This window comes from Triturus cristatus, chromosome 1_2 (genome assembly GCF_964204655.1).
Source record: "Triturus cristatus chromosome 1_2, aTriCri1.1, whole genome shotgun sequence".
NCBI lineage: Eukaryota > Metazoa > Chordata > Amphibia > Caudata > Salamandridae > Triturus > Triturus cristatus.
The window spans coordinates 183,314,341-183,386,429 of record NC_140580.1 but is presented as its reverse complement, the minus strand read 5'-3'; positions in this window follow the sequence as shown (position 1 = coordinate 183,386,429).

Below are 72,089 nucleotides of genomic sequence, written 5' to 3'. Positions count from 1 at the left end.
GTGCGTAACCTACAGCCCGTCGGCTGTCGGGGCTCAGGGAGCCACTAAATAACTAAACAAATGGTCGCACACTGCTCCACCCACTAGCGTGTTACCCCGAAGAACTGTGGTCCCTGCAGTCAGCGTCGGCGGGTACGCCTATGCTCAGTGGTGCGTGCAAGTCAGAGTAACGTTAGCCATCCCTGGACACGTGTTTCGCGGTAGTTGCCGCTCGTCAGCAGGGAGTAGGAAGAGTGTGGGGTTGCATGTGTAGGCTGCTAAAATCATATCAGGTCTGGTACCTCTCGTAGCAACGCAGTTTCAGAGTAGTTGCCTATTAAAGAAGGCAGCACTGATCATCTCAAGACCCTAAGAGTGACAGCCAGCCAAACGTATCACAGTAACTCATACCAATACTCAAACACACAGTGTGCCAGCCTATAGGATCTGCTACATGAGAGTCAGTATCCAATCTCAATATAATTAAGCCACAAGGAGATTGACCATGTTGCAGTCTCTCCTTTATCAGTCACAACATGTGTGTGAACAGTGCACCATCAAAAAGGTATGGCAGCAGTAGCCTGAGCTGTAATCAGTGCTGACCCACCAAAATGCGGGACTGCAGGAGTCAGAGTGAAAATGTGTCAGTTTAGATGCATGATCAGCTCAAAACCTGAGGAGAACAGGGTATGATACAGACCAGAGAAAACTAAGAGACTTTTAGAACAGATCACCATATTAAACGCTCCTAATAGAGAAAGAGGTTGCTCCAAGGGGAGTGTGAAAAAAAGAAAGTGCTCATGAGGTAGGACAGATATAAAGGAGGGGAATCCAAAAGGCAAATTCAATAACCAATCAATTAAACATTCTGGTATCATTAGTAAAACTGGACGTGGTTCATAGTGGCACCAGTTTTACAGATAGGCCAGTCCCTTATGGATTTACAAATATTCATTTCATGATTTTCTAATGGGATAAACATCTCTTAAATTACTACATCTGTGTGTTCCTACATTCCTTATCTAGAACACCTCAAAAGGGGAAACGCATGATACAAATTATCAGGGGCAGGCAGATACCTCCCTTTAATAATTGTGCAGCAAGTGCACCATGCAATACACAGGCTAAACAATATCTCCTCATGATCACTGAGAATACCTGTCACCCTAGTCTAATAATTCTCAGGTCTCTGGTGTCTGATCTACAATTTTTCCTTTCCCTAGTCACCTGTCCGGAGGGGGCACTATACCCACTTAAAATCACAATCCTGCTACTCAGGACAGCAAATAAGAAACTCTTGGTGTCTCTTATGACTACATGTAGAAGTGCAATATCATAAGGAAAGTTAGGTCACCTTTAGCAAGAGCCACAGATTTATAGTTCATCCTTAGGGTCTAATCAGGGAACATCAATCTAGGCTGCTCGTCCCTTAAAGGAAGGAGCAGTAACATGACTAACTGCAGGTGACACACTTTTAATCCTGTATATCTCTTTTTTTTTTTTCAATACCATTATAGCCAAATAGACATGCACTGGTGAAGTGTTGTCTGTCATATTCACAGCATGAAATATCATATCTGTGAAATTTAGTAACCAGAGCAAGTTCAACCAATTGTTGCTCAAAGATGTACATCGTCATGACATCCCCTCACAACACAGGAAAACTTGTAATAGTATCAGAAGCAACAACATAAAACAAAAACATACATAAAATAAATAAAACACACATGTCAAGCCATTAGATATACGTGCTGTATACCAAGCACAAAAAGCATAGACAAATTACAATAGCACATGTAAATGAGCGGTGACGCACGCACTTCATACAGCCCAAAACCCACTATTCGGGCGTGCTTAATTTGTCAGGCTTAAAATTAAAAGTACACTTTCTTTTACTTTCCTCACCCTCCTTTTGACAACTGGTCACCAGTTAGTGGTGATCAGCTGTCAAATACAACTTACTGTGTCGCTTCTGACACACAGGACCAGCAGGAACAATTTATTGAAGGACAAAATGCAAAAACGCGAAAAACATTTTTTTTTCTCAAAGGAGTCATACAAAAACTCATCTTGTTTCAACATACTGCTAACCCCCACCTTACTGACCTCAAGGTCAAAATCTGCCTCTCCTCAGCCCTCTCTCTCTTCACCCTGAAGCTGTCAAAGACAAAAAGCCTTCCTAACTCTTTTTAACCTGCAATAATTAACTTTATTTAAAAACACATGTTATATATAATACTTCAGTTAGAGGCTACAATTTGTTTCTATTCTTAGATTATTAAAACAGTTACTGTGAATAACTCACAGAACATAATAACATAACATACTAGCTTTAGAACAAATGTTTGTTACTACCCTATGCAACGGTACCAAGTTCATCAACCTTAAAAGGATGAATGTCTCAGTAGGTCTAGCTAGAGTTATAACCTTCAATCTTGATATTAAACCCAAACCTCTGCACTGGGCACATTGGCTCACTGAGACATTAAAAGCAACCCCAAATGGGAACAACCTGCAAATTTGTATTATACCTAAATGTATGCATTTACTGAAGCCTAAGGCACTTTAAAAGCTACTCTAAATGAAAAAAAATGCTGCCTAAATACTGCCCTCACCCAATTTCGACTTTGACACCTGGGGCACTCAAAAATAAATATCCTATAATTGTGCTACATATTAATCATCCTCAGAATGTTCTTTACAAATTGCAGAGATTGGACATTAGACATATCTCATGTAAATCCTTAGAAAAATGAGTTTTTACGCCTGCGCCAAGTGAAATTCCATATGCAAATGTTCTCATTTTTGTGGTTCAACACAACTTAAATTAAATTTTAATGCTAGGAGGTCACAGTATGACTATTAAGCTTTATAAATATTAAAAAACGAATTTAGAAGCACTTATTTGTAATAATTCTTTTTCAGAATTAATAATTATTTTTAATAAACCCAATCATTTTTGATAGGCCCATATATAAAAGCAAGCTGCATCCCTTGCCTATCATTTTAGACACATTTATTTATAAGCCTAAACACAGAAGCTTAACTTGAAACATGACAAATTCTTGCGCCACGTTTTTTTTTTTTAAAAAGAACAATTATTCTAACATTAGAACCAAGAATATGCTTATAAAAATGCTTAAAGAGAGGAAACCCTTAATTGAAATGTCTTCTTGTAATACAAAATAATGAACCGTAGTTTTGGAACCTTTTTTAAAACAACAGCCTGAAATGCAAAGTTCCACCCGTGTTTAACTGAGGGCGAAGTCCTGGCTTGAGTAAACATTCCTGTCTATTCGTGACCTGCTATTTGCTCCGTGGCAGTAAAAGCTTGTCTCTCAGTGTTATAACATGAGCACGGTGTCAGTCTTTTTCAAACTCTGACATATCAATGTGTGTTGCGTTTGAGTTCAGCAAAGATTTACTTCAGCTGAAGTGTTTGCCTGTTAATATCTAATACAATGTATGTAAGTAAAAAAATACTATAAGTTTATTTTTCTACAAAACACACAATTTCGTTTTTGATGCCTTTTTATTCCTAGTGAATGTGAATTTTAATGTTATCTTTTAAGCATTTAACAGTTTGTACATATGCATAATTGCTTACTCTATAAATTAAATAGCAACATATAGCTATTGTAGCATATCACATGGTTCATTTCCGGATTTTTATTTAATTTCTACTTAATTAATTAACTGACATTTTGCTTAACAGACTGAAAACATCAAGAAAAAACCACAAACACACATTGAGCTCATTTCAGACATAAACAGAAAGGGGTCAAACACTCAGGACACATAATACAGCGCGTTTTAGTCATTTATTTCATAAATAGCGCCATCGCTATTTACTTACAGAAGTTGCACTAATGGGAAAACCACAGAGACATTTAAACACACATTTAACCCACAGATCAATACTCAAGACCGAAACAAAGGACAGCCCACAGACTGTACTTAAACCAAACCATTTGTAAATACTAGTTGTAAGTCATATTTACAAGAAGCGCTTCTCAATAGTGTTCCAAAAGACTGCAAAAACAGACCCACAGACCTTTATTTCCAAGAAGCCAAGATACACTCAATTCACTAGCTTTGGCTGGCAGAACACCAAAAATCGCTCTGCATATCTCCATTCATAAGATTGCGCAGAACAAAGGATCCTTGTATGTATTATGTCCATATTTTAATTCCCTGGGGATACAGAATCACCAAGGAAGAAATATGTTTTTATACCTAAACCTATTTAGGTATTCCCTCTAGGGGAGCCGGCTAATTTACTTCACATCACACCAAGAAAAAGCAACACATTCTTCAATGTGAGCTTTGAAAACAGGCATGCCAAAAACACTGCAGAATATGCAATATTATAATCAAAGTATTGCTTAAGGTACTCTTCGTACGTTGCACCGTTCAACAAAACCAGATAGAGAAAAATCTTCTCATTACCTGCCTACACAAATTGCAATTCGCATATACAAACCTATACAAATCCAAAGTTGGCCAACACAAATTCCAAAATTCCAAAGCTATATTAAGTGTTACTAAACTACCTTACCAATCCAAGGCAAAAACCAACAGTAAGAGCCGCATAACGACTTTTACCAAACAAATGGTTGTCCAAATTCTAACTGCCAAGTTCTAAATGACCTAACGGTCTTTTTTCTATAAAATACTCACGCCAAAAAGGTTCTCAGTCAGGGGTGACATCATGTGGAGGATCAAAATCAGGAAGATCAGAAATATACTGGGCTGCAGAGACAAAGAATCCCCAGAATCTCCGTGCACAGAGTACCTCCTTAGTAGAGTCCTGTCCTGTCCTCCTCAGTAGATTTCTGTCTTCTGACAAGATCACTCCCACAGACAGCCACTTCTCTGATGAGCCCCACAAAAGGGCGCCATTTGAAGAAATATGATTTCCTTCTCAGGGGTCTCACTGATACTTAGTCCATTCAAACCAATAATAAAGAATTTGGCACAGAAGCTGAAATATAAAAGAACATTTTTATTAAACTCAAATGAGTGTGACTACGTCACACAGAAGCCGTAGCAACTGAATGAGGTAGTCCATAGAATGGTCTTACTTCACATCTTATATACTCTTTATCCTGCCCCAGGCATGTAAGGGAGTTGTACCAATTATATTCCTAAACAAATGGAAAACTTGGAGGGTCAGCAGGTGAGTAGCCTTTGGGGTTTTAGCAGGATATGGGCAAAACATTATAATTACATAGTTCACAAAGGTTAATCTGATTTAGATGGCACTGCAGGGCATGGCATGATTACATGTACAGTATCTTGATTGGCAATCTCAGACAAAGATCGATCAGGGAAATTGGCTTTGCGAGGTCAGTTTCAGGTGAAGAGGTCAGTTTCGTACAGTTCATTCCAGAGGCAGAAAGAAACCTAGTTAATGTATACATGGACTAAGAAGACCAGGCCACTTTGTTCGCCAGGCTACCTTCACAGTCCTACGTGAGGGCAACACAAAATGGTGGCACAGAACAAAATGGAGTCAGACTCGAGAATTACAGAACCTCACCACATCGCCCACAGACTGACGGTCCCAACAGAGCGGAGAACCACCTCCCTCCACAGACAAAGCTGCTGGCTGTGCTGCACCTGTTGGCCTCTGGTACCTTCCAACCAACAACTGCCAGAGCCAGAGGGATCTCACAGCCAGCCCTATCAAAGTTCATCACACCTGTCCTGGATGCCATCCTTAGCTTCATACCCCAGTACCTTCACTTCCCCAACACTGCGCAGGAACAGCTGGAAACAAAACAAGGCTTCTACACCAGATTCCTGGCCGTGTTGGAGGCAATCTACTGCACACATGTCCTACTTGTGCCCCCTGCGGATACTGCAAGCTACTACCGCAACAGAAAGCACACGCATACCATCAATGTGCAGGCAATAGTGGACCACCGGACACTCTTCACCAATGTCATCACCAACTACCCAGGCAGTGTGCATGATTCCTTCATATTCCGACAGTCCATCATCAACCAGCGCTTCCAGGATGGCACATATGGAACTGGACTGCTCGTTGGTAAGTGCCAAATCAACACATGACACACCCCAAACCCACCACCACACAACGCACAACTGTGGGAATGCACACGTGACCAAACAACATACAACATGTCAAACTACACGACCACCTACCAGACACGACAACACCACTCCATGGTCATCCTGGGCTACCCCTGCACCCAATACAGACATTTCATGGCACCACAGCCACACAACAGCTGAACGTGTGGAGATGCGGAATGGAGCTATGTGCGAGGATGCAAGTGAATGGGAATGTACAGAACAAGAAGTGAGGTGTGGATGTGCAGGACAGACATGGGTATGCAAACCACAGACATGTCCATGCAGACCACAACTGCTGGTGACTGGAGAGTAGTGAGCAATGGACAGAACCATGTCACCCGAGTCCGTGGGTCAGATAGCGGAAGTGTCACACGCTGCGTCCCCCCCTGTGTGCGTGAGCGCATTAGGTTGGCCCTGAGTACGCCAGGGCTGCGCAGGGGTGTGGTCAAAAACCCATTGTGCAGAGTGTGATTCACTCCTGGGAAGGCCAACGTCACTGACAGTGCGGCACCACGTGGCCTGCCATGAGAATGCTGCGAGCAGTGGGGCCTGCGACCCTGTGCACCTGCTGCACCCCAGGACACTGATGAACAGAGCAGGCCTGCCCGCCCCAGCACACCAGGGCTGCACTGCTCACCTGCCAACACTGTTGTGTGTCAAAAAGGACCCACCACGTGCTGGTGCAAGCTCCAAGCCCCAGTCTCACGACCTCTGCAGCCTCCGCAGACCATCGCTGGCCCCCCGACACTGGCCCACATCACTCCTTACTTATTAACACGCTCCACCGGCGTCCTCTTCGGCCCAGTATGTCCCACATGTGGAACAGTATCCTGAGTCCTGAATGGCAGTGACCCCAAGTCCGCGGCAGCGGCCCCAGCACCAGACTCCCTTCGATCAGTGAAGCATAATTCCATATCGCAGGCCTGCGACATGTGGTGCTACTTACCTTGTTCAACACAAGCAGATGACACGTGGTGCCACTAACCCTGTGCGCCATGAGTGACCGTCATCTTCCGGCGGAACATCGTTGGTGTCTGAGCCTGTGGCCTGGGGGTTGTGATCAGCAACGGGCAGGTACGGACTTGGTGTCCGGCATGGGTCTGTGGCATTGATATCCGCCATGTTGCCGGACACAGCTGGCATGTGACCTCTGCATCATACCCTGGGGGTTGACCTCCAATTCTCCCCCGTGACACTCCGCGGAAGGCACCTATGACACATAAGAGGCCCTGCTCTGCCCTCATGACCCTACCCCAGTCTCTCGCAGGTCAGCGTCCCGTGGCGGTGGGCCTGTGTCGGCTGCTGTGCATCTGGGGCCACTAGCCTTGGGCGACTCGAGTCATTCCCCCTTGTTATTCTGACATTGCATTTCTGAGTGCCTGATGGCTGTTGGAGTTGTTGCCAGCACCAGCTACTCCCTGAGGGCTGGCTTACATTCACCCCACACAGAGCCAGCACAGGCTTCACTGCATTAGTGGGCCTGCCATCACATCCTGCCGAACCAAGTATTGACTCTTTTCTCCCTGCACTGTCACAGGCAATCAAGGATATGCACTCTGCCCTTGGATGATGACACCCCTCCGAGACCCGGACACACCCGCCCAGAGGCAGTACAATGTGGCCCACATACACACTAGGGGCATCGTTGAATGCACATTTGGCTTGTTGAAGTCACGTTTCAGGTGCCTGGATGGCACAGGTGGAAAGCTCCTGTACAGCCTGGACATTGTGTGCAAGATGATCGTTGCATGTTGTGCGTTGCACAAAATCTGTGTTCACACCAATGCCCCATGGATCCCAGTTCCAGACATATTTGCAGGTTACAGGTTGTACTTGTACATTGTCATGTTACATTTTCCTGCGGTTTCAGATGTGATTTGCCAAGTTGGGCACATTTGCGGAACCAGTTGTGTCCTGTGTTCTTTTATGGAGGTGTTGCTGTTTGTACCGGGATGTTGTCAATTTCAATGTGCACTTATGCTTATGTGCGTATGCTACACGGTGGATGAGTCGCTCCTGTGGCTCTGATTTGTTCTGCCACTGGTCTCTTTCATGCGGTGTGCCCTTCGGTTCTGTTCTTCCATGGTGCTTGGATGTTGTGGGGTACATGTTGTCCTCTGCAGTCGGTCAGGGTGCATCCGTGGTACTCCGCAGTTGATGTATTTTTTTTTGTGGCATTTTCCGTATGCTTTTCTTGTGCTATTTCCTGCATTCCGCATGAGTATTGCTGCCCTCGCACTGGTTGTCACTGTTTTCTTATAACGCTTTGGCCCATCGCAGGTTTTTTTGTTTTGTGGTTTGTGTTTTTATCTCCATCGAGGTGGTTGTATCGCCGACATGGTCCGCGGTTTCGGCAGACTATCGCATGGTTGTGAATTCCACGTTGACACGGGGTTGTTTTCCCGCGATCGGCTGCGATGTGTAAAGTTGCATTAACATTTTTTGGTGATGTTTAGCAGACGTTCTTGTGAATAGCCAATTAACAACAACCTATGATTGAATCCTTTGTTTTTATGGATTCATGCAAGATCCTCCAGGATTCCTCTCGCTTGCTTGGTATATGCCAGTCAAATACATTTTATAGCAGAATTTTAGCTGCTTGGTCTTTGAGCCCCTTTTTTTTAGGACTGAAGTTTCAGAAGAAACCTTAATCCTTTCCTGTAATTCCTCTCTCCTGACAGAGTTTCATGTTAATTGAAGCAGTGATTATTTTGTCTGGTCCCATTGTGTTTACAACAGGCACAAGAAGGAAAGGGAATACAATGGAAAGAAGATTTTCCCTGTCGTCAATCCATGAGTGGGATGTCTTCAAATTACTCCTGGTCACATTACCAAAATTAATTAGAAAATCTTGGTCCCAGAGTAGATTCATTTTGTGTAACAGATCAAGGCAACATTTTATTCAGCTGTTATTGTAATTAGAAATTGCACTGTTTCTGAAATGTTCGGTTTACCATATGACGTCTCAAGATTAAGTTGGTTTATTGGGGGTTATAAGTGCTTTCTTTTCTAGATATTACCTTAAAACTCATACACGTGCTAAATTCAGCCAAATGAAGATGTATATTTAACGTAGAGCTGATCCTCTTGAGTCAAATACTCAATGTAATTATCTAAAGCCCAAATCAATAAAAAAAAAAAAGAAATTCCATGTATTTTCTGACCTTCAATTATTAAAGGATCAGGTATGTTATAAAAGAAATCGGTTGACTCTTCATGAACAATTGAATTTATTTTGAACAGCAGTTTTACTTTAAATTCGCCTGGTATCAAAATGTTAGCTTTTGAGTTATATAAATGAAGTTCTCTAATTCTTGAAGGATTCAGTTAATGCTTGTCTTGTTCTTTACGAACTTTAGAGGCAATCAGACATTTATAATTAGTAACTGTCTTTTGTGCTACTTATTAGAAGCACAGAATGCAAGTGTATAAAGTGTACCTTTATTTGTGTTCCTTCCATGACTAGAATATTGTTGACAAGTTTTAATTAACCTCCACTTGGTGTTCTCATCTTGTTTTTCATTGCAAATAGGTCAAAGGTAGCATGCTATACATTTTCATTGCTCCTCAGCAAGATGATGTGACAAGTGCTGAAAAAAGATATTCATTCAATTTAGTTTTAGTTGTATATTTATACTGGCAGGATAAAATTTGAATGCCGTCTTTAAAATGATAATTATAACTAAGAGCAGGGTTCTTGATTAGGAGCACTGTGGCCAATTGTTAGTAATTTAATGATCCAATACCCATCAACAGTTGGTTTGCTGCAGAAATCTATATGCCGACATCATTGTCAATATTTGTTGCAAGGTCTGTGCTATTAGGTGCAGAGGTTAGGTGACAGCGAGATAAAAGGGTAAAGGGTAATGGTCTGGCTAGAAAAGCAGTGTAAAAGAGTGTTGCAGAGGGGATAAGAGAATGCTCTAGTAAGAAGATGCACGGATGGACACTGGAGAAAGTAGATCTCACAGTCCAGGTGGTGAGGGCAAGTTTCTTAATGCCTTCATGGTGTGCCTCTGTCAATAAAGTTTCTTCATCTGTTACACAAAAGATAATGTTATCCATAATAAAGAATGTTCTAGTGCCTAATGTTGAGATTTCATTGGGTTGAAATGATAGGACCTACAAGAACTAATGACCTAAGCCTTTAGGCCTACAAATGTTGTTAAAAATGAATGTCTGTCATCAAGTGATCATTTGGCTGGAATATGTTTGAAATTGCTGAGTTTCAAAAAGAGAATTGGATGTGGCTTGGCTTAATCTTAACGTATACTGTCTCCTCATTTTCATTGACTCTTGTTCAAAATAATGCTTGACTGATTGGATGTCAACTTTCTGAACATGTAGAGGTTGTGGTTTTAGTGGCATATTTCATTAACTTAAAAGAATGGTAGTTTTCTTTTTTTCTATGACAGCAGGCACTGTTCTTTTTCTAGATCATAAGTTTGGAGTGGATTAGATCATTGTGAGGTCATACAATGTCTTGGGAGAGTTCGATTGAGAAACAAGAGACATAAACCGGGAAACCCTATGCGGGTAACTGTTGTACTTTATAAGATCATAAATATAAGATTATAAATAAATAACCACCCTTGAGAATTTCCCATCATGTGAAGCCTCTTGGGAGTTTTTAATCTTTTTGTATATGGAAATGACCTCGAACATTTTTAGAGCTTGGCATCATTTTGAATGAAAATATTAAAGTGACCTCTTGAACACATAGAAATCGTGATCATTCTCTTGAGGGCTTTTGACTCTAGATCGTGAATAGACTTGTGAATGAGTTGATAGAACTGAGTGTATTACACATTGGAACAGAATAAAATCTTACAAGGCTTCCTAATGAGGCTTGCACTGTGGAGAGCAAAATGCACATTACCCTTCGTGCCTGCTAAGCCCTCAGACACTTCAATTCCTCCACTTGTGGTGCATTTCTTAAACAGGCATTCTATAGGTTTAACATATGTGTGCCTCACTTAAGCTGGAGGCTTGAGATTTTAAACTTAAATCATTTAGTATGTTCTTCCCAAATGCCCAAAGTCTTAGTGCCTGCCTAAGACAGTGAAGCTTGCTATGCAAGGTGGTTTAATGAGTAGTCTAAGATAGCTTTATTCCTCTCTCTTTATAAGGCTTAGATCATGCATGAAAATTGTTAAATTTTATTCTCAGGGTAGTAGTACAAAGGAAGGGGATGCTGGGTGAAGTGGTCATCTAATGTGCCGTTCCCGTGAAGAATTAATCAGTGCTGGGATTGTAGTCATCTGCCTATTTTCTTCATTGTGATTAATCCGTATATATATGTGTATACACTGCATTACACCTGCTTGAAGAATTTAGAATGGCAGAAATAGCTATTTAGGGTTAAAACACATATATCTTGTGATATGTTTCTTATATATGCACAACATGGGGGTAAATATCACCTACCGTCTGTTTCCATTGCACACTAGATGGCCATATTTTGGTTGGGTAAATGCTTATCTATAATCATGCCCTGCTGGAAGCCTCTCACCACCCCTTGCTTTGAAAGGTGTCCATTTAAACTGCCTCTGTGTGAACACTTATGTGATTGCTGGGTACAGAAAACTACAAAAGCAAAATGACAGAATATAGAAATTGTTTTCACAGGTCTTATGAAGTGTGTTACACTGATATGAAAACCTCATTACTGGGATGATTTTAAACCTCTCCACATTCACAAAGATATTGATTGTGGCAGAAAGCAGTGCTTCGACATGTTCACCTTTCCTTATTATATTCTTAGCAATTTGAAGTATATGCTTTTGCGCACCATCCCCAATTATGTTTTTAGTGATTTGATATTTTCAACAAAAAGCCCTAAGTGCACATTATGTTTCAGACAAGCTTGCTGCTCATAAAGACAATTGCCTATGTCTGATTAGAGAAGTTCAAATCACGTTGAGTGGCAGTGACATTTCATTGTTAACTTTAATGTTATATTATTCATCTTTAATTTAATTCTTTCATGCAGAACATGTTGCCTGGGTATCACTTCAGACTTCTTTGGTTACAATTATACATATGCAATTGGGTAGCATATCAAATAGGCTGCCAGAAGCAATGAAGCAACAATAGTAGAAACAGCATCCTGCGGCCCTGTGAATGAGGTCATCATATCATTGAATTAGTACTAGAAAGATAGTATACTGTGATGGTATGTCTAATTAAGTTACTATACCTTAATGAAGCAGGATGAGATTCAGCGTCATTACGTTACCACTTGCTATGGTACTCGTCCAGTTTACTTTAACACAAATCCTTGATAGAGAAGGTTTTTCGTGCTCTCCAAAAGATGGATTGAGAGTTGAACAAATGATATTGCAATACACATTACATATTTTTAAGTTGAGCCTCCAAGGCAGCCGTTGAGCCTCCTAGACGCTGTAGGTCGCGAGGCATATTGCGGCTTAACATGCAGGGAGTTGGAGTCTGCTCATTGCTTAGCATTGTTTGGCTTGCCTTGTCACTCTCATTTACCTGTTTCTTATTCGTGTCCCAGCTTCCCAACCTTATGTTTGTCCCTCTAATGGTGCATTGCCTTTTTACCATATGTGTGTTTGCCTGCTCTGCATGCTTGAAGATAGGGAACTACTTTTTACTTTCTGTGTAAGCTCTCATAGACATTGCATGTGTTTGCCAATGATTTTTATATTTTTTGTTGCACAGACATTGAAACCAGTTATGAACACCAATCAGGAAAGCATGATTTTATTCTAGCCAGCAGATCCAGAATTATCCACAAATATGTGTTACATTGCAGTGGTAGCGATGCACCATATGGGTTTTAATAAACCACATTTGCTGATTTTGTTTTATGAATACCTTTGTGAAGAAAGTGCTTTAGATCACCCAGTGTAATTCAGGGAGAGAAGGTAAAGTTTGAGTCTAAGACAACAGTGACATTTAAGGAATATAAACTGATAAAATGCATTGGGATCATAATCTGTTCCCAATGTGTTTATTCGTTTGTAATGCTTAAACTGCATGAAGGGGGACCACCAAACTGGGAAGTGGGAAAAAAATTAAACAACTAAAAAAGTACTTCAGTGAACCCCCTGGGATATCGGAGGGTCCCAACCCCTAATTGCAAGCTTATTCTCCCCCTCTGGGACTGCTGGTATGTTTTCTGATGGCCGGAAAGTGGGGGCTGAAACACAAGTCACCTCCAACATTGATGCTGCCTGTGAAATGCTAAATACCCAGTTGGAGGAACCGCCCCTAGAAGGGGACAGGGATCAGGGTTCTTACAGGAAGGTGACTCTGGCTCCTGGCTATGAATAAATGAAGAGACCGCCCCAGAGGCATCGTTTAAGGGAGAGGGGCTGGGTCCCCCTCAAGCCTCTTGAAATAGGAGAACATGGATCAGGCGATTGGAGAAGTAACACCTGGTGATGCTGATAAAGCTATCAAGAGCAAGCTAGAAAGTGTCCCTAGAGTTTGTGCTATGTCTCCTTATGTGCCTGAGAAGTTCTTTTCCCTGACAGATGACTCAGACATCTCTGATGAAAGTATACTTGTGTCAAGTGGTGAAGGTGGTGCCAAATGGAATAGCAGCTCCAGGTAAGAAGATTCATCGTGTCTTGTGCAGTGAAGGAAATCTCTCTCTAAAAGGGGGAAGGAAAAGACTCCACGAGAAGTGTATGAGAGAGGTAGCACAGGGGACCTGAAGTGGGATTATTCGACCACACAGCTTACCACTCCAGAGGAAGAAGGGACAATGGAAGAGAATTGGCTGAGCTGGTCCCGGAAGGTGATTGTGGTATATCTGAAGGTGGGATCATGAGGGATCCCTTCCTGGTTATGATTTTTCAGTCTACTAAACACTTCCAGGAAGAAGTCAAGAGTGATAACTGCAAAAAAGCTGCAGGGTGCAGTTAGGAAAATTGGGAAAACTTGTACAGATATTGCTGAGAGAATAGTCATGGTGGAAGGTCGGATGGAAATCCTCGAAACTGAAGTGGTACCCCCTACGTCTCAGGGTGTAATGCAGGAGGGGATATTGAAGGAAATAATGTGGAAGCTTGAAGATCAAGAAAACCAGCAATGACGTAATAACTTACAATTCCTGGGGGTACCGGAAGAGGTAGAGGTAAATGACGCCAGGAAATATATGGTCACTTTATTAAGTGGTGCCTTCCCTGAGATGCCCTCATGGGATTGGGACAAAGAAATCCAGCGGGCTCACAGGTTTCCACTAATGTTGTCAAAACGTACCTCTAAAGAACCAGAATGACCATGGGCAATGCTGGTATACTCCAGCATCTTTCTGTTACTCCAAGTGGTTTATGACCTGGCCCGTACCACTGCAAAAAAGAGAGCATGAAAGAGTAACCTTTTTCACCCGACAGGACTTCTCTCATGCCACAGTAGAACGAAAGTGGCGTTTAAGGCAGGTCTTTGCTTCATTCCAAGAACTGGGAGCTGAAGTTTATCTGCAAGGCCCGGTTGAAGATTGTTTTCAGGGGGAAACTCGCAGTTTCACCTCTGGAATTCAGGCTCAGGCATACCTAAAAGATATCACAGGTGGGTCCGGGAGTGGGGTTCAGTGAAGCCAGGTATCATATAGGGTTATTGGTGTCACCCTTGATGGAAAGAAAAAAAGAAAAAGGAAAATCTGGGAGGGTGGTCCTGGAACAGACAGTCTCCCTTTTTTTGATGTTGTCAGAAGGCAATTCGATGAATAATGGATTCAACCTTTTTTGAGTGGCTGGTGAGAAGGGAGGGAAAGGTGGGTGTGGTATTGTGTTGGATGTCATCATCCTGGCTCAAGCAAGGGGCCTAGTTGCCTTTGTTTTTGGTGGCGGGTGGGGGAGGCTGGGTGGGACTGGGGGTCTGATGAGTGGGGGTGGACATGCTTGTGGGACGGGTTTGTGCATCACAGTGTTTATTTTTAGCAGAAAATATGGTCTTAAGGAGTAAGATGATATTCACAAGAACTGGGTAAATTACTCATAGCTATCATTAATATCTGGTAGACTTAATGACATTAAGAAGTGACGGAATGTTGCAATTGCTAGCAGAAGATATTATATGTATGCAAGAGACCCATATTGAAGTCGCTCAACTCCACCTATTAAATTCGATGGCTCATAGGCTGATTGGGGGGACAATACAGAATACTCGGACGTGTGGTGTGGCTATCGTGGTGCGTAATACCAGCCTGCAATTTACTCGCACGCTCACGATAAATGTGGCAGATGAGTTATAGCTGAATGCCTCTTATGTAATGGGGATACTTTTACTATATTCTCAATTAATGGAATCATTGTAAATGACCCAGGGGTATTTGATTGGGTGACCGGGGAGCTATAAATGTGGCCTTACCCAGTAGTCCTTTGGCGGGGATTTTAACATGAACATACTGTCCGACTGAACCTCGAATGCTGAAGCAGACTGGGTCTATACCGGGAGGAAGCCAAAGGTATTTCACGCTTTGAGGGCTCTGTGTAAAGACTATGGCCTGATTGATTTATGGAATTGGCAAAAGTCTTCAGATCCAGTGTACACCTTTTTCTACATACCACATCTTGTCCATACTCGATCGGACTATGTGTTTGTTACCCACTCTTTATTCCATGTCTGCTCAATAGAAAAAGCTCCTTGTATATTCTCAGATCATAACACACTCGTGGTAGGAATCAAGGGGGAAGGTTTCAAGCCTAAGGGAATTGCTTGGAGTTGTTAGCAAGCCACAACCACATGATGAAGTGGATCCCTATAAGATAACTTGAGGAGTGGAGTAATAGACATTGTGTGGGATGCCCTGAAGGCAGGTATGGGGGGGAGACTTTAAGGTTCTCTCTGAATCTCAAAAGGCAAGGCAACATCTAATATGGGATCTTAAAGCAGATTTATCTCAGGCGGAAGACGATCTAGTTATTGCCTTACAACGGAGAGGGGTGATGTGGGGGAAACTCGGGTAAAGGTGGTATTGTCTAAATCTGCTATTCAAGAAATCATGGTTACAAAAGCCGCTGATAAGCTTACTGTTTTGAAAGAAAAGTCCTATGAATGCAGTGAGAATGATTGGACACCACCTGGCCGCAGCGGAGTATGCAAAACCTAATCCAAAAGATCTGGGTACCTATTATGGGATTGATCACTGACCCAGTCAAAATTAGGGCACATTTTCATCAATATTACCAAAATCTATACTTGGAAATTGTCATGGGGAGCCCTGGGGAGATTAATGAATATTAGATGCAATATCCCACAATCAATGTTCTCTTGAAGAACAGGAGCAGTTAGAAGAGCCCCCACAGTAGACAGAGATCCTTCTGGGGATGAATAGTCTTCCAAGTGGTAAAGCTACTGGTACAGATAGTATTCCCATTGAATTGTATAGCATATTCGCTCAACAATTTAAGGAGTGCATGATCAAACTGTTTGATTATGTTTTTCAATGGAGGTAGGCCTCTGGGTTTCTGGTCCTCTGCCAAAATTGTGGTATCACTCCCAAAAAACAAGCCAATAGTGGTACTTGGATCCTACCGCCTAATCACTTTGATCAATATTGATTCTAAAATATACTCTAGAATCCTGGCTTCTCGTTTAGCCCCAAGGATACATAAGGTTGTACGTACCCGACAAAATGCATTTATTCAGGAAGAAGACAATAGATCATGTACGGAGGGTGATCTTGTTTTTTGATGTCACCTGTGTTACAGGAGATCCAATAGCCTTAATGTTACTCAACACAGAAAAAGCCTTTGACAGGGTCTCCTGGCAATTTTTGCGGGCAGTCCTGTAAAGGGTGGGTATCAGTGAAGGTTTCATCCAAGCAATTAAAATGGTATATCACCACCTGACGGCTATGGTATGTGTGAATGGTGCACTTGTGGACACAATTTTAATATTGCGGGTAACTCAGCAAGGCTGTCCGTGCTCTCCACTCTTGTCTGCTATTTATATCGATCTCCTGGTAGGGCAACTTGAAAACAGCTGTGCAATTCTACCGATCCAGACACAAGGGTGGCAAACAAAAGTGTTGGCTTATGCCGACGATATTGCTCTTGTGACTACTGATACCCTAAATGCTCTCAAGGAGTCTGAAAAGTTTGGAAGAACTGTTGGGCTATGCCTTTAACCAAAATAAAAACAAGGTTGTTAATAATGAGAAAATAATAATACAGGATTCATGAATTATAGAGAAGACGGTATATTTGGGAGCTGGAACATCGGCAAAAATAGACAATATGGTTAAAGACAACATAGAACCCCTTTTAAATAAAACTAAACAGAATTTGACTAGATTGAATAATCTTCATTTATCCATTGTCGCCAGATGCAATACTGTTAAAATGCTTTTCTTCCCTATTTCTCTTTCGGGCAATTACTGGATTTTGCAGCCCATTGGCTAAAGTAAATGGAAGCTATATTTTCATGGTTTGTATGGGCCTACACCAGACCAAGAAGAGGTTTGTATTCCTAACACTACCAAAAAAGATATGGGGTTGGGCGCTGCCTAATGTGAGACAATATTACTGGGCTACCTCTCTGTTGAAAAGCACAACTCTGTTGTAAGAATGCCTTGAGGCAGGGGTTGTATAAGAAAGTTCCTTCATCTTATGAAATTGAAATGGAGGAAGAGGCGTGGGGATGCTTATGGCGTCAGCTAAATGACAGCTATTATGAGAAAGTATGCTTTAAGACTTTATATGGGTTTTTTTTAAAGTATGGAGTACTGTCCGCAGATTATTGGGCATTGATTGGCTACATTTTTATACGCCTTTGGAAAACAATCCAAATCTACCTAGGATCTTCTGGTATCAACTTATAAGGAGATGGCCAGAAATGGGACTTTATAGATTGGGCTTATTTTTTTTCTCCCATGGGTACAACCTCTTTAGACAACCTTAAAAATAAGTTTGGGATCGGTTGGAGGGACTTCTTTACATTTCTTCAGGTGAGGGATTTCCTATCTAAAAAAGGGGGTGGGCCAATTGGATTTGCCAAAAGAACCTTAGTTGATAGCTTGGTAGATACTAAGGAAACCTTGATCTGGGTTATTTACAATCTCTTTAACTCTGTGATGAAGGATGAATTGGAGAAATGCTCTCAAAATTGGCAAGAGAGTGTTGGGATAACAGATACAATGTTTTTCAAATCTTTTGATTCTGCTCAAAATATTTTGATACCTGCCCGACTGCAATCACAATACTATAAGACCTGTTTTTCCCTTAATTACACTCTATACAAGATCGCTAAATGGGGGAAGGGAAAAGGAACATGCTGCCCCTGATGTGCATTACCCCGAGCTGATATTGTTAATACTTTTTAATCATGTTGCATGCGCACAAAACTGAAACAAGGAATCACTAAATTCTTTTGGGAGGCGCTGGAATTGGAAGACCCTGTCTCCTGCTATGATTTTGTTAGGAGTAGCAGGAGAAGAGGTAGATGTGGCAGGGCAAGATTTGATATTTATAGCAATTGCTGTCCTGAGGTTGTGTATTGCTTCAGCATGGTGCCGGTTTCTGGCAGATTATAACTTGGAGAAAGCTGTGTACGCAAGTAAGGGGAGTCGCGCACGACAGAAAGGCCTGAGAATCTGGGCACCTCTGACAGAGTGGGTTGCGAGAGATCGAAATGGTGGTATGGTTAGGCCTGAATACCAATAGATTGCTGCTATGGCACAGGGCACTTTAGGATAATGGGGAGGTTTAGGTGAGTTTACACATTTGCTGCTTTTTCTAGTTTTTTACTTGAGAAGGTTTTATGGCTCTTATGTAATGTTATGTCTTATACAGAAGTTTGTTTTCTAAGAATGAATGATATATATGTAATTATGATATCTCACCAGCTGTTGGGGGGTGGGGACCAGAGGGTGGGGTTATGCTCGGTCTGTTGATAAAATATGAAATGCATAAAAAAGATTTTTTTTAAAAAGGGAACACAATCTGTATTCTTTGTATGGACGGCAAAGCACTGACATTTTGCAGGTGGTGGTGTTTGCAGCAGTGAAGGTTACCTCTGATGTACCCACAATAGGAACAATAAAAATACCTACACTGAAAAACACATTCAATCGCTAAATTATTATTGGCTTTTTGACAGTGATTCAATTTTTAGGGTCAAGCCTGCTATAGCATGCCCAAGCACATGTGTATCACTCGCAAGATGCTGTTGTTGACACAAAGGGCTTGGTGCCCGCCCTGTTGCTTACAATTTGTTGGTTCACATGACACTTTTCTGTACATCATTTTCTTTTCGTTGTGTGGAGCACTGATTGATCCAACTTATTCAGTCCCCGTCCACTGCTCCCGATATGATTGAGGTACTATTTTGTTCTTTTTAACTTACAATGCTCTGCATACAGAAGGTGTGTAACTGGCAAAAACTTTCTTTTACTTTGTCAGTGCTTCTGTTCTCACTTTGCACTCGTGTTTTGTTTTGTTTTTTTTGCTTTTGGGCGCTGTTCTCAAATGATGATTATTATCTTGCTCTATATATTGCCAAGCGACATAGTTTCTTTCTTATGTGTAATTTTCAAAATGATGCAGTGCAGTACACCCCAATCGACCCCAATCCAATCCAATTTCCCACACGCCAATTCACCCAACATCAAACCACTCAATCCAAACCACTGCACTCAAACCAGTCCAAGCCAAATCAATCCAGTACACCCCACTCACTTCATTGTACTGCACTCAAATCCTCCCAACCTACCCCACCCCAATCTGCACCACTCCAATCGAAAACAACCTGCACATCTCCAGTCCAAACAACTTTCCCACTCCAATCCAAAATAATCGGCCCTACTTCAATCTTCCCCATTCCAATCTGTCCCACTTCAATCCAGGCCACCTCACTCCAATCCTATCCAACTAACTCATACCAATTCAATCCAATCTATCCCACTCCAATCCAAACCACTTCTCCCCACTCCAGTCTGCCCAAATCCAAACACCCGACTCCAATCCAAAACATTCTGCCCACTCAATCTAAAACATCTGCCCACTTCAATCCCAAAAAATCTGACCCACTCCAATTTGCCACACTCCGATCCAAAACAACCTGCCCCACTCCAATCCAAAACAACCTGCCCCACTCCAATTCAAAACAACCTGCCCAACTCCAGTCCAAACAGTCTACCCCACTCCAATCCAAAACAATCTGCCCCACCCTAATCTGCCCCACTCCAATCCAAAACAATTTGCCCAACCCCAAATCAAACAATCTGCCCCACTTCAATCCAAAGCAATTACCCCACTCCCAGCCGCCCCACTCCAATCTGCCCCCATCCAATCCAATCTACCCCACTCCAATCCAGGCCATCTCACCCCAATCAATCCACCTCACTCCATCCCAATTTACCTTCCTAATCTAATCCAGCCCAATTCAGTCTACCCTATTCTAATCCATCCACTTCACCCAACTCCAATCTGCACCACTCCAATCTAAAACAATCGCCCCACTGCAATCCAAAACAATCTACCCCACTGCAATCCAAAGCAATCTGCCCCACTCTAGTCCAAAACAATCTGCCCCACTCCAATCCAAAACAATCTGTCATATTCTTACTCACGTTTCCGCAGAAACGCCATGTAAGGATGAAAGGTCTTGACTTCCCTAGGCCACTGATATGCCCAACTGAGTCAAAGCAACACCAGTACACCGGGGGAAGAAGGGAAAATAGGGATGTCCCACATCATTCCCCACTCATGGACAGGAATAGGTAACCAGGAGAAATCCCTACCTGAAAAGAGATACAGTGTGTAAGTATAAAGAAATATAGAACAAGTCAATACTAATAGTTAAAAAAAATGTGGAATTGTCAAGTACCTTGACCTTCCCTCCTTTCTCGAAATGATAATAGAGTGGTTTATGTGGAGATACAGATATAGTCTTTCTCTGAATAAAGGAAAGGAAGTATCTCAATATCTCACTCCTTGAAGTGGAGAACAGAAATCAAGGAGGGGAAAATACTAACTCTCACCTAAGACTATTAGTTACACTCAGAAGCAGGTATCTTGATCAGAACTTTGGTTAATTATAACTTAAACACAAGCTCAATTAGTTCTCCTTTAAGTCAGGAAGAACTAACAGAGAATTCCTATATTCTTCAGGAATACTCTGGCGCAGTCCTTAAGTGAAAGTAAAGAAAATATCTAATGGAAAAAATGAATCTCCAGGGAACAGGCTCCCAACAAATGAGTGTATGGCACTTTTAAGCAAAAGAATATCATGTACAACGCAAAAGCACTGTTACCGTCTTGCTGACAGTGAAGGCTGAGAATCTTCTTGGTGCAGGGAATTCAGGTATGCAGCACTGCAAGAGCCGACATGGAGGAACGCCACCAAACCGCTGAGGGACTCAAGAAATACCTGAGGTCATGATGAAGCCGCAACGCGGCGAGATGAAGAGCAGGAACGCCGACACTGGGCCGGGAAGCAGAAGAACCTCAGGTAAGTGACCCGAAAGTGAGGAGCGATCCCGAACACTAGAACATGAAACGTTACAGAGCGAGATCGGAGGGGTTTTATACTACTCTGCCGGCACCCATGAGTCATTGTGGCGGGACCTGCATTCCTGACACAATCTGCCCCACTCCGATCAAAAACAATCTGCCCCACTCCAATCAAAAACAATCTGTCCCACTCTAATCCAAAACAATATGCCCCACACCAATCCAAAACAGTCTGCTCAACTTCAATCTAAACAATCTGCACCACTCCAATCCAAATCATTCTGCCCCAGTCCAAAACAATCTGCCCCACTCCAATAGATCTTGCCCCACTCCAATCTAATCCACCCCATTCAATCCAATCCACCCCTCCCCAATCCATTATGCCCCTCTCCAACCCATTTTGCCCATCTCCAATCCCATTTGCCACTCTCCAATCCACTCTGCCCCTCTTCAACCCAATCTGCCCTTCTCCAATCCACTCTGCCCCTCTTCAGTCCAATCTACCACTCCCCAGTCCAATCTGCCCCTCTCCAATCCAATCTGCCCCTTTCCAATAAAATCCACCACACTCCAATCCACCTCACCCCAAACCAACCCAGTTGATCTCACCCAAATCCAATACTCCCCACTCCATCTCAAACTACCTCACTCCTTCCCAATTCACCCTACTCTAATCTGCCCCACTCCAATCCAATCCACACCACACCTATCTAATCCAGCCCAATCCCACATACCACACTCCAATCCACCTCACCCAAATCTAATCCACCACACCCCACTCAACCCCAATGAGGGTTCACCCCAATCCAATCCACCCCACTTTAATCTGCCCAACTCCAATCCACCAATTTCTATCCAATCTATTCCACCCCAATCCACACCACCACACACCACCCCAATCCAGCCCACCCCAATACATTCTACCCAAATCCAATCCATCCCACTCAATCCAATATGTTGCACTCCAATCTGCCGCACTCCAGTCCAAAACATTCTGCCCCACTCCAATCCAAAACGATCTGGCCCACTCCAATTGGACAATTCCGATTCAAAACAATCTGTCTCACTCAAATCCAGTGCAAAAACAACAGTTGACGGACAGAATGCAGAACAATGTCATACATTCACCCCAGTACAGAGATCTGGGCCTAAATCCATCGTTTTTTTGCTCACCATGCGATTCCAGTTTGAACCCAGCCATATGCAAATCAGTCTTGACCCTGTGCCTCATGGGAACAGTCCAGCCCGAACTGCCAAGCCAGGTCCTCCCTGGACTGGAAACAAGCATCCTGGGACCGGTTTTGGGGTTTTACCCCTCTTCAGCCAGGATAGCTTGATTCCAGTGGCATGGACAGCACGGGACCCACGTCTGGGGATACCCGTCCCACTTGGGGTGACAAATGTAAAAACGACAGTTGATGGACAGAATGCAGAACAATGTCATACATTCACCCCAGTACAGAGATCTGGGCCTAAATCCATTGTTTTTTGCTCACCATGCCATTCCAGTTTGAACCCAGCCATATGCAAATCAGTCTTGACCCTGTGCCTCATGGGAACAGTCCAGCCCGAACTGCCAAGCCAGGTCCTCCCTGGACTGGAAACAAGCATCCTAGGACTGGTTTCGGGGTTTCATCCCTCTTCAGTCAGGATAGCTTGATTCCAGTGGCATGGAGAGAACGGGACCCACGTCTGGGCATACCCATCCCACTCGGGGTGACAAATGCAAAAACAAAAGCAACAGTTGATGGACAGAATGCAGAACAATGTCATACATTCGCCCCAGTACAGAGATCTGGGCCTAAATCCATTGCTTTTTTGCTCACCATGCCATTCCAGTTTGAACCCAGCCATATGCAAATCAGTCTTGACCCTGTGCCTCATGGGAACAGTCCAGCCCGAACTGTCAAGCCAGGTCCTCCCTGGACTGGAAACAAGCATCCTAGGACTGGTTTCGGGGTTTCATCCCTCTTCAGTCAGGATAGCTTGATTCCAGTGGCATGGAGAGCAAGGGACCCACGTCTGGGCATACCCGTCCCACTCGGGGTGACAAATGCAAACACAACAGTTGATGGACAGAATGCAGAACAATGTCATGCATTCACCCCAGTACAGAGATCTGGGCCTATATCCATTGTTTTTTTGCTCACCATGCCATTCCAGTTTGAACCCAGCCATATGCAAATCAGTCTTGACCCTGTGCCTCATGGGAACAGTCCAGCCCGAACTGCCAAACCAGGTCCTCACTGGACTGGAAACAAGCACCCTAGGACCGGTTTCGGGGTTTTACCCCTCTTCAGCCAGAATAGCTTGAGTCCAGTGGCATGGAGATCACAGGACCCACGTCGGGGCATACCGGTCCCACTCGGGGTGACACATGCAAAAACAACAGTTGATGGACAGAATACAGAACAATGTCATACATTCACCCCAGTACAGAGATCTGGGCCTAAATCCATCGTTTTTTTGCTCACCATGCGATTCCAGTTTGAACCCAGCCATATGCAAATCAGTCTTGACCCTGTGCCTCATGGGAACAGTCCAGCCCGAACTGCCAAACCAGGTCCTCACTGGACTGGAAACAAGCACCCTAGGACCGGTTTCGGGGTTTTACCCCTCTTCAGCCAGAATAGCTTGATTCCAGTGGCATGGAGAGCACAGGACCCACGTCTGGGGATACCCGTCCCACTTGGGGTGACAAATGCAAAAACAACAGTTGATGGACAGAATGCAGAACAATGTCATACATTCGCCCCAGTACAGAGATCTGGGCCTAAATCCAGTGTTTTTTGCTCGCCATTCCAGTTTGAACCCAGCCATATGCAAATCAGTCTTGACCCTGTGCCTCATGGGAACAGTCCAGCCCGAACTGCCAAGCCAGGTCCTCCCTGGACTGGAAACAAGCATCCTAGGACTGGTTTCGGGAATTCATCCCTCTTCAGTCAGGATAGCTTGATTCCAGTGGCATGGAGAGCACGGGACCCACGTCTGGGCATACCCATCCCACTCGGGGTGACAAATGCAAACACAACAGTTGATGGACAGAATGCAGAACAATGTCATACATTCACCCCAGTACAGAGATATGGGCCTATATCCATTTTTTTTTGCTCACCATGCCATTCCAGTTTGAACCCAGCCATATGCAAATCAGTCTTGACCCTGTGCCTCATGGGAACAGTCCAGCCCGAACTGCCAATCCAGGTCCTCCCTGGACTGAAAACAAGCATCCTGGGACCGGTTTCGGGGTTTTACCCCTCTTCAGCCAGGATAGCTTGATTCCAGTGGCATGGAGAGCACGGGACCCACGTATGGGGATAACCGTCCCACTAGGGGTGACAAATGCAAAAACAAAAGCAACAGTTGATGGACAGAATGCAGAACAATGTCATACATTCGCCCCAGTACAGATATCTGGGCCTAAATCCATTGCTTTTTTGCTCACCATGCCATTCCAGTTTGAACCCAGCCATATGCAAATCAGTCTTGACCCTGTGCCTCATGGGAACAGTCCAGCCCGAACTGCCAAGCCAGGTCCTCCCTGGACTGGAAACAAGCATCCTAGGACTGGTTTCGGGGTTTCATCCCTCTTCAGTCAGGATAGCTTGATTCCAGTGGCATGGAGAGCAAGGGACCCACGTCTGGGCATACCCGTCCCACTCGGGGTGACAAATGCAAACACAACAGTTGATGGACAGAATGCAGAACAATGTCATACATTCACCCCAGTACAGAGATCTGGGCCTATATCCATTGTTTTTTGCTCACCATGCCATTCCAGTTTGAACCCAGCCATATGCAAATCAGTCTTGACCCTGTGCCTCATGGGAACAGTCCAGCCCGAACTGCCAAACCAGGTCCTCACTGGACTGGAAACAAGCACCCTAGGACCGGTTTCGGGGTTTTACCCCTCTTCAGCCAGAATAGCTTGAGTCCAGTGGCATGGAGATCACAGGACCCACGTCGGGGCATACCGGTCCCACTCGGGGTGACACATGCAAAAACAACAGTTGATGGACAGAATGCAGAACAATGTCATACATTCACCCCAGTACAGAGATCTGGGTCTAAATCCATCGTTGTGTTGCTCACCATGCCATTCCAGTTTGAACCCAGCCATATGCAAATCAGTCTTGACCCTGTGCCTCATGGGAACAGTCCAGCCCAAACTTCCAAGCCAGGTCCTCCCTGGACTGGAAACAAGCATCCTAGGACCGGTTTCGGGGTTTCACCCCTCTTCAGCCAGGATAGGTTGATTCCAGTGGCATGGAGAGCACGGAACCTACGTCTGGGCATGCCCATCCCACACGTGGTGACAAATGCAAAAACAACAGTTCATGGACAGAATGCAGAACAATGTCATACATTCACCCCAGTACAGAGATCTGGGCCTAAATCCATCTTTTTTTTGCTCACCATACCATTCCAGTTTGAACCCAGCCATATGTAAATCAGTCTTGACCCTGTGCCTCATGGGAACAGTCCAGCCTGAACTGCAAAGCCAGGTCCTCCCTGGACTGGAAACAAGCATCCTAGGTCCGGTTTCGGGGTTTCACCCCTCTTCAGCCAGGATAGCTTGATTACAGTGGCATGGAGAGCTGGGGTGGCGTAGTGGGCAAAAGAACGATGGATTTAACCCAGATCTTTTGACTGGGGGAGAATGTTTGTATTGTCAGCATTCCGTCCATCATTTGTTTGCTGTAACACTTTTTGCCCTAAGTGGGATGGGTATGCCCAGACGTGGGTCCCTTGCTCACTGTGCCACTGGATTCAAGCTAGCCTGGCTGAAGAAGGGTGATATACCCTGAAACCGGTCCCAGGATGCTTGTTTCCGGTTAAGGAAGGACCTGGCCTGGCAGTTCAGTCTGGACTGTTCCCATGAGGCACAGGGTCAAGACTGATTTGCAAATGTTATGTTATGTTATGTTACTGATTTTTGTACCGCGCACAGCTGCCCCAGCAAAGGGGCGTCCTGGTGCCAAAAAAGGTGAACACAACAACACAGAATGCAGCGGGGTTACTTAATTTTATTAAAAAGAAACGTTTTAATGACACCTCTGAACCTGGTTAAATCTTCCACAGCACGGATGTCGTAGGGAAGAGCGTTCCAGAGCTTGGCAGCTACTACTCGAAAGGAGCGGCCACCCGTCCTGTTCAACAGAAGACGGGGAACAACAGCTAAGTTCTGGCCCAAGGATCTCAAAGAGCGAGAAGGGATGTACGGAGTAAGGAGATTCGTAAGAATAGGAGGGGCCAAGCCTTTCAAAATTTTGAAGGCCAGGCAAAGCACCTTAAACTCAATACGCCGCGCAACAGGCAGCCAGTGGAGAGTATGCAGTACTCCGGACACTGAGCAACGTTTGGGCAACCCAATTATTGCTCTTGCGGCGGCATTCTGCACACGTTGTAGCCGCAAGAGTTCAGCCTTGTTCGTGCCTGCAAGCAGAGCACTAGCATAGTCTATCCTAGATAAGACCGAGGCCTGGACCACCAGCTGTCTCGTGCTGGCATCAAAGAATTTGAGCACCGGCCTCATGCTCCTGATAATGCCGAAACAAGAGGCAGCTACCTTCTTCGTATGGCAGGTGAAACTAAGTGCAGGGTCCAGCCAGACCCCAAGGTTCTTTAACTCCATAGCAGGAGAAGGGGTCATACCTAACTCGGGGGGCCACCAGCTATCATTCCAATATCCAGGAAGCTTACCAAACACCATCACCTCTGTCTTCTTAGTGTTCAATTGGAGACAGTTCTGATTCATCCAATTGGCCACCGAGCGCAACCCCTCACAGAAGTTGAGGGCATCCATAGCTGAGTCCAAACTTAGTGTGACCGCCAGCTGCGTGTCATCCGCATAGGAAACCATTGTCAGGCCCCAGCTTTTGACTACAGCAGCCAGCGGCCACACGTAAAGATTAAAAAGAGTGGGGCTCAGAGATGGCTGGGTCCTAACTGGGGTGGCGTAGTGGGCAAAAGAACAATGGATTTAACCCAGATCTATTGACTGGGGGAGAATGTTTGCATTGTCAGCATTCCGTCCATCATTTGTTTGCTGTAACACATCACTCAAATCCAGAGCAATCTGCCTCACCCTTATCCAGAAAAATCCTACCTATTGCAATACAAAACAATCTGCTCCACTCCAATACAAAGAAATGTGCCCCACCTCAGTCTAAAACAATCTGTCCCACTCCAATCCAAAACAATCTGCTCCACTCCAATCTAAAACAATATGCCCCACTCCAATCCAAAACAATTTGCCCAACTATAATCCAAAATATTCTGGCACATTCCAATCCAAAACAATCTGCTCCAAAACAATCTGCCCCACTCCCATCCAAAACAATCTGCCCCACTCCAATCCATCCCGACCGCCCCACTCAATCCAATGCACCCCTGTCCGGTTCAATCCACCCCTCTCCAGTTCAATCTGTCCCTCTACAATCCAATTTGCCCCTCTCAATCCAATCTGCCCCTCTCCAATCCAATCCACCCTTCTTCAATCCAATTCACCCCACTCCAATCCAAGACAATCCACCTCACCCCAATCCAGTCCATCTCACCCCAATCCAATCCTTCCTGCTCCATCCCAACTCAGCCCACTCCATCCCAATTCACCCCACTCCAATCCTCCCTACTCTTAGCCAATCCAGTCCAGTCCAATCCAATAAACCCCACTCCAATCCAGCTCACCCCACTCCAATCCAGCCCACCCCATTCCAATTCACCCCATTCCAATCCAACCAACCCCACTGCAATCCACACCAATCCACCCACCCAAAACAATTCCACCTCATTCAAATCTACCCCGATCCAATCAAATTCATCATAACCCAATCCACTCACCCCACTCCAATCCATCCCACTACAATCTAATCCATCTTAATCCAACCCAATCCAAGTGACTCCTCAGTCTGCATTAATTCAACTCACTCCATCTTAATCCACCCCACTCTAATTCAAACCACTTTAATCCACCCAACCCCACTCCAATCCAATCCACATCACTCCACACCAATCCAACCCACCCACTCCTATTCAATCCACGCCAGCCCATACAAATCCAGTCCACTCAAATCCAGTGCAATTCACCTCAATCCAATCCACCCCAATCCAATCCACCACACTCTAATTGACCCCACTGCAACCCAACCCACTCCAATCCAAATCACCACAGCTCAATGCAATCCAACCCATCCCACCCAATCCAATCCACTTCACCCCACTCCAATCCAAACCAATCTGGCACAACTCACTCCAATCCAGTCCACTCCAATCTAATCCACCCCACTACAGTCCACCCCACCCCACCCTATTCATTCCACCTCACTCCAATCCACCGCACTCTGATCCAACCCACTCCACTCCAATCCACCCCACTCACTTCCAATCCACTCCCCTGTACCCAATCCAATCCACCCTACCTCAGTTCAGTCCACCCCCTCCGCCCCAATCCATCCAGTCCACTCAACTCCAATCCAGCCACTCCAATCCACTCCATGCACCCCTCTCCAATCCATCCCACTCCAATACCTTTCACTTTAATCTAACCCACTCCAGTCCATTCCAGTCGATCTAATCCACCCCACTCCAAACCACCTTAATTCGCCCCACCCGGAGCCACCTTAATCCACCCACCCCAACCAAATCCACCCATTCCACACCAATTCACCCCACTCCAATCCTTCCCACTACAATACTCCCCACTATATTACAATTCACCCCACTCCAGTTTAATCAACCCCACTTCAGTCCAATCCACCCCACTTTGGTCCAATCCACCCCACTCCAGTCAATCAACCCCACAGTAACCCACTTCAAACAATCCACCCCACTCCAATTCACTCCACCCAAATCCAATCCACCGTAATCCAGTCCACCCCACTCAATCCAGTTCACCCCACTCCATTCCACCCCACCCCATTCAACCTCATTCCATTCCAACCCACTTCAGTCCACCCCACCTCAGTCCAATCCACTCCACTCAATCCAATTCATCACACCGCAATCCAACCCACCCCACCCCAATCCAACCTACCACACCCTACCCCAACCCATGTCACCCCACTCTGATCCACCCCATTTCAATCCACCCCACCCCAAAAAAATCCACCCCTCTCCACCTCACACCAATCCAATCCACTCTACCTTAATCAAACCACCCCACCCCAGTTCAGCCAACCCCACTCCACTTCATCCACCCCTCCCCACTCCAATCCAGTCCAATCCAAGCCACCTCACTTCAGTCCAATCCAACTCACCCCACTCCAGTCTACTCTGCCCCACTCCAGTCCAATCTAATCCACCCCATTCCACTCCACCACACTCCAATTCACCTCACTTTAAACCACCCCACTCCAATCCATTTCACCCCACCCTTGTCCTATCACTTCAATCCAAACACCCATCTCAATCCAATCTAATCCACCCCACCTCACCCTATTTCATTCCATCCCACTCAATCCACCCCACTCTACTGCACTCCAAACCACCCCACTCTACTGCAATCCAATCCACCCACTCTACCGCAATCCAATCCTCCCCACTCTACCGTAATCCAATTCCAGTCCATCTAATCCACCCCACTCCAAACCATTTTAATTCACCGAGCCACTTTAATCCACGCCACCACAACCAAATGCACCCTCTCCACATCAATTCACCCCACTCTTCTGCACAACAGGAGTGTGGCTTCAAATCTAACCCAGTGTAAAATCTCAGAAGTCCACACAGAGTGACAACATGTAAATCCTAATGTGAATTTGTTTCACACAAGAGAACAGCTATTGATTAGAACAAAGTGCTCTTGAAAGAACTCGTCCCTCTTACTGAATGAGAGAAGGGAGTTCAGAAGGAGAGAGTACGAGGGATATAGAATGGGTCTATAGACCTGCTCAGGTTTGAGTTCTGTCATGGTCTATGGTTAGGGCAACCTCCACTCAGGCAGGGTTCACGCTGGATGCCAGCATCTCTGGGCAAAGGGACTCATGCAAGGTCAAGAGTTCCCATGTTGCAGTGTTGGCATGTGGCTGTGGAACACTCCCAAGTTCTGGAGATAGCTGGCGGCCTACTGTCCATCCTCTTGTTTCTCTGGCGGGCCTCTGGATTACATGGCATCAGTACCATTCCGTTAATTGGAGGTTCAAGACTCTGTTGGTGATAGGATGTGATTTCTGTCTCGGAAGAAATAGAGACATCTGGAGGCCAGCATCCCATGAACAAAGGATCACATTCAAACCACTCAGTGAAACTGTGCATTGAGCCCAATCTAAGATGGCCAGTTTCACAACCTTATCCTATGGAGTGTGTGATGAATTCCTAATAGAAGATCATCTATCTACTTCCTGTGTAACTACTTTCTGTTCCTGTCCATCTTTACCATGGCCATCACTTTTTAAGACTCTGGCATTCACTCCTCTCTATCACAACACAGTCGTAATTACGCTTGGTGGCATCGTCACACAATCGCTAATCAATTTTGTCACCATTTGTTTCCTCATTTTCTTGGCTTTGGATTCTCCGATACATTCTTCTGACATTGCCAGATTTTGTTCAACTCTGAATTCAGGGTTGTTCAGGGCCTGGAATTCATCTGTGAAGGTTTTCATTGCCCTTGTGCCCAAAATTGCCTTGGAGGTTTTTATTATGCATATGACTTTTTCCTCCTGTGGTCCTACTCCGGAGAGACCATCACCCTTCACACTTACTTCTCTGTGGGAAGAGGCACACAAGCTACTAGATGGTGTCACCCATTCCACAATCATCCAAAGTACCGTGAATAGGAGTAACCTTTACATCCAGCATTTGAAAGGTTGGCGCATCCCTCAAGCATGATGGAAGAGCTAAACATGAAATATAAGTAGAAAAATAAGTTTATTGAGAGCAAGGTGAAAGGTCAGGAGAAGCTTACTTGCATCACTACAGGAAAAGACAGACAATGGTAACATTGTTTCCATTCAGGAAATAAAGGCTACGCAGTCACATCAAAGCTAGTAATGACATATTCTTAGAATAGTATTTAAAGATGTATGAAGAGACCTTTCAACCAATGAATAATGACATTAATCAATTATTTCCCAAAATAGCCCTGCATAAAGTCACACAAAATTAAAACACTCTCTTAATTGACAAGATTTCAATGGAAGAGGTATTTTAAGCAATAGAAAAATTGAAAGGAAATAAGGTACCGAGTTGGTTGGCTTTGTTGCAGAGTTTCAGTTATCTTTTTTTAAGTTAGCTTAATTTTTATGTGAGCTTTTTAAGTGTTGCACACGGAACGTTTTGTGATGTACACGGTCATGTAGCAAAATGGAAAACTTTTCGCATAACGTTTTAAATAGAATAAGCCCAGTCATTAATATTGTGTTTTGAAAGTCGCCTATGATGATGTTATTTCACCTTTTTGCCATCAAGTAATCAACAACTTATTTTAAAGCATTGGAAGTCCAAAAAATCACCTTCTATTGAGTAATGCGTTGTGTCTCACTCTCCTGTGTCCCTGCATGGACATCGTATTGGTTAGTGCTCTCCTGTGTCCCTGCGTGGACACCGTACCACCTGTGCTGTGACCAGCTGTCAACTGGCACTTTGACAGTTGACAGCTGATGACGCACGGAGTAGCTGCTTGCCTTACGCTCCGCCTTTGTAGGAGCCTGTGTTAATGATTACATTAAAGAACTTGTTCCTACTTATGCTACAAGCCTCTTGGAGTTCTTTACATAATGAATTGACAATCTACTACTACTCTCAAGATATGGGCATATAATATACTTGAAATTAGATGAGAAAGATAAATATAATGTAATATGGTCGGCTTGTGATTTGTATACTTAATAATCAAACCTAAGAGACACTCTTTCCTTCTCTCCTATTCTTATTCCACACCTTTTACATCTCTATGTCTCTCAGTGAATTTTGGTTATTGTGTACATTTTTAGGATAATATTTTCCGCAGAATTAATGCAGAATTTATGGATTGTGAATCATGTTACTATATTATTATATAGTCATCTGATGATATAAATTGAATAATTAAAAAACATAATACACACAAACAAAGAGTTGATGATGCTATTGCTGGGCGAAGGGATAGTTAGTAATATTGTAGAGTAGTTGCATTAAAAGATGGTAGGACATGAACATGAGGGGAGGTCAGGCATAAGTAAAAAACTTGGCTATGATTATGACCCTAAGACCTATCTCAACGTAAAAAGTCCAAACAGGAAGATGTGATCATAAGACACCCATGTGTTTCAAAGGAAAGCAAACGGTCCAGGGATCCTGGTTCTGGATATGAATTTCTAAGGTACTGGAGAAACTTTGCTCAAAGCTTTGGACCTTTACAGCCTCGAATTAGCAAGTGGGGGTAAGGGTGTGAGCATATGTTCCTCCCTTCCAAACAATCTGTTTTGGTTAGAAGGGTAATTACTTTTTATAACACAACACAGTAGTTCAAATTTGTTTGAGTGAAGGTATTTATTTTATTTTCATTCACCGCTTTATTGATCCATTTCACTCTTTTTTGACTTATTTGAAGGAAGGTGTTTAGAGAAAGGGAACAGCCGACACTTGTTTCACCCTATGTGGCAATTTGAGTCAGGGCCTTCTCAAGGCTAATCATTATGGTCAAAAGACATGCTGTCTGACGATGGTTGAATACATTTCAATTTGTTTCAGGGCAACATGTAAAAGCATCCAAAATTTCAGATTTTCAAAAAGTCCTGGGATAAATCCTTAGCCAAGGCACACTGCGGGAGCGCCTTGGCTACGGATTTATCCCCAGAGTTTTTGAGAAAGCCCTGGCTCAACTTGCCACATAGGGCGAAACACGTGTCGGCTGTCCCCCTTCTATAAACACCTTCCATCAAATAAGTCAAAAAAGAGTGAAATGGGTCAATAAAGCGGTGAATGAAAATAAAATAACTACCTTCACTCAAACAAATGTCTTGATTGTGAATGCCATTTAAAGTGACAAGGATTCCACCTCCAGCAATTCAAAAACCTAAATTGCCACATACATTTTGTGCTGCCTTCTGAATGTTAATCTATGTGCTGCTCACTACCTCAATGCTTAAGATTTGCTGACCTGCTTTGATCCTGATCTTAATTGTATGGTAGGAGCTAACCAGCGAAAGAAGTACAGTTACACCCTTAGATATCCTTATGAAGTCTCTTTGGGGTATTGTTAGCAGACTGAGAGCTCTCTGTGGATGCTGAATCTGGTTTGAAGCTCTGTCGTGGTGCAGTATCTTGACAAAGATTATTTCAGTGTGTAGTGGCCTGACCATGGATCTTTGAAGGTGCTGTGACCTGACTATATGCTCTGTGGTTGTCCAATGCTGCACAAACATTAGAAGCAGATGTCCGGTAATGTGGGCTACAGTGACAACTTTGTTGGGGAAACATCCATTACAACGCAGTCATTACAATGACCTACCTTTACAACGCAACTGCCTTTTCATCGCATGCAATTACAATGCATGCCATTACAGCGCATTTCACTACAATGCATGCCATTACAACACATACCATTACAATGCATGCCATTACAACGCATTATAAGGTAAGCAATAGAGATGTTTTTAGTAGTAGGGTGGGTATGGGTTATGGGGTACATGGGAATAGTACTTTTTACCCCGACACTATCCAACACTTTTCCTACTGTTGCCCTCACTGGATTGGGAATAGTAATTTTTACCCCTACGCTATCCAACACTTAACCTACTGTTGCACTGACTGGAGTGGGAATAGTATTTTTTACCCCTACACTATCCAACACTTACCCTACTGTTGCCCTAAAAGTATTATGCGTTGTAATGGTATGGTATGCGTTGTAATGATAGTTTTTAAAAATGAGTTGTAATGGCATGCGTTGTAAAATCATGCAATGTAATGGTAGTTGCGATGTAAAGACTGCATTGTAAAAGCATGAGTTGTAATTGCTTGCGCTGTAATGTCATATATTCACTTTGATGGGCTTGTGTAACCCCCAAAAAAAAGTTCTATGGGGTGCTGTAGCCTAAGTGGAGACTCTGAGCTGCTTTGCTTGCTGCTGCTCTACTCTCTGAGCAGGACCGGGGAGGATTGTTTTGCCCACTCCTAAGTGCGCAATGACTGTTTGGTCGGCCCTCTCGGCCACCCAAACCAATCATGCACACTCTCTCCGCTCTCCATGCAGGCTGCATTACAGCCTGCATGGAGAACATGCCCACCCATCCAGCTCCTGGCCGAGCACTGTGTCCCAGTGCTCAGACCAATCACAACGCTGCATTGCAGTGTTGTGATTGGCTTAGGGGAGGAAGCCTGGCTGCCTGCTTTCTGTTCCTGAAGTCGGGAGCAGGAGCAGAGACGTGGGACCCGGTGGCAAGGTAAGTTATTTTATTACTATTTTTTTTAATTATGCTCCCTTCCGCAATCGCGACCCTCCCTGTGCCGGCTATGGCCTCATTAGTGTCCAGATGGGGCAATGTGTCCAACTAGGGATTCTGTGGAAGTGCTTTGGCTGGACTGGGGGTTCTGTAGGGGTGGTGTGAGACCCCAGGTATGATGGCCTGGCTGCAGGTTTTGTACGGTGTTGTTAGGGACATGTGGGGCTATAATATGGCCTGAGGATCACGTAAGCCACAAAAAGGGCATCAAAAGGTATTTTCTCTGTTACTCCTTTTCACTTCAGCACATATTATGTTTCTATGTTGTTTTAAATTGCATGGGCTCTACACATTCTAAACCGTTCATGGAAATGACAAGAATTGTTATTCTTCAATGCATTATGAACTCTGTCAGGATATAGCCTTTAACTTCAGAAAAAAGCTAGTTTTGCAGCAACATAATTCTTGCTCTGCATGAACGCAGCCCTTACTCTGCAATATTAGAGTTTTTGAAATGTTTAAATATTGTCCTAGCTCTGTGAAATAATTTCCTTTTACAATACCTGTAGGCTCAATGAAAATAGACCAGTGTATCTATCGGATCATATCTCACAGTGCTGAAGAAATGCACTGCGAGTTCTGCATGACAACACCACAGTGCAGCAGAAATGGAGCCAAATTGTGGCATCTTCTGATATGTGACTGCAAGAGCACTCTCAGCTCAGGAGGTCAGTCACACCTCTGCAGGGTCACAGAATTGACTCGGTAGGAAGAAGGCACCTGATCTGCAAATACATAGTTTTAGAACCTCAAAGATGCAGGAATATGTCTTCTGGGATAGACTCCGAGCTCTTGCCATATCTCATCATGGATGCAATCCATCTCTGGAAGAATACAGTCCTGGACCTGCAAAAATAAACCAGTGGCTGAGGAAAGAATAACACACTATCCCAATAGAAAAACATTTACATCTGTGTCACTAGCAAGATCAGACAGGCCATTAAGTCACTTCAGCATTTTCTTGCTAGGCACAGGCGAGGGTGCTGCTTTCAGAGTACAATAAGCTACCATGACCCAATGACATCCCTGTAACCCCATTCTATCTCCAGAATCCTCGGGAGTGGGGCCATTTGAACATTTTTTTCACCGGGCCTAACTTTGGTTTCCAGCCCGACCCTGGTAACATGAAGGGAGATACAGAACTGACGAGAGCTGCATACCTGTGAACGTATCTGTGTCACTTGGTTGAGTGGCCATACAGATGAGGTTGGCTTATTTTTATTGCTATTTTGTCTGATATCTAGATTATTCATGTGGAGTTCCGCTGCTTGAGGTTACAAAATGTAGGAAAGGGAAATCTAGATGCCAGACCATCTCATTCTATGCCAGGGAGTATACAATGCCAGCCCGAATTGAAGTTGGCCAGGCGCCATCCATCCCCTATTTCAGAAAAGAGGTGAAAACCCTGCTCACAAGTCAACACTCCTCAACATGTGATTTCTTGGTGGTACAGCTACATAAGGAATGGCTCATCTTGCTTGGCATGACTAACCCTCCCTTCTCTACATAGGGACTACTTCGCCACTGTTCTCAATCATCCTTCCCTCGTAGTGCCTCTAATAGTATTTCAACCACTACATAACCATTCCTTCAAATTCTGATTCCTCAGCTGTACATTAAACTGCTGCGTTGTCGCTAGATTCACACTCTGTAAATCCACACACTTACATGCGTACCTGCTATAGCATGTACTCGCAGTCCCTGGCAGACATCAGTTAGCTGCCAAACAATTCAGATGCATTCTAACAGCTCAAATACACAACTATTGGGGAAGTTTCAGGTTTTTTCCTTGGCATAATAAATGCAGAATGAGGCAGGCGTTTTATGGAATAGAGTCTACGCGACTGACACCAAGCAGGTTTATTCAAAATGGGCCAGCCTTTAGTAGCAAAACTTGTGTATTTCTTACAGACAGACACGGAAGACAAAGGAGGAAGAGCGAAAAGAAAAAGGCAGGGGTGTTGGGAGGGGGGATGTGCTCCTTTTTGTGCCAATATGGACTGTAGCAATGCTCCATCTCCCACGCAAAAAGCAGCTTAAAATCATATTTTTTTCTTTTCTTTTTTGCTCGGTCTGTAACAAAACAAGATAAACAGTGGAGTACTAATAGAATACATTCAAACTCCCATCTCCACAAATGAAATTGTCATATTATAATCGATACTATATTAGTTAATGGATGAATAAATAATCGAGGCATTAAATAACAACATCTCATCTAGCCGTATTCGTAGGGTCAGAATTTCCGGACTTGGAAGAACTTCATTATACAGAGTTGGATTTCCAAACTCAAATAACACATCTTGCCTTTTTGGAGCTAAAACACTATTAAATGAAAACAATCATTTTGTTCGAAAGCATCAAGGGTTGCCCACTGCAGTTAAAACGTATACACGAAAATTAGATAAGGCCAGACCTCCTATCATTATAAGAAAGTGTAGGCAGTGTGTTGCTTAATGTGCTTTTCTATGGCGCTGAGTACATTTTGATGCAGCTGAATCCAGCTTATGCAAGAAAGATGGAGGAACATATATATAATTGCCCTAGGGATAGGTGCAAGGAAGGAGTGATCATGCTCAGTCATCCAGATAATGGTTTGAATATTACCAATCATTTAAAACGATATACACACCAGTCTTCTTGTTTCCAGAGTCAATGGACCTAATTTACTTGGATCGCCAGTGTGCAACAAAGTAATGACCCTCAAGATTTTAAAATTGCTGTTACTAGCTATGAGATCAGGGAAAGATTTAGAGACGTCTGGGTAAGCTGCAAACAAAATGACCACATGAATCTGTGCCCCAACATCCTACATGGTATACTTTTTTTGATCCTATCTCAAGACCTGGTAACACAACTGGGTTGATCTTGGGTGGGAAATACTGCTCCTTTTACTAATTAGCAACTCTAAATCTGTCAATGTGAGACAGGTGGGCTTCGATCACCACCCTGTTACATGCAGGTGTTGGGAGGACTGGTGAAGACAGAGCGATGCCTCTTCTTTGAGGCAACAACTTTTCGATCAGTGTTGGGCCCAGAGTCCTTCCACTGACAAGTCAAGCTTGGGCCAGGCATCAGGTGGCTGGTGGCAGCACAATTTCCTATGGCACGTTTTCAGTTGTTCTGTGGAGGGGTGAGGATCACTGTGGGAGTCTGCGGCAGTGGCGCGTTCCATTGCCCCGCTGGATGTGTTCTTTGTTGTGATGGATTCACACAGGGATCTCATCCTTGCCACACGCAACCTGGGGATTTATCTGGGTGTTGTTGAGGGAAACTGGGGTTGTGGAATTAAGCATTTTAGTCTGACTTGACTCTCTTTAGCCTATACACACCCCTACATACAAGGACACTTTACTGTGCTAAAAATAATTAATTCATTCCTGTCTGTAATCTAAATGCATGTGGCCAACTACAGTGCTGTTCTTGGTCTGTGCAGCTGCTCTAGCTGCTTGAAGGCTGGAAACACTGGTACATGAGGCTGAGCCTGTCTAGGAATTGAACCATAAATGCTAGAAATCGGGAGCAACTGTTTATGTCATACTCACAGAGTAAAGCAAACAACAGGGGCGGCTCCTCCACTAGGGCGGAGGAGCATCACCCCATTGCGTTCTCGCAGTGCGAGAAGCAGAAACATAAAATGGGAATAACGACCATTTTATGTTTCTGCTTCTCACACTGCAAAAAAGTAGAAGGGTTTGGCTGCGGGCGCTACTCTGTGAGCAAGATAACCTTCAGAATGCTAGCCTAGTGGTAGCTGTGGAGAGCAGCCTTCAGACTTAATCTTGAAGGAATGTAAAGTGCTTGTTTTACCAGAATATCACCCCCTGCATCAATTAAATGAAAGGAGAACCACACAGTAGTTATATACAAATATGTATTTATTGATATAACATTCTCTAGTATCCACTACCCGAGAATAGAATGCAAAGCACACTATACGAGATCAATAGAACAGTTGTAAGTAGCACAATACACAGTGGGCTCCAGGGGGAGACCAAACCATAAACTAAAATAGTGGTATACCAATGACAACTCGGGTCAAGACAAGGTCTGGAGCACATAGAATCACTGGGACCCCAAGGAACCACCCAGGTAAGTAGATGGGGACCCCATGGAGGATTGGTGCAGTGTGCTAACACGACCATGGGCTCCGTAAAATTCTATGGCGAAGTCGCTGTTGCAATTTTATAGTTTAAGGACCCTTCTAGGAAGACTTCGAGGAAACCCTTTGGAACTTAAGAGTTTGGAGAGCCACCCCACCCGTGGATACCGTAGTACCTGAGTTACGTATCCCAGAGGAGCCGGGTGCATAGGTCTGGAGTGCTGTCGAAAACCGCCGTCGTTCTCAATGGAGGGCTGCGAAGAAGTACTGCTGCCGTGAAGGTGAAAAGGGCCTGATGGAATCCAAGCCTGGATTCTGAAAAGAAGGAACCTGAAAGCAGAGGGGACAGAGTCTGGGTCACTTCAGAGTGACCGGGGGCTCTGTAGACAAATACCTAGCAATATCGGGTGCTTCAGGTGCGAAATGATGCTTGACTCTGCAGCCACAAGGACCAGGAGACTTCGATGACAAACAGGAGCCAGATGCGATCTGTCCCACGAAGGATATCGAGTGCTGAGGAGTCGGTGTCCGGCTGGAGCACCAACAAGCCTTGGCAAAAGCAAACCCCGCAGGAAGGTCAAGCAGGTTACGGTGTGGACCAGCAAGATCCAGGGGACTCACCAATCAATGGGGAGTCAGGGCACATTTGGAGCAACCAGGAAAGCCCAACAGAAATCAAGATGACCCTTAGGAGGACCCACAGGCCGAATGACCAGGAGTCGTGAGGGGACCCCGAGCAAGATTGCAAAGTACCAGCCCACGGAGCACTCGGTGCAAGGAGGCCGGAGTTCTTTGGTGCAAATACTGCTCAGGGTTAGGACTACACTGAGTCAACTGCACAAGCTCGGGAATCCCCAACAAGCATATGCAACTGCAAATGGATGCGTGCACAGGGGTTCGGGTTATGCAGTCCCCACGAGGGATACTGGCCTCAAACTTGCTGAGAAGGCAGATCAACCTCAGGGACCTCAGGGAGCAGCTGACCAGTCAGTTGCTTTGAGGTGCCTGCAAATGCAGGGGAGTGACTCCTTCCCCCCAAGGGAGATTCTTCAGTTGTCCTTGGTGCATCACAGGTCCTGCACAGAGCCTGTATGGAGCAAGGGCACAGACAAAGATTTGGAGGGAGAGGGGGATGAAGTCGGGCCCAGTCGAAGTCCAGCGAAGTCCAGAGTCTACAGATGGTCGAGGGTCAGTGGTTTCTTCTTGTAGAATCTTGTCCACGTAAATTCTAAAGAGCTATAGTCAGGTAAGCCCTTTTGTACCCACAGGAGAGGTTTGGACAGATTCAGGGGACCCTCCTATGGGTGGGGCAGGACAGAGGGGAGGTTACTCCCATGTCCTTTGTCCAGTTTTGTGCCAGAGTAAGAGCCAATAGCTCCCAGAACTGGTTTGAGTTGGACTATGCACAGGGGCACCAAATATGCCCCAGGTGCAGACTTTCAGGCAATCTCAGAGTGTATCCACCCAGCCCCAATACACTCAATCCTGTCTGGGAGGTGGCCACACCTCCCTGTGACAGCATGCCTATTGTGTTGCCTTCCTCTGCTCGAGCTTGGCTCAGCAGCAGGAGGGCAGAAATGTGTCTCTGGTCAGCAGCATCCATTTTGTGCTGTCCGGGTCGAGAAGGCTGGCACCGGATAGACCACTGACCCCACGAAGCTCACTTCAGAAGGGTGGAATCATACCTCCCACACCGGTTACCAGTGTGGTGGTATGATTCCAAGGTGTTTGATACCAAACATGATATGTTTCCGTGCAGCCATTTTCAAGATAGCATTTACCACGAGGTTATAATGCACCTCTACCTATATGTCCGGTTGAGTCGCAGACAAACCGGGAGATTGGTCTCTGAAGGCTGCAGAGAGGCTCTGCTCATGCAGGGACACCCTCTCACTAAAAACTCAGCACCCTGCCTTCAGAATTGATGAGGCCTACTATAGGGAGGTCTCATAAGCTTTAAGTATAGTGACCTATATATATAGTGAACCTATATCTAAAGGAAGTGGTGCAAGCACCAGCTTACACAGGTTGCAGTAGCAGACCTGTATTTCCATTTTGCATGGCCTCTCATGGGTTGCATAATACATGCTTCAGCCCATGGGAGGCCTCTAGGGTACCTATGCCCTGGATACATGGGTACCATATACTAGGGACTTATGAGGGCACCCCAGTATCCAATCTGCAGTGTACCAAAGTGCATGCATGAGAATTTAAAGGCGAAAGCAGATAGACTGGGGACTGCAGGATCCCAGTCAGACTAGTCAAAAACAGTGCAACATCAAGCAAAAAGTGGGGGTAACAATAAGAATCAGATCCTACTTTCCTACAGAAGTAAACAGAGATCAGTTGGTGGCTGGATCTGAACCTTTTACACTATAGCTCAGTAAACGTGGATGTTAGAATCCGGGGTCTCTGGTTGGCGCAGGTATGCACTTGCGACAAGCAGGGACCCTTTTCATCCAAGTCAGGGCGTAGGATTACCTCTGTAAAAATAACCCCTGCTCACCCTCTAGGTAACGTGGCGTGAGCAGTCAGGCTAGATTCCAGGGGGCATTAGGTTAAGCGTTCAAGATGTCCCACACAATAACCACCACCCCACCACACAGAGACACAAGACTGTATTTATGCAAAAATAAAGTTCTTTATATAAAAGATTTCTTCAAGCAGGCTGGTTAAAATACAGTTCTTCACTTAAATGAGGTTCCAGTTACTTTCAATGCTTTTAGGCAGTCCACAGTTCTTAAGATGGCACTTTTTTTACCTAAAATAGGCTTCTTTGGGGTGTTGTGCGCTTCGTAGCGCCTCCGGTACGCTTCGTACCGCTGTTTGGCCGCGTCGTGCCGTTCCTCACACTTCTCGCGTGAGCACGCGTACGCTGGAAGTGAGCCGTACGGACCGTACCCTCGTAGGTATGCGTCGTACACGTCCGGTACGCCTCTTGCTGAACCTCACGCTTCCCGCGTGAGCAACGGCCTATATATCCAATGGAGTACGGATCGTACCTTCACGGGTCGTCTCGCAAAGCTCATACGAATGGTGCCAAAGCTCACGCTTCACGCGTGAACAGCGGAGCGGGACGACAGCGCCAGTACGGCCCGAACAAAGCAACGTATGGGTCGTACCAAGGCGCGCGGCTCACAGTACCTTCGTTCTTTGGGGAAAATGATGATAGCAGCCTCAGGGGTCCCAGAGGAGTGTCCCACGTCGCGTTGTCGTCCCTCATAGTCAGTGGGCGGCGATGCTTCGTGGGGCGCTTCAGGACGGTCCCAGGCACACAACGAGGTTGGCAGAAGGAGGGGCAGCTCAGGGTTGATTTCTAGCGCGTCGCAGCGCTGTCGGCTTCGCTCAGGTGATGAACAGTGCGTCACAGGTCCTTACAGTGGTCTCCACGGCCAGGGGGGTCGCAGAGGCTCGGCGCTTGGAGCCTGGTTAGTCTCTTCCTTACTTTGCGAGCTACGGCTCGGGGGGCAGTTGCTTGCTGTGCTCGGGCCAGGTAGGCAGTCCTTTGCTGTGCTCACAGCAGCCCCGGTGGCAGAAGTCGCGGTGCTCAGACAGATGAGGGGCACACAGGTTCTCTGGGGTCAGTGTCAGCAGAATCACCTCCAGCAGCTTCTCTTCTTCCAGGGGAAAGGTAGCACCCACTGTTCCTGGGGCGCAGTTCAGGGGGCAAGTTCACAAGCAAGCCCTTGGAGATTGTTTGATAAGCACAAGTTGAATCAAAGTTTCTTCTTCAGTCTTTTCCTCTCCTTCAGCAGCAAGGCACCCACCACAGGCCAGTTTCTCAGGCTCAGAGAAAGTACTCCTCCATGCAGCTTTCCCAGGTCCTTCTCTTCAGGCAGAGTTTCTTCTTGGCGCAAACAGGATCTGATTTCTTAGGAGCAGGGCTCCTTCTTTTATACAGCAATTCTTTTGTTCTTTGTCGCCAGGGGGCCTGGGCCTGGCTCAGTCCGGTTTTGGAGCACTTTGTTGTGGTGACTCTGCTCTTTCCTTTCAGCAGCAGGGCAGAGACATCAGCCGCCCCACAGGGGGCGGAGCCGGCATTGTGGTGGCAGAGCACAGGTCTATTCAGAGTCAAGGTGTACTCCTCCAACCCATCCTGGAGTAATCTCTCTACCCACCACCTGGCAGCCAGCCTGTCTCCTGGAATTCCCCAGCCCTGCTCCTTACTGTTACTAGGCAGAACACACACACACAGCAGAGGCGGACTGAAATGGCCAGGTCAGTAAATACTAACTTCCTAAAAGTAGTATTTACAAACATAGGATATTAAAATAAACTTTACTAAAAGAAGTATTTTATTAATCTGAGTTCAGGCATACTAAACTTGACTTTCTACCATGCTCTATGAGTCCACTGGGATTACAGCGTGTAGTAATTCCAGCAGCCCATTCTGGCCTATGGAGAGCAGGTAGCCTTCAATAGTGAAAAACGAAAATGGCTGTAATTCACTATTAAGACATGCCACACACATCAGGGCATGTCCTACCTTATGCCTACAATGCACCCTGCCCTTGGGCCTACCAGAGGGGTGACTAATATGTAGTTAAGGGAAGGTTTAGGGACTGGCAAGTGGGTGCACTTGCGCAGTCAGCGCGACAGTACCAGACTGCACGCAGGTTCTGCAGTGGCAGACCCTAGACACATTTTACTAGGCCGCTTCTGTCGGTGGCACAACCAGTGCTGCAAGCCCACCAGAAGCATTTGTATTTACAAGCCCTGGCACTCCTGGTGCACTTTACTAGGGGATGATAGTAAACCAAATAAGCCAAAAATATCTCCAAATACAAGGAATTCTCACACTAACGCTGGATGTGTTTTTAGTGTTACCCATTAACAGTAGTTTCTCTTTCAACATATGATTTCCCGTTTGTCGTTTATTCTTAGCTGCTTTCCTCAGTGGTGAGAAATTGGTGAAAATAATGTTTTGGAGGCATTGACTTTGTAGTTTTATGTATATTGGCATTTATTCTTTCTGTCAGACTACAGGGAAAATAATTCCAATAGATTCTCAACAATACTCTAGCTGTGGATGAATGGAGTGGTCTTGTTTTCTCTTTTCTTCTAGGGTCTTCGTGGTTAGGCAACCAACGTTCCCTTGAGTGAATGAAAAAAATCACCTAGTAAAGTATACAATTCATTTTTAGATTTTATCTTTTCCTATTTGTCTTCTTTCTTTCTTACTTCTTTACGTCCTTCTTGTATTCCCTACTACTTCTACTGGCAATTCAAAGAAGAGAACTGCCACAAAGAAAACAAGCATTGGCAATTCCAATTGGTCTCACATTTGGGAGAGTTAGAGCCATTGGCGTTGTAAATTACAATGTGTTTCCCTATGTGTTTTGGTTTGAAGTTAATGTATGTGGTGTGGTGTGGATTGGAATGGAATTATGTGGGTTGCATTGGCATTGTTCATTGTAGAAGTGTGAGTGGTGGAAATGTGTGATGTGGATATGTGTAGTAGAAAGATGTGGCCTCGTGGATAGATAGGGGGAGAGCTGCACAGAGTAGAAAGCACATTTCAGGATGTGAGGACACCAATATATACTGATGTCAAGATATTCTGACATCAAGCTACACCGATATTAAGGTATGCCAATGTCAAGATAGACTGATGTCAAGATATGCCGATGTCAAGATAGGCCTCTGTCAGTATACGCCTTTGTAAAGACTTGCCAATTTCAGCATACAGCAGCATCAGAATATGCTGATGTTAAAGCCTGAAAAGGTTGTAGTGCTAGTGCATGCATGTCACCACTCTTTAATCCCCATTAGGCACATATTTATATTTGCATATTAAAAAACTGCATGGGAAATAGAGAGACAGACGGGAGAGGGTATTGGAAAGACATTGGGTGAGTAAATGGACGGATGGATGTAGATCGTTGTTGGAAGGACAGTGCGTGAGTGGAACAATGGAGGGAGTTGGTTATTTGAAGGACAGTGGGAGGGTGGATCGACACACAGATGGCAGTGTTTATTGGAAGGACAATGAGTGGGAGGGCAGACAGACCGAGGTTGGTATTGAAAGGACAGAGGGGAGGTGGACAGGCGAGCGGGGTCATGGATGAATAACAAAGGCTGCAAGTTGCATAATGGGTGTGTGTACATGTCTCAATATATACATAATTGGGAAAGTGAGTCAATTTGATACTCTTTTGCCACAGTACGTGCTACCTCTATTTCACATCCATGGGTGCTGAGTTATCGCACCTGCTTCTTGACTTACTATGGTTCATACATATGACAGTGTGTGCACCATATACATAAGATACTGGGAGGAAAAGGTGCTTATGACGTATTGATCTAATCAGAACCGTTTGCCTCTCTTCAATCTGAGGTATCCACCACCGGCGTGCTGGCTCTGCGGATTCCTTCTACAGGGAGTGGAGATGTTTGCTGTGTGTGCACATATTGCAGCCGAAAATGCTGGTCAGTCTTCAGGTCCCTCTGACCCATGATGTGTGCCTTGAAAACCACTGCAGAAGCCCATCTTCTGTACTGCCACTTGTAAGCATCTATGTGCATTGTACCAAAGTGCTCAGGAACAAGAAAGCATAACTTCACAATATGTATAGAGAAAGGTACAAAAACAAGAGGGGAGAATTAGAGACAACAATGAATATATAAATATGTGTAATATATAAATACATATATAAAAACAGGAACATATAGAAAAGGCAAGGGGTGTAAGGAGGCTGACAGTTGGAGTGTTTGAAAAGGTCAAGTAAAGTAGAAAAGAAACAAGGTACACACATTGAAAATGGGAAAAGTTGAGTAGAATGGTAAAAGAGGCAGAGTGCCTAAGTGCCACAAAAGGTTAGCAGAAAAGATTAAGATAGATAGTAAATGAGAAAAGACAGACAGAAAGCAAAGGTAACAAGGGAGACATAAAAAAATAAAAATGACAGCAATGAGCAATGGCTAAACTGGAGGAAGGCAGATAGAAAGAGAAAAAGCAAAAAGATGAACAGATATTTGGATGCAAAAACAACATCCAGAAACCGGTCCTAGGATGCTTGATTCCGGTCCAGGGAAGACATGGCTTGGCAGTTCGGGCTGGACTGTTCCCATGAGGCACAGGGTCAAGACTGATTTGCATATGGCCATGTCTGAACTGGGGTGGCGTAGTGGGCAAAAGAACGATGGATTTAACCCAGATCTCTTGACTGGGGGAGAATGTCTGCATTGTCAGTATTCGGTCCATCATTTGTTTGTTGTAACGCTTTTTGCCCTAAGTGGGATGGGTATGCCCAGACGTGGGTCCCGTGCTCACTATGCCACTGGAGTCAAGCTATCCTGGATGATGACGGCTGATAGCCAGAAACCGGTCCTAGGATGCTTGATTCCGGTCCAGGGAAGACATGGCTTGGCAGTTCGGGCTGGACTGTTCCCATGAGGCACAGGGTCAAGACTGATTTGCATATGGCCATGTCTGAACTGGGGTGGCGTAGTGGGCAAAAGAACGATGGATTTAACCCAGATCTCTTGACTGGGGGAGAATGTCTGCATTGTCAGTATTCCATCCATCATTTGTTTGTTGTAACGCTTTTTGCCCTAAGTGGGATGGGTATGCCCAGACGTGGGTCCCGTGCTCACTATGCCACTGGAGTCAAGCTATCCTGGCTGATGACGGCTGATAGCCAGAAACCGGTCCTAGGATGCTTGATTCCGGTCCAGGGAAGACATGGCTTGGCAGTTCGGGCTGGACTGTTCCCATGAGGCACAGGGTCAAGACTGATTTGCATATGGCCATGTCTGAACTGGGGTGGCGTAGTGGGCAAAAGAACGATGGATTTAACCCAGATCTCTTGACTGGGGGAGAATGTCTGCATTGTCAGTATTCCGTCCATCATTTGTTTGTTGTAACGCTTTTTGCCCTAAGTGGGATGGGTATGCCCAGACGTGGGTCCCGTGCTCACTATGCCACTGGAGTCAAGCTATCCTGGCTGATGACGGCTGATAGCCATAAACCGGTCCTAGGATGCTTGATTCCGGTCCAGGGAAGACATGGCTTGGCAGTTCGGGCTGGACTGTTCCCATGAGGCACAGGGTCAAGACTGATTTGCATATGGCCATGTCTGAACTGGGGTGGCGTAGTGGGCAAAAGAACGATGGATTTAACCCAGATCTCTTGACTGGGGGAGAATGTCTGCATTGTCAGTATTCCGTCCATCATTTGTTTGTTGTAACGCTTTTTGCCCTAAGTGGGATGGGCATGCCCAGACGTGGGTCCCGTGCTCACTATGCCACTGGAGTCAAGCTATCCTGGCTGATGACGGCTGATAGCCAGAAACCGGTCCTAGGATGCTTGATTCCGGTCCAGGGAAGACATGGCTTGGCAGTTCGGGCTGGACTGTTCCCATGAGGCACAGGGTCAAGACTGATTTGCATATGGCCATGTCTGAACTGGGGTGGCGTAGTGGGCAAAAGAACGATGGATTTAACCCAGATCTCTTGACTGGGGGAGAATGTCTGCATTGTCAGTATTCCGTCCATCATTTGTTTGTTGTAACGCTTTTTGCCCTAAGTGGGATGGGTATGCCCAGACGTGGGTCCCGTGATCACTATGCCACTGGAGTCAAGCTATCCTGGCTGATGACGGCTGATAGCCAGAAACCGGTCCTAGGATGCTTGATTCCGGTCCAGGGAAGACATGGCTTGGCAGTTTGGGCTGGACTGTTCCCATGAGGCACAGGGTCAAGACTGATTTGCATATGGCCATGTCTGTACTGGGGTGGCGTAGTGGGCAAAAGAACGATGGATTTAACCCAGATCTCTTGACTGGGGGAGAATGTCTGCATTGTCAGTATTCCGTCCATCATTTGTTTGTTGTAACGCTTTTTGCCCTAAGTGGGATGGGTATGCCCAGACGTGGGTCCCGTGCTCACTATGCCACTGGAGTCAAGCTATCCTGGCTGATGACGGCTGATAGCCAGAAACCGGTCCTAGGATGCTTGATTCCGGTCCAGGGAAGACATGGCTTGGCAGTTCGGGCTGGACTGTTCCCATGAGGCACAGGGTCAAGACTGATTTGCATATGGCCATGTCTGAACTGGGGTGGCGTAGTGGGCAAAAGAACGATGGATTTAACCCAGATCTCTTGACTGGGGGAGAATGTCTGCATTGTCAGTATTCCGTCCATCATTTGTTTGTTGTAACGCTTTTTGCCCTAAGTGGGATGGGTATGTCCAGACGTGGGTCCCGTGCTCACTATGCCACTGGAGTCAAGCTATCCTGGCTGATGACGGCTGATAGCCAGAAACCGGTCCTAGGATGCTTGATTCCGGTCCAGGGAAGACATGGCTTGGCAGTTCGGGCTGGACTGTTCCCATGAGGCACAGGGTCAAGATTGATTTGCATATGGCCATGTCTGAACTGGGGTGGCGTAGTGGGCAAAAGAACGATGGATTTAACCCAGATCTCTTGACTGTGGGAGAATGTCTGCATTGTCAGTATTCCGTCCATCATTTGTTTGTTGTAACGCTTTTTGCCCTAAGTGGGATGGGTATGCCCAGACGTGGGTCCCGTGCTCACTATGCCACTGGAGTCAAGCTATCCTGGCTGATGACGGCTGATAGCCAGAAACCGGTCCTAGGATGCTTGATTCCGGTCCAGGGAAGACATGGCTTGGCAGTTCGGGCTGGACTGTTCCCATGAGGCACAGGGTCAAGACTGATTTGCATATGGCCATGTCTGAACTGGGGTGGCGTAGTGGGCAAAAGAACGATGGATTTAACCCAGATCTCTTGACTGGGGGAGAATGTCTGCATTGTCAGTATTCCGTCCATCATTTGTTTTTTGTAACGCTTTTTGCCCTAAGTGGGATGGGTATGCCCAGACGTGGGTCCCGTGCTCACTATGCCACTGGAGTCAAGCTATCCTGGCTGATGACGGCTGATAGCCATAAACCGGTCCTAGGATGCTTGATTCCGTTCCAGGGAAGACATGGCTTGGCAGTTCGGGCTGGACTGTTCCCATGAGGCACAGGGTCAAGACTGATTTGCATATGGCCATGTCTGAACTGGGGTGGCGTAGTGGGCAAAAGAACGATGGATTTAACCCAGATCTCTTGACTGGGGGAGAATGTCTGCATTGTCAGTATTCCGTCCATCATTTGTTTGTTGTAACGCTTTTTGCCCTAAGTGGGATGGGTATGCCCAGACGTGGGTCCCGTGCTCACTATGCCACTGGAGTCAAGCTATCCTGGCTGATGACGGCTGATAGCCAGAAACCGGTCCTAGGATGCTTGATTCCGGTCCAGGGAAGACATGGCTTGGCAGTTCGGGCTGGACTGTTCCCATGAGGCACAGGGTCAAGACTGATTTGCATATGGCCATGTCTGAACTGGGGTGGCGTAGTGGGCAAAAGAACGATGGATTTAACCCAGATCTCTTGACTGGGGGAGAATGTCTGCATTGTCAGTATTCCGTCCATCATTTGTTTGTTGTAACGCTTTTTGCCCTAAGTGGGATGGGTATGCCCAGACGTGGGTCCCGTGCTCACTATGCCACTGGAGTCAAGCTATCCTGGCTGATGACGGCTGATAGCCAGAAACCGGTCCTAGGATGCTTGATTCCGGTCCAGGGAAGACATGGCTTGGCAGTTCGGGCTGGACTGTTCCCATGAGGCACAGGGTCAAGACTGATTTGCATATGGCCATGTCTGAACTGGGGTGGCGTAGTGGGCAAAAGAACGATGGATTTAACCCAGATCTCTTGACTGTGGGAGAATGTCTGCATTGTCAGTATTCCGTCCATCATTTGTTTGTTGTAACGCTTTTTGCCCTAAGTGGGATGGGTATGCCCAGACGTGGGTCCCGTGCTCACTATGCCACTGGAGTCAAGCTATCCTGGCTGATGACGGCTGATAGCCAGAAACCGGTCCTAGGATGCTTGATTCCGGTCCAGGGAAGACATGGCTTGGCTGTTCGGGCTGGACTGTTCCCATGAGGCACAGGGTCAAGACTGATTTGCATATGGCCATGTCTGAACTGGGGTGGCGTAGTGGGCAAAAGAACGATGGATTTAACCCAGATCTCTTGACTGGGGGAGAATGTCTGCATTGTCAGTATTCCGTCCATCATTTGTTTGTTGTAACGCTTTTTGCCCTAAGTGGGATGGGTATGCCCAGACGTGGGTCCCGTGCTCACTATGCCACTGGAGTCAAGCTATCCTGGCTGATGACGGCTGATAGCCAGAAACCGGTCCTAGGATGCTTGATTCCGGTCCAGGGAAGACATGGCTTGGCAGTTTGGGCTGGACTGTTCCCATGAGGCACAGGGTCAAGACTGATTTGCATATGGCCATGTCTGAACTGGGGTGGCGTAGTGGGCAAAAGAACGATGGATTTAACCCAGATCTCTTGACTGGGGGAGAATGTCTGCATTGTCAGTATTCCGTCCATCATTTGTTTGTTGTAACGCTTTTTGCCCTAAGTGGGATGGGTATGCCCAGACGTGGGTCCCGTGCTCACTATGCCACTGGAGTCAAGCTATCCTGGATGATGACGGCTGATAGCCAGAAACCGGTCCTAGGATGCTTGATTCCGGTCCAGGGAAGACATGGCTTGGCAGTTCGGGCTGGACTGTTCCCATGAGGCACAGGGTCAAGACTGATTTGCATATGGCCATGTCTGAACTGGGGTGGCGTAGTGGGCAAAAGAACGATGGATTTAACCCAGATCTCTTGACTGGGGGAGAATGTCTGCATTGTCAGTATTCCGTCCATCATTTGTTTGTTGTAACAGATATTTGGATGGGCACGTGCCACACGCGGAGAGACAAAGTAACGGAGATAAAAGTTGTGAAAAAAACTAGCCACAGGAAAAGTAAAAGTAAACAGAGAATGACAACGAGGCAGCCAGACAATTGAAGAAGGGATACACACAATTAATAGAAAAGGGGAAAAGTTACACACTAATCACAAAAATTACATATTTATAGAATTGGCCTGAAATGCGACTAATAAAGATCACAAATAAGAAGAAAACGGGGAATAGCTTAAAGGTGCAGATAGTCAGATATTCCTGTAGATCTTGTATCAGTACATGGTGATACATGGTGCATTTCCACAGGCCATCACTAGAGGTTCCTGAATAGGAATATACAACACTGTGCGAACTATGGAGCACTACCACAGACCATCACTATAGTGTCCTGGATAGGACTAAACAGAGCTGGTAGTTAAAGCACTGTGGGGCAGATTTACAAGAAAGTGACGCATCTGTAGAGATGCGTCACTTTTCCTGCGCCAACATGCCAAATCCTTGCGTCACCATGGATGCGCCGTATTTACAATACGGCGCACCATGGCGCAAGGATTGACAGATGCGTCAGAAATTCTGACGCATCTGTTGACGGAAAAGTCACGTATTGCTGGAGTCGTGTCGCAAGCATGCCGCAACTCCAGCAATGCTCAGGACCGCCCTATGCCTAACATGCTGCGTCAATTCTTACGTCTGCTTCAAGCAGGCGCAGGGTTTTGACACAGCATGGACGTAAAAGTGACTCAGTGAAATCTTGTAGATTTCACTGCGTCACTTTTACGGGGCTTCCTGCGACAGAACGCCCACCCTGCATACATTAAACTTGACACAGGTTTAATGTGGCGCAGGGCCTCACAACGTGACGCATCTCCCTAGATGCGTCACGTTGTAAATGGGCTGCAACTTTTACGCTGCCGCTGCGTCACAAAAGTGACGCAACGACGGTGCAAAAGTGACGCAAGGGGCTTGTAAATCTGCCCCATAGACACGACGTAACCAAGACATGAAGTGTTACATTTGAAAATGCATTATGAAACTGGTAACGTCCCATTCTGAATTGGCAAAAAACGGGGACTCCTGGTCACCCTGCTGGAACTGCACTTGGATATACTGCGCTATACTAAGAAATTAAATGAATAAGTTCGTATTATCTGTGCGTTGTAGCTTGAAAACCATGCGTTGTGGCTTGAAAACCATGCAGTGTAGCCCGCAGCGTTTTTGAGCATCAGGACACTTTGTGCCAGACATTTGGTTACAGAAGAAATTTTCAAGTGTATAACTGAATCCCTGTTTGCATTTGTTTACAGCAACATGACCAACCATAACTATTCAGAAGCCAAGGTGTGCCAGCTTGTGCAGATTCGAGTTCTTTGATGGAACAGATTTGTTTAGCTTCACTGGTTGATGGCATGGGAACACCAACAGTGTGTAGAACATATTAAGGAAAAGCAGAGAGGTGCATTACCGGTTAATAAAAGGTTGACAGTTCTGCAAACACATCACTGTAGGAACCCAGCTCTAAACTGTGTGAAGAATGTGTTTTTAGGATTAGATGTGATGCACAAGTGCCTTCCTCTTCCTAAGGCATATAAAGATGCAAATCAATAGCAAGAGGAAGGATACAAAAGCATGCTTCCAAATGCAGGTCAAGATGATAGTGCCTACCATGCACACAAAACGAGTCAAAGGGACTCTCATAAATAAATTCCAATCTTTCAATCACCTACAAATCTACACTTATAAAATGATCACAACACAGCTATAAATGATCCCTCACTGTACAAAGGACGCCCTGCACCCTTAAAATAAAGCCTACTGTGTTTATGCACAATACCCTGCACGGTATATGGTTCAAGCAGCCAAGACAACATTCCACATCACAAATGTCCATTTAATCGTGAGGTCTTTAAATACAATGCATACGAAGAGCAGATCATGAACGTAATACTATTAAACTAAAACTATTGCCAGACTCTAGGTAACAGCCTAAAATAGATTTGTTAAAGCTACAGTCACACCTCAAGCAGTGACCGTGATACAGAGTGGGTATTCGGCTAACATCACTGCACATGTAGGCCACACCCCTGCCAACCAGGTAACCTTTGAAGCTTAAATAATTGCATTACCAGTCATGCACTGACAGAGACATCTTCCAACAGTTTTATAATCAGTATCTAGAAAGCCCAAAAAGAGCATTTAAAAGGGTGGAACATCAGAGATGCCATGACAAGAGAGTCTTATGTATGCACTCATCCAGCTCTGGGCCACAAGGTCAAGCAACAACACTGAGCAAGGAGCCATGAGGAGCAAAGAATGCATGCGAGCCTATGGCAAACTGGCTGGCAGCCATTTTGGGCATACAGCCTGTACGGTTTTTCCATAGGCTTGCATGCATTCTTTGTTCCCCATGCCTCTTTGCTCAGTGCTCTTGTTTGACCATGTGGCACTGGCTGGCCGCAATTTTGTGCATGCAGCCAGTTTTCTTTTGCCATAGGCTTGCATGTGATCTTTGTGCCCCATGCTTCCTTGATCAGTGTTGTTGTTTGACAATGTGGCACTATCTGGCAGCCATTTTGTGCATCCAGCCAATGTTCCTTTGCCATAGGCTTGCATGAATGGATGTAATATAAGTTTAATAATATGCTTGAGGATCGTTGTAGTATGTATATTAAGAATAGGATTTTGATGAACATTGTTTATACATTTTGCATTTTATTTTTACTTTGCATCTCTTTGCCTCACAATATGTTTCTTCACATCCTCTCATATAAACAATGGCAATTGCTACTTTTCATGTTATCTTTTTAGTTTGTTGTATTTTAAGTTTTTAAAATTGTAATTTTAATTTTTAAAACGTTTTTTAAAAAAGTATTAATTTTTTTAACAATAAAAATGGTAATGGAAAAGAATGTAAATTGTTTTCACTTTTCTCCGGTTGATCCATTTATCCCCCATTCATCCATCCACCATAGGTGCAAAGCCCCGTAACAGCATTCAGTTTTTATAGCTAAAACTCCATTTCCTCCTGTACATCCTGGCTGCGGTGCACTGTAGACACATCAGCATCATCCATTTTTTTAAAATGATTATTATATTTCCCCCTGGACGACATTGCCTGCCATACGTGCACAAACTTAACTTCATTTTTAAAAAGATTATTATTCCATTTACCCATGCAGTTTCCCTAAGTGCCACAGGTGTCTCCTTTATGGATATAAAGGAAATAGCTATATCTGTCTATTGTGTGTATTAGCCTGATTGTGAATTACATTTTACGGGATGGTGTTGTGGTTTGACTTTAAAGTGGTTATTGTTTATTACCTCAGTAACCAACCACAATAATATTGTCATTGCTGTACTAATTCAAACTGTATCAATGTTTCATTTCACTAAATGCTTTTCTTACTCGTTTGCTTTTAGGTGCACAAGAGAAGAGACATCACCCGCAGTACTGCCAAACAGAAGGCCTGTACAGTGACGTCACATGTCAGTCCTCCAAATTCCTACTGCCAACGCGAGCTTTAAGATGTCCCAAAGAAAGTTGCTAAAAGAAATATCAGTGAGGAGAAGCAGCTTTCCACCAGTGGCATGTCGTCCGAAACCTTTTTCAGACAATGTCATGTGCCTGCCGCACCGGCCTCTGGGGAGCAAGCTGGGAGTAGCACTCCTTCATAAACAGCACCACCCCGACCTAACCCCAGGACCATATCTTTTAATAAGGCAGCCACTGCAATCATGGAAACGCCGATGAGCAGTGACTTTGAATTGGATTTGTCCCTTTCACAAAGTAGTAAACAATCGTTTCAGGAAACAGAGAAAATTGGACTGCAGCTGCAGCCAGTAAGAGTAGATCTTCCTGAAGTTGGAGCAGTAAGGGAGGTTGAACTTCCTGCCACCAAGAACCTCCTCTTTTTTTTTTTTTTTTCGGTCCTCATACGCCACTTCCCACCCTTTCTCTCTCTATAGCGCCCTAGGGTGATTTTCGTCTCATATATGAGAAGTTATTGCTTACTAGGAGGCGGAGGGGGTGCCATGCCGTGATCGAGCCTTCCAAAGCAAGTTTCCTCCAAGAGATTTCGAAGCAACTTAATCATAGGACCATTCTTTTCTTCTTTTCAATGAGCCACAGTTTAAACATCTTATATCCCTACCGTTCACCCATAGTGTTTCAAGAATAAAGTCCAAAATCTGTACTTCTTTTTATATTGACCCGCCATGTCCAATTTACCTATACCTCTCATAGCTCTAATCCAGGTAAAATCTGTCGGAGGATCGGGCGAAACCCACATTCTACAAATTTCCCTCCGGGCCAACAAAATAGCGTAGAACACCAGCTTAGTTTTATCATCAAGGCCCTTACCTTGTAAGTCCAGTCTTCCTGTAATAATCATTTCGGGGCTTACCTTGATACTTTGCTCTAGCACCACTGATAAGCAATTACTCACAGCGCCCCAAAAATCCTTGATCGCCGGGCATGTGGCAAACATATGAATGTCGTCCTCGTTTGGGCTATTACATTTAGGGCACCGTACGTTTCCACCATCCTTAAATTTGGCCAACCTCTTTGGAGTCCAATACGCCCTGTGGAGAGTGAACAGATGTTTCCTTCTTAAATTCGCAGGCTTTACCACCTTATATAGAATCAACATAGTTACTTGCCATTGTTCTTCTGTCGCAATCCTCGGCAAGCACTCTCCCCACAGGGTCTCCGGCAGTAGAAAAGGGCCATCTTCCAACTCAACAATAGCCCAATACCACATCGCCACTTCTTTTTTAATACAAACATCCGATGCCAGCTTCTCTTCAAAGTCATTATGCCGCCCGATGAGATGTTCTTTCCCGGCTGCCCAACTTTGAATCTGAACATATTTGAATTTAGAAAACTTACAGCCCCAGTGTAACTCACAAACAGACCACGGCAATAAACTTCCGTCTACAAATAACTCGCCCCATTTCTGAGGACCTTCTGTTTTTAATGCCTTTGCCAATGCATCTTCCGTCTAACTTGGGGCGCCCGAAGTTTCCCAGATTGGTGCTCCCGCACTAAAATATGGAATTTTTGTGGCCCTCCTGACCCGATACCAGACCGTGGCTAAATCTCTTAGGACCTTCAGTCTTACTTTTTTGAAATATTTTGGATCCGAAAATTTATACATAAAACCAGCCTGTTTGATCTTCTCAACTCTCAACAAAGCAGAAAGTAATTCCCCTATAACCGAGTTCCCTGGAGTACCCAAAAGCATTCTACAATTCTTGAGCAGAAAGGCCCAAGAATAAATCTGAAAGTCCGGGGCTGCCAGACCTCCCTTCACACACTTTCTCCTAATTTTTTTCCATGATAATCGTGATCCCTTAGATGACCAGATGAATGACCCAATCTCACTCTGCAACTTTGCCAACCCCTCCTTTGCGAACATAAGAGGAATAGAATCAAATAAAAACGTTATCTTCGGCAACACCATCATCTTAACCAAATTAACACAACCGAAAATAGTCAATGGAAGATGACTCCAGCCCCTCATTAGCATGGAAATATCCTGGCTTTAACAAAATTAGTTTTGGCGAGCTGCTTTATGTCCTGAGTAATTTGGACCCCCAAATATCTGATCTGCTTTTTAGGAGTTACAGCCTCCGTTGCCAGATTCCAGGACATGATTTCAGTTTTATCAGTATTTAAGCAATACCCTGAGACTTCGCCAAAGTTCTTTGTGATGGTATCTATTGTGGCCAATGTTTGTTTCAAGTCAGACGTTAAGATAACTATATCGTCCACGTAGAGGCCGATCTTTCTAGTCCATCCCTGAAACTTAAAAGGAGGGATACTATCTACCTCCCTAATCTTACAAGCCAGCGGTTCAATATAAAGATCAAACAAAAGAGGGGATAGGGGACATCCCTGCCTGGTTCCCCTCATTACCTTTATGGGCTTTGTTAATACTCCATTAACTAATACTCTAGAGGTGGGTGACTGATAGAGAAGTACTAAAGCTTGACCAAAGTTTTCCCCCAACCGTAAGTGCATTATTAAAGCCTTCAGAAAGACCCAATTTACGCGATCAAAAGCCTTGGCGGTGTCAAGAGCAACAACCGCCAAGGGAAGCTTCTGTTCGACAGCAACATCAATGCTACCTATCAGAGAGAACGTTAGTTCCTTTAAATACCTGCCCTTAATAAACCCCTTTTGATCTTCATGAATAATATATGGAATCACCGTACTCAGCCTATCTGCCATGATCTTTGCAAACAGTTTATAGTCACTATTTAAAAGTGAGATAGGCCTGTACGACTCCATATATTTTGGTGATTTCCCAGGTTTTGGAATAACAATTATGTTTGCCTGATTCCAAGATGCAGGAAGCCCTATGCTACCAAGAAAAACCCCGTTGAACACCTTAGTTAATAGCGATATCAAACTCCCAGATAGACTCTTATACACTTCTACCGGAAAGGCCGTCTGGGCCAGGTGCCTTGCCTTTCTTAGCTTGTCTAATGGCCTCCTCTACTTCTCCCTGACTTATCTCCTGGTTCAAGAAATTCTGAAAATCTTCAGTTAAAGGCTTTAAAAATTTTACCCAATCCTCTATCCGCGCCTTGACAGTATGCAGGTACTTGATTAACCAGAGCATACCTACAATTCAAAGAGTCTCTCGCCGCTCTAATCTTAGCGGTGCATTGAGGAATCTTCCCTCTACTTGGACGTTATTAATTACGACAAGTCTGAAAAAAACTAATTGCTGTTGTGGGGTAAGGCACACCACTAACGGGTTGCCCACCATTTCCTTGGGCGTCCTACTTCCTTCAAACTTAGGTTTCCTTGTCTCTGTCCTGAGGAAGACCCGTAGCTGAGGCGATTACTTACCCCTATTTGCATCTGGGTCGAAACGTCGACGAACTCCCCCCATTTGGCCTGTACTCTACATACCCTTGCCATGGTCGCAGATGATGTATCACTGTGACACGACTACAGAATTAACACGTCCAAAGTCTTTTGAATGACAATAGGGACAGGCCTGATTAATCTAAGGACTTCGGCCTTAGCAAATATCAAATATTGTATATTGTGTAAATATTGTGTCCTTCATTATTCTGACTGTGTCTTCTTTCACATGAGCACCAACTCTTCACCTTCTTTCACACTTCCTGGTAGTAACCCCCTATATTTTCTGGATTAAATAAAATGTATGCTTTGATTGGAATTATGAAGATTTGCCTACGAATAAATCAATTCGTTTTTTTCAATATAATTATACTAATGGGTACTGTTTTTTTTAATGTATTTGTCTGTGTACGTTTCTTCTCCTTTGTTGATTTCAGGATTTAATCTCTTCTTTCCAAAAGAAACATTAACATTGTTTGTATTATTTAATTATAGTATCTAGAACCATTTTCTTGTACCAATTGATGCCCAGGTCCTTTGATTTTTCTGGGTTACCCCATTTACATTAGGGGTGGGGGGAATTTGTGTAATCGCGTTACGCAAATCTCCGCGAAACAGTAAAAAATCTCTGCGAACACGCATAAATTTCGCTAACAAGCGGAATTGCTTGTTCGCGATGCTTTTTTCCCGTTCACAATTGCTGTTTGCGTGCTCGGGGAAAAATATCTCGCGAACATGCATTTTGAGGTCGCAAACAAGCAAAAAATTTCGCGAAGTCGCGGAATGCAGAATTTTGGGCAATTTCGCGTTCTCCGCGGAACGCGAAATTACCCAAATTACGCAAGTTCCGCGAGCGGAACGGAATTTACCGCCCAGGCCTAATTTACATTAATGCTGCACTAATTTCAGGCATTCTTTTAAAGCCCAGAAGCAGTTGCTGACTATTCAGCATGCTAATAGAGCACCAGTTAAAGCGCTGATACAGGATGCGCCAACACGTTGGAGCTCGACCTATTACATGTTGCGATGTCTGTTTGAGCAGTAAACACAAATCAATGACTATGTCATACAAAGAGGATGGGATGCAGTTGGGAAAGCTATGACCATTCATTTGGAGTAATGAGGCAGAGTCAAATGCCTGACACAGAGGATACTCTCTTTTGAGGTTTTAAGTATGATGGGCCAAGCTATCCCATTGTTGCATCTCCTACAGAACCAGCTGAAGAAGGTGTCTGAAAGGTTTGCCCCCGCAGGTGTGAAGGAAAACATGGAAGTGCATGCCTTGGTTGCGAGTTTATTCTTTCAATTGTCTTCCAATGCAAGACTGCAAGAGAACACCATCTCATCCTAAGAGTACATCTGTGCCACACCACTTGATTCACAGTACAAAATAATGATGCTTTCATCCCTTTTCTGAATGGAATGTTTCAAAATACAAGAGGTGGATTTTTGAGCAGGCCAGAGACCTGGAAGAAGAAAAGCTGGAAAGTAAAGTCCCACCCACAGTTCTGAGTTGCCACCTTTAACTTCCAGAAAGGGCAGTCTTGTTTTGACCTGGGAGTAAAACTCCACTCCACTCGTGGAGTGCGGAATTCGGCAACTTCCCATTCCATGGAGAATGCAGAGTTACCAAGCGGTGCATTGGCGCACTCGTCACATTGTTTGGGAAAGCGACAAGACTTGCTTGGTGATTGCGAGTGCCACCAAGATTTTCTAGCCTCCCCAAAGATTTTGAGGCCGCTTACGAGGTTTGAGGAAGCACCAGAGACTTCCAGCGCTTCTTTTGTGCCGTAGGCGAGCTCAATTGAGTGTGATCGACCAATGCTGCAGCCTGGAGAAGATTCCCATCTCAAGAAGCAGCTAAACCTCCTCAAAAAGACAATTTGGAGTTAAGAAACGTCTCAAATTGACCATTCACGTTGGTGTTTTGTGCAAGGAGATGTTTTTTAATTCACTTTTATTTTCAACAAGGTGGAAGTGCGCCAGAGACTCCAAATTCCTGTTCTTGTCCTGCAGGCTCCACCCAGTGCTTTGTCCACCTCCTGATCACTTCTTATTTGGATTTGTAGCTGAAGGATCACTCTGTTTGTCTGCTGCAAATGTACAATTGAATTTGAGGACTTTGTTTTTGTGATATCACACGTAAGTTCAAAAACTGTTGTATAAGGGTGTTGTTTGTTTGATAGAGTGCACTAAGATTAATTTGTACTTTAATTCCAATCTCAAAATTTATTTTGGTGGGTGTCCAGCAGTTTCAGTAGGAACCTAGTTATATTTTTGAATATAATATTTCTTCTTTTATAAAGGAAAAATGTTGCACAGTTCAGTATATTTGTTCCATGTTTTTAAATAAATTTGCAATATGGATTCAATTAACTATGTGGCATAGTCTGCCAATGGGCCTTCCAGCCTGTAGGCCTAGTACTAGTCATGGGTGCATTAAACATCTGTTTCTGTGGTGTCTGTTGAATTGAAACTTCATTTAGGCCATGGATCGAATTGTATTAAATTACAAAATGTGTTTTTTTGGGTAATTCACATGTTTTCCTTCTAACAGTATATGGGTGGGGTAATATAGCTGATGCCTTTAGAGGATGTGTGTTGTTGTAAATTTGTTTAGCCCAGTTAATTTTTGTTTTTGCCTTTGCTGAAGTAATGCTGTTTTCTCCTGTGTCACAGTGTCTCCTTTGTTTGGTCAGTTTGTTTGCCATAGGCCACCATTTGTCTTTGTTCTCCATGCCATGTGGCATAGTCCACATTTGTATAGTATTTTGTATAGTCCGTGTCCATAGACCCGCATGTGCTCTTAGCTTTCCATGCCTCATGCTTGTTGTTTGACCATGTGGCTGGTGGCCATTTTGTGCAGCCAGTCAGTGTGCTTTTGCCATAGGCCTGCATGTGTTCTTGTTGTGGCCATGTCTTCTTGTTGGTTGTTGTTGTTTGACCATGTGGCTGATGGCAATTTTGTATTGGCAGACAGTGTGCTTTTGCCATAGGTCTGCATGTGTTCTTTGTTGTGGCCATGTCTCCTCGCTTTTTGTTTGACCATGTAGCCATTTTGTGCAACCATCCTTTTTTCAGTTTTGAAATCCATTTTGCATGTAGAGGCTGAAGCCCTTTTTTGTGCTAATGTTTTGTACTTTTCCTGATATCAGTTTAAGCGTATGTTTGAGGCCTAGTGGCTCTATGCTCACACTAAATGTACTGTATGAACAGGGTTTTATGTATTTTTTTGTGCATTTTTCACCTGCCCCAGCTTATTGCCTCCCAAATCCCAATGGGCTTCTCATGGTAGTCCCCTAGTACATCAGCACTTAATTTTTTTAAATTGTTGATAATTTTATCACCTACATTCTTTTATTTAATGTTAATATTCTTTCAAATGTAAATAAAAAAATTGTTACTCTTTTTGAAATTTTTTTGTTATTATTTTTTCATTATAATTTTCATTCTCACATTTTCCCAACATCCATCAACCCCGTCTGCTATCGGCACACAGCCGTTACAACATCATTCATTTTCTAAGGATTATTTCATTGTCACATGCACTTGCCTGAGTGCCACATCCCAACTTGATATAAGGTCTCACCATATGTTTCCGCAGGAGTGATATGCAAGTTACGAAGCAAGGTCCCAAATTCCCTCAACCACCAAGAATGCCCAATAAGGTCAAAGCAATAAATGATGAGATTGGGGAAGAGGGGAAAAGGGGAGGAGAAAAGACACACGTCCCACTGCATACTCAGTGAAGAAGGTATGGGTCAATGCATATCTATATGTTCCCTGCGTGTAAGGAAAATAATATACATGTTAGAGTCTGGGATCAAGAATTTAAATGGATGGAATGTACAATTCTTTCTAAATGCATCTATGTCTTAATGCTATAACTACCTGTTTAGTTCCCCTCTTCCACATATAAGTCAGTAACTAATATACCGGAGCAGTGTATCATTTATAAATGAAGAAAAGATAAATATTTTGCATACATATCACAATAGAAAAGACAGAAGGGTAGTAATGAAATAAACAGTGTTAACACACACCTAAAAGCAGGGAAAACAGGGAGTCAAGGAAAGCCCTAAAAATCATATATCCATGAGATGAACAGAGGAGGGAATCACAACTTGAATGTTCCTCTTAGAAAAATATCAAAAGGAAAACACAAAAAATGTTCAGGGCTAAAATATATATATATATCCTTAATCACAGGAGAAAACTAATGTGCTGTTGTCTCTTTACAGCTTTAATACGAATGCACAGAATGAGATCTCCAAAACGCGGCGGGACAATTATCAGATAAGTATCACAGCTAAATATGAATCAGCACAATGCGCGTTAGTTACCACAATAAAAGCTGATGACTATACTTTAATTGTTCTTTGTCCTTTTCTTCGTTTTTCAAAATGCATGAAACAGGAATCTAGAGCTCCTTCACCCGGGAGGACGAGATCGGGATTCAGAAGCTGGAAAGGAGCAGCTGCAAAGCAACCTGACAAGAGAATGCCGACTAAGACAAGTGGTGACCAGGAAGAGTAAGGTAAGTGAACTTCAGAACGGAAGAGACGCACACGTCCATTAGAACGTGAAGTAATCTTCCACTTTTGCAGAGCGGCTTTATGCCTGCACTGCTCTGCCCCTGCCACAGACGCGGCCGGTGGTGGAGCAAGTCTGACACTTGATGCACATAAAGCAAACAGTTACATCTGTATGTTGTTGCTCTTTCTTATCCTTCCTGATTGAAAATGGAAGTTTACCTTGGTGTGGTTTAACTTTTGAATTGATACGCTTCATTCTAGTTAATTATTTCTAACTTAAGTAACCACACTAGATTATATTATTTGTACTACTAATTCAAACAGCAACAAAGTCACGTTTCACTGATGTTCTTCTTGCTTGTTTACTTTTAGGTGCACAAAAGAAGAGACATCACCCACAGTACTGCCAGACAGAAGGCCTGTGCATGTGACGCATGACCACACAACACGGACATCTCTTCAGGTTGTGATGCTAATTGCCACTGCCAACTGACAGCTTCAAGATGGCCCTGAAAAAAGGTGCTACCAAGAAAGTGGCCAGTGATAAGGAGGAACTCACCGCCACTAGTATGTTGCCCCAGACCATTTTCGGGCAAAGTTGCGTACCTGATTCACCAGCCTTTGGGAAGCAAGCACTCCTGCACAAATGGCCCAAGCCCCTGTCTGGCATAGAGGCAGCAACTCTAATCATGGCAACACCGATGAGCAGTGACATTGAATTGGAGTTATCTCTTTCACAAAGTAGTACCTAATCATTGCCGGAAACTCAGCTAAGTGGACTACAACAACAACAGCCAGTTATAGTAGTTCTTCCCGAAGTAGGAGCACTTCAGCAGATTGAACGTCATGCTGATGAAGTAGAAGAAGACCTTCTTTTAGAAGATTCATTGTCTTCCAGATCTCCAGTAGGAAAAAGGAAGGGTACTCAACCATCTTCTTCTCCAAGCCCCCTTTTGATGCTGAAGACTCCACTTGGATGCCACCTCATTCTGAAACAAGCCAGGCGAGTCTAGGAAAAAGGAGGGTTCCTGAAAGCCTTAGAGTTATGGATGAAGAAGATGAGGATGATGACAAACCAATTAGATGTTAGCCCAGCCCCAGAGGAGACCGACGTAACCCTTTCTCAATCTGAAAGATGTAGCACAGAAACCATCACCACCGCCAGCTTCCACATTTTCAAGGCCCCTTCGACATACATCCAAAACGACCTCATTAGAAGTAGGCACTGCAGAGAGTCAAATGTCAAAACACCCACCGACCGCCACTTCTTCCAACATTGGCAGTGACACCAGTGTCAGGAAGTTGGTTTTCCCAGTTTGGGACTACTTTACGGTTAGGAGCCAAACATTACCTTGTGCTCCATTTGCAAAGCAAGTATTAATCGGGGTAAGCTTGGTACAAACTATCGTATCGGATGCCAAACAACTAATTTAAGAAAACACCATGCAATCTGCTGGGAGGCGCATCTAGGCCAAAAAAGTGTAAGTGATGTTAGTGAAGCTGGTGAGAGCAGGGAATTTGATCCAATTACGGTGGAATGTGAAGGTGAAGAAGAGGGTGACATTTTAGTTATGCAAAGCAGCACTGTTCCCAGCAGTGGAGTACTATCCTCCACATCAGCAACATCGCAAAGGCACAAGACTCAGACTAAGGTCGAGACAACAAGATAAGAGCATGCAATGACTGCCCAGCTGAGACACACATTGAGCCTACCACCTTCTGCTCTCAAGAAATAACCTGAATTAGTGGCATCAGAAAATGAAAAAATCCAGGCTACTATTCCTGGCATGTTTAGGCAGAAGAGGCAGTACGAACGCAACCACACAATGGCATGATTGTCCAAAAGGAAGCTGGTTAGAATGTTACCGCTGGGCTTCCTCCTTTTTTTCTTTTGTGGAAAGGAGCAGGTTTTCTTGAATTTGTGGTGGCCATCTTCCTGAAATTGAGGGTGTTCGTCAGGCCTATTTTGTCAGAGTTGCTGTTCCAGCGCTACATCACAATGAGCTGGGAGTGGTTAGAGAAACTTTGCAGCAGAGTGCTGTTCACACTATCCACCTGACGACAATCAATTCAATTCAATTAAGCTTTATTCGGTGCAAATTAATGACCATAAAAGCACAATACACAAACATAATAAGAAAAAAAAAAAATACAAGGGCAGATTATAGTACACATAACAATACATTAAAAACAATAAATTAATTAATTAATACTAATTAAAAAAATAGGGGCATTTGCACCCATGGTTAAAAACACATACTTTTCCTGGAATTGATGCATTTGTTTAAAAAGGTTGCAGTATAAAAACAAATATCCGCAGATTGCAAATTAAAATTAGTTTCATTGCTTGCTCAACTGAACGTGTTCCATATTTAACAAACATTGGTTTGAGAAGGGCAATCCGAAAATTAGAATACAATTTGCAAAATAGCATAAAGTGCAATGTGCTTTGCATGGAGATCCCGTCACATCTACAAGGCCCAGATGGATGTTTTTTCATTGTTGGATGGCCCACCAAATGGTGCGCCATTCCAAATCTGAGTCTTGTTAACACAAATTTATGTGACGGTCTTGTGACCAAGGTTAAGTAGACAGGAAATCCATCCGTAGATAAATATCTGTTATAAAATGTGACAGTGGACAGAGTTCCAGCGGCAACAGCCCTCTTTCTCTCTACAAAGGTCAGAAAAACCCTTTTTAACTCGACTTTGGGGATCATTAAAACTGCTTTGGGATCATTTACAATGTTCAGGTTAAAAATATCTGAAAAACACACAATAATGTATTTAATCCAGGGTATTGCTACAAATTTGTCTAGTTGCAAACAGTCCTGGATAATAGATCTAGTAAAAGACTTCTCATCCTTCAGCCAAATGGACCGCCAGGTCATCAAAGGCCTAAGGGATAAAAGGTCAAGTAGGTGGTTAACAGATAATTCCCGGTGACTCAAAGCATTAGAGGCTGATGCGGGCAAGCATAAAAGTTTTTTAAGAAAAAGATTTTCTTCGAGCTGCAGATTGTGGGCGCAACAATAACCCCAGATTCCTGCCCCATACAACGCAATTGTTACGCATCTAGCCTGGTAAATTTTAAGCATGTCCCCGGTCCTACGGTCCCCAATTTTAGCGGCAAATCAAAAGATGCCGTGGGCATTTCTAGCCATTTTATTGCGTATGTTATTGAATTCATAAGTCCACTTCTTATCACTTGAGAAGGTAATACCTAAATAACAGAATTTATCCACATGTTGCACCTTTACATTATCAATAAAATACCCTTTTATGGTCTGTTTTGGATTCTTGGGACCACAGGTCATGGTGTACGTTTTCCCTTTATTAATAACTAATTTCCTATCTTTAATAAAGGATGCAAAGCTATCCATCAACCGCTGCAATCCTACAGGAGTTCTGGATAACAATACAGCGTCATTGGTGTATAATAACACCGGCACTGAGACACCATTGATCCTAGGAGCATCTGCGTTCACTTCCTTTAAAATGGCATCAATTCCATTAATAAATAAAATGAATAAGAGAGGAGCTAAAACACAACCCTGCCTAATACCACGTTTGACACTAAAGTTTGGGGTACATTCTCCCTTCCTGCCAAAACGCACACAGGTTTTTAATTTTTCATACATCCTGGCAAGAAAAAATATTATACCCTCCGGTGCTCCCATATTCAACAAGGTTGGCCACAATCATGTAGGACCAGTTGCCAAGCCACTGATTACATGTGCATCACTGCACTCTGGATCTCTTTTGTAGGGAATAAACAAATTATATCTGCAGGTGTAGACAGTACTGAAATTTCGAATGGTGCTCGGAAGCATGCAACAGTACCAATCTTCATCATTGAGAAATCCTAAACAGCTACAAATATCTTGGATGACTTTAACAGCAAAGTCTCTGAATGGCTGCCAGCCAGAGGGATTAAGATTTGATTTGTTGCCACGGACAATGGCAGTAATATAGTTAAAGGCATGTCAGATGGTTACTATTTCAGGTTCCTGTATTTGGCGTGCTGCATTGCCATAATTGTACAGGACATTTTAATAAAAAGTCAAGTCTGCAACTTACCGTCCACCTGCAGAAGAATCTGCACTCATTTTGCTCATTCTTTTAAAGACTGGAAGCAGTTGAGGATCATTCATCGTGATAATAAAATGCCAGTTAAAACACTCATTCATTGGAACCAACACATTGGAACTCAACTTATTACATGTTGCAACAATGGTGTGAGCAGCACAGACCAATCAATGGATATTTCTTGTAAAGAGGGAATGCAGCTGTGAAAGGCATGATCATTGAAATGGACCAATGGGTCCTAGCAAAATGCCTGACAGAGATGCTGCTTCCTTTTGAGGTTTTTACACAGGAAGTCAGTAAGGAGGACAGGACAATGTGCTGAGCTATCCCGGTGTTGCATATCCTACAGGAACAGCTAAAGGAGGTTTCTGACCTCTGTGCAGGTCTGGACAAAGAACAGATTTGCATGAGTTGGTGGAGAGCTTAATCCTTCGCTTATCTGTTAATACAAGGCTGCAAAGAGAAATTGTGTGATTCAAAAATTACAAACAGTTACTGGCCACTTTTCAGAGAGGGATGTTTCAAACTACAATACATGGATTGCTGAGCAAGCCAAAGCCCTAGAGAAAGGATGGCTGAGAATTAGAAGCCCCCTACCAGGCATAAGTTCTGTGGTGCAGCCTTCAACTTCCATAGAGCCTGAGGGCAGTGCTGTTGGCTCACTGCAGCCAAAACTAACAACAAGAACACCAGCAGCAACAACAACAGAAACAGTAGCATCAACCTGAACATCTACATGTGATTGGTTTCTAAAGCCAGGGCTTAACTCCAGTGAGCGCAGAGACAAAGGCAAAAATGGTCAAGCAAGATGGAGCACCAATGACTATTGAGAACATGGTCCAGTCCTATCTGAAGGACCTAGCAGAGGTCTATCTAGATTAAAAACCATTGGTGTATTGGTATGGGAAGATGCACCAATGGGCAGTGCTCAGCAGGCTAGTTATAAAATATCTGGTTTGTCCGGTAGCCAAAGTGTCTGCTAAGCATGTGTGCAGTGCAGCTGATGCAGATGTCACAGTGAGAAGGACCAGTCTCTTGCCCCAAAACGTTGAGAGATTAACCATGATCAAAATACATCAGTACTTTATACTACCGAATTACACCACACCTGAAGAACAACAAAAGGAGGATCAGGTGATTGGTCAGACTCAGGGCATGGTAATGTGTTAGCTGACCAAATTCTGGGTGAACCACCTGAGTTTGAGAATGAACTCTACTTCCCTGACTACCATAGAACTTTCTATCGCTAAGCTACTTTGACATATAATAAAAATAAAAAAAGGATCTAGCTAGTGGAAAATTATATATTTTTTTGCTTGTTTGTGTCTCATTGACTAATGCAGCCTCGCCATTTTAGACATGTATGGCCAGATTGGATTTGGACCAGTGTGCAGTGAAGAAGGGTCCCCCCATTCCCTTTAATGACAATTGGAGAGACAATGCCTGTCTCCATCCCGTGCCTATCCTTTCTTTCACCCCCAACAAGACTGCCCCAGAATATTTGTTTACAAGGCTGGCCAATATGTGTTGCATGAATGAAAGAGGTTGGCCAATGTACCACTGTGCTTGAATTAAAACAGGCAAGTAATGCACCAATGAGTGACATGAGTGATTGAGAGTGTTGAGATTATTCATGGGGTGGCAGACAGTGAGGGTGGGTGTTCAACTATAATTTGTAAGCTTGATTGTGTTTGTGATGATGTACAATGTTGGTGGCAAAATGGGTGATCCTTTTTTCCCTGAAGGTGATTTTTTTTCATTCCCCTTCTGACAGTTAGCAAGATTTGTTTACCGGGTCTACACTGCTTTGTTTTTTGGTTCACGCTCCTCAAAGACCCGATTAGTTCATTTAGCCAACAAATACAGTTTTTAGTCTACCCCAAAAAATTACTCAATGTTTTTCTTTTTGGTCATCAACAGCATTGCACTATAGGTTGTTCTCTCTCATTTGAGTCCGGAGTCAGAATGAAGTTGGCCATGTTCATTACTCGGAGTCAGGAGTATGATGGAAGAACTCAGGGCATGACTACCTCAACAACTTTTCGGAACCCAACATGATGATGATTTTAAGAGGTCTACTCAACTCTGTTGACTGGTGAGAGGTGAATTGATTACTGCTAATGTGGGTGTGCTGGCTTGCTCTAATTTGAAACTATGTGTTTGGGGGGCTGTTGTAGGTAACTGAAAACAGACGTGATGATGTCACATCACAGAATCACATTGTGTACCTGTTAGGCTAAATGTTATAATGATGATAGTGACAGTTGCAAGTTTGATCAGCCGATACATGCAGCCACTTGTCAGTGATTGTTGGTTGTTGTAATTGCTCTCACTTATTTGATCACACATGAGTCATAAAATGAATGATTGCAAAGGACTATGCTCTTGCTCTGTCTCTGAGTCTTCTTGATAACCTCCTCATTAAGCTTACATTTTGTCCTTCACCTTGGCTCTACAATGTCATTTCTGTTTTACAATCTGCAGGCCTACTCTTCTCCTGCATAACAAAAGGCAAAAGCACCATAGCACTCATGCTTACCTTATCAAACTGCTTCAGCCAGGCACCCAAGATTGATAATTGATAATCCAAGAAGAATGCCGATGCACCACCCACCCACAGCAATGTACAGTATCATTTTTCTTTTAAGAATCATTTTTTAGAATTGTGTGGGTTTGCTTCTCTCTTCCATAATTTGTATTTACCATTTCTCAAATCTAGGTGAGAGAACATTTAGATATATAATAATATAATAACTTGGGTCTCTGGGGCTGATGGGCGGATTACAATGCATTTAAATTAACTGTGTCTTACATATTCCTTCATTTCCTTCCAGGATAGATTGATGATGATAAGCTGCTCATCACCCAGATGAATGTTGTCTTTGTGTACTGTTTGTTTTTGTCACATCTTTCCCCATTTATTCATCAAACCCCTAACCCGCTTCCCCCGGGCTGTGTGAATTATTGAGGTGTGGCTTATTTACACCATTAATTGATCACACACTTGGTGGGGCAGATGTGGTAGAAGCACCATCAACCCACTGTAGAATCTTCAGGTCTATTACCTAAGACATAGCCTACACTGGGCCCACTTACCCACCCATGCATAACAAATGATCAGTATTTTAGATATAGAAGACCATAATTCATCAGCATCATCACTTAGGTATTTTGTTTCGTAAACACTTAACCTTGTCCCACTAACTCAGTGTTTTTATTTCAATTTAGTTGCCTGTGATGAATAATCCTTCCGATTAATCCTACAGTTGGAGTTCACCTAGGTGGGAGTGGGACCTTGCTTCTGATTCCTTCACTATTAGTGAGCTAGCCTGCTACTACTACAACCACCGTAATTAAGATGGCACCTTTGGAAACCATGCAGCCCTCGCTCTATCTATTCAGGTACCAGAACTATGGAGAGTTGTTGTAGGCAATGGCATCCCCCCCTCTTAGTGGTCAATATAGTTGGAGACTGCAGAGACTGGGAGAGTAGTAGGACAAGGGTATAGCATAACTAACTGTTAAACACTATAATCAGCTTTTTAAAACAGGCTGCACTAAAAGACAGTAGTTCAAAGTAAAACACCAAATAAAAGATTTGAGGCATAAATTAAGTAAAATAAATATTTATTACCATTTAAAAAAGGGATATAACAGGATTTACTAGAACTCACCCCTTCCACCCACAACTCACCCAACCCTCTCCCCAAACAAATCTCCCCGTACCCAACCAATGTTAAAAATGTTCAACAAAAAACTAAAGTCCAAACTGTCCCTGCCCCAACTCCCATCCATCATTCTTACCCTTTCTATCCACAACAAGCCCCACCCACCAAAAAAAAGGTTTAAAAAGTTGGTAAAAAAGAGTGCACTAGACACGGCAGGCCAGGAGATCTCTGAGGTGGCCAACCATCTGTTCCTGCTTGGCTTCTATGTACAGCAGCCTCAGCAGGCTTCAGCGTTGAAAGGTGCAATCTGAAAATTAGTGGGGACATTGGTGATGGAATGACGGCGGGCAGCTGCCAGAGGACTTCGTCACTGGTGTTGGGCTGGCTGGGGCTCTAGGCAGCTGCATCCTCCTTCTCCTGGACCACCAGCAGCTGGTACTCTGCCCGTATAGCCTTCAGCTTTTACTGCTGCAGCCGGGCTGCCATATACTGCCAAGATGGAACAGCAGGAGTAGCTACATCAAGAAAGAAAAAAGACAAATTGTAAACACCGCTCTTTGCAAAACACTTGTTTATAATTATGTAGTGGGTAAGTAGCAGCACTTTGCTGGTCCCCAGGGCCATTCGATGTTGATGTGATTAGAGTCAAAGCCATTACCTGCACATGCCTCACATAAAACTAATGGCAAATGCACTAACTTTCTGCAAGGAATTAAGGCAGAATGAACAGCACACCAGTTTAAAATAACAGTTTTTTTTCTTTTGAAGGATTTCCTAGTTAAAAAAATGAAATTCTTGTATGCAAGAATAAAAATAAATTACCTCTCATTAATGAGTATGGCATTATGCCTTATGAGGTACAAGCATTCTCTCTCTTGTGCTAAATAAATGGAGGCATGCTAGCTTGGGTGCTAGTCATAATCATCAGCCCTACTTTGCTACTCTCTGCAGCAGGGACAACATGTGATAGACAGTGTTTCTATTCCGATTGCCCTTCTCTTCTCCAAAATGCTTTTCACTTTTATCTTGACTACAAGGCAGATGATTAATAATGAATGATACTCGTCACATATAACATCATGGGGATATCCTGTCTGCCATAAGTAGAACCATTGGAAAAGCGATGCACTGCAGTATAGAGAAAGGATTAAGGAACGGGATATAGATTGTATTTGGCATGTTTGTCACAGACTATCCCTTCCGCAAAAGTCAAGGCCACTTTACTCCCTGGCCCCACCCTTCATCACACTTTATAATAATTTTTTTAAGTTGCATTGAAAACTTTGTAAATGCCACATTAGCTGAAGCAGAAGCACATTGCACAGCCAACACTGCAGTGCAGAATTGAACCATTCAGCAGCACAGATGCACGTGTGTCTTAACTCTGAGAAGTATAATGGCAGAACCTGTAAGGGATGAGAGAAGTGTCAACTTCAAGCTATTCTATTATCTTTCAACAATTCTCATTCTCTGATTCACTCCAATCAATCACTTGTCTAAACTGAGTTACCAGTAGGCTAGCTCCTCTCTGTAGGATGTACTTGTAGCAATCTTTTCTTGAACTTGTTGATTCCAATTTACATTCGAACACCTTGAAAACTAAACTGAATGACTACTAGACTGAATCTGAAATTCCCCTCAAAGAAAATTTTAGAAATCCTCAGTTGGGAAGTCTATACGTCTACTGTAGCGCTATGATAATTTTAATCTTACTGTCCTTCAATGAAGTACTTAAATTGTCAATTAAACTCTTCTTCTGGAATTCAGTTCTCAACAAAGAATTTCTGTTCTGATGTCATGAAACACTAATCTACACAAAAATGGGGAATACCCCTGGTCCGCAAAGGTGGAGACTAAATATCAGTAATTACAGCAAGTAGTTTTTTCTCTTCAGGGCTGCGCTTTCTTTTCAGAAGACGGTTGAAGTGCATGGCTCACTGAGCGCGCATGCCGGAGGACACTGCAGGTAATCTAGAGCGCTGGTGCAGTGTTGAATAGCGGCCGCAATCTTAGATTGCCTTTCGTCTGGTAGGGGTGATCACAGGCAGCAGTCTCCACAAAAGCAGCCAGAGATGGGGACGCCGCCACAACCATCGGTTTTACCAGGCAAATCTGAGTCTCCT